This window comes from Aythya marila (assembly GCF_965140915.1).
Source record: "Aythya marila genome assembly, contig: HAP1_HAP1_SCAFFOLD_261, whole genome shotgun sequence".
NCBI lineage: Eukaryota > Metazoa > Chordata > Aves > Anseriformes > Anatidae > Aythya > Aythya marila.
In genome coordinates this window covers 26,302-97,175 of record NW_028137431.1, presented here as the reverse complement: position 1 = coordinate 97,175, position 70,874 = coordinate 26,302, and the positions used below count along the sequence as shown (strand labels likewise).

Sequence of the window (70,874 nt, the reverse complement as noted above, 5' to 3'; positions counted from 1 at the left end):
TTTGTCCTAGTGTATTCTACTTAGGAGTTCATCAGGTCAGTGTAGCTGTTTAAAAACAAACAAACAAACAAACAAACAAACAAACAAAAAAAACAAAACAGCAACAAAGTTTTTTATATGAACCATGGGCTGAAGTGTCACTGCATGAGCTACGTAATCATGACCAACCTGGTCTATGCATAACTGAATCGATTTTTCCCCTTCAGACCAACTTTCTGAGGAAGGAGAAGAAACTAAAACTCCCGTCCAGCATCCAGCTGCGGAAGGCAAAAATGGATTATGGGTGATTTCCACTCGGAAAGGCAGTTCTATTACTACTAAACAAGGTATGCCAGCACCTTAGTAGGATAAATCAGAAGAACTTGACAGTTAAGTCAAAAGCAGCGTGGTGTAAAAACACAACAAAATGTAGGGGTGCTGAATGGAGTCGGTTATTTCCATGATCTCATTTCTGCCATTAATACCATCATGTGCCCATTGGGTCAGAAAGGTGAACTCCTTTTCTTTACTTTTGGAGAACAAAACAGGGCCACAGCATGGAGTTTAAATGGCTGCACGTGCAGCCTTGCAACCACTGTTGATAAGCCATATCTAACGATAGAGGGATCTAATATCGTGTAAATGGATTAAAATGTGGATCTAATATCGTGTAAATGGATTAAAATTAAAACTACATTTTGAACCCTGAAGGATGAAAGGAGGGGCAAAATGCCATTGGTTCTATGGCTCTTTCACTTGTGAGGAGTGTTGACAGGCTTTATTCGAAATACTTCAGAAAGTTCCTGAGCGCTAAGAAGCCTGAGGACCTGTGGTCCTCAGTGAGTGCCTCTAAGCCTGTCTCATGAACTGTTTCCTGTTTTCAGAGGGCAATCTGAATTTTGGAATAAAAACACTTGAGGAAATCAAATGGCAGAAGATGAAGGAAAAAAATAAGAGACACGGTGGTGAGTTAATATTGCCTACTTTCTTATCCTGTTCACGGCAGGTGATGGTGACTGGGAGCTGCTTGAGGGACAGACTTCCATTTTTAGCTGGGGGCATAAAGCAACCTGATTCTCAGCCAGCTGGTATTCTAAATGGGAGTTCAAAGGGCAACCAGAGGCAAATTAGTCACCTCTCTTCTTTACATGCTCTGCTTGCTGTATTTTTGACAGTAACAAATCATTTAAAGTTTTTTGTTCTTTGTGATAGTTTTTTATGTTGGGTAAACTTCCTTACGTTTTGGTTGCTCTGAACAGAAGGTTCTTCAAGATCTTCTCTTCGTCCCGTTGATTCTTTGATTTTTCCTGCTCCAGAAGAGGAAAACGTCCGGACAGTGGTGAGAACTGTGACAGTGTCTTCCAAGAAAGGTAATAATGAATGCTTTTGTTTTGATTTCATTACTCCTAAACTGGAGGGTTAAGCAATAATTAAAACAATTCACCCATGTTAGCCTTCTGGTGCTGCCTTCTGTTCAAAACGTGCTTTTATGCTTAAAGTCCCTGGTTGTACTGGAAAGATTTGGTGCTCAGGTTAAGTGCAGTGGCAGGAGAGAAAAAAAAAAGTGTCAGTATGCCAATAGGGGGGTAACTGAAAACCAGAAGAGTAACGAGAAGAGCGAGCTGTAGAAGCCAGTGCTATATAAGAAGCAATTTCTGAAGCATTAAAGAGGCGTACAGTGGCAGGTGTGGACACAGTATGACAGGAGTTTGTGAATAAATTGTTTAGAGCTGTGCAAATGCCTTTTAAAGGGAAAAAAGTGTGGAAGTACTTTTACTCGTAGACATTCACCTTAGAAAGGAATATTTCTCAGCATTTGCACCTAAGAATATTCTGCTTGCTTATGCAGCTTTGTTCTGCACAAAGTATAGGTGTCAAGCAGACTCAGATTCACTCTCCACTATCTCAGCTGGAATTTGAAGCAAGCACTGAGACTATTAATATTTTTTTTCCATGTTAATTATAGTTAAAATATGAGTTTATGTGGTTTAGCTGTCAAAAGAGTGTCTGACTGGGGTTTTTTGGACATGGGCTAACAGGATAATATTTCTGTTGGCTACTGGTTTCTGTGAAATAGAAAAAAAAATTCCCTTTTGTTTTAGGGGAGGAACCTGTGGTTCGAGTAGATCTTGCTGATAGACAAGGAAAACGGAAAGCCTCCACGGGTAAGAACTTTTTACGAGCTGTTACGTAGGTGCTGCCTTCTATATATGACTGCATTAAAGAGTATTTGTGATGTATGAAAGGAAAATACATTGCAGTGGAGATCTGTGTTGACGGCAGAAATGGCAAATAAATAAATAAATAAATCATTTAGCAGCTGAAAGGCAATTCTATGAAAATACGCTTGAAAAAGAGAAGCTTATTGTTGACTGTTCTCAAACCTTCCTGCAAAGAAAAGTTCTTACAATATTCCTTGTTTTCTCTGAAGATGATGTAAGCAGCCTTCCAGTGAAGCGCAGCCTTGCTGAAAGGCTGGGGAAGAAGGTAGAGGCTCCGGGAAATGCTGACAAAGCACCCAAGAGAGAGACAGGTACTAAACGGGCATCTGGATTGGATTCCTGGGTTTCGTATTTAGTCTTTCTGTTTGTCCTTTTCCAGTGATGTTTCTTTTTGCATGTTGGCTGAGGTCGTAATCACTGGGATTCAAAGTTACCTTTCCTGTCTTGTTTTGAAATGTGAACCTGAAGTTGACATTATGCAGCCTCCCTAATTCGTTCTTTTTCTGTTTTGCAGTTCGAGTTTCCAAGTCTCTGAAGGACAGGCTGGGATTACCTCCTAAGCAGACCAGTACTGAGAGAGGTAACAGCTAGATATTAAATATGCTTTCTCCTCCTTCCTTTCCACGAACTTGGACTGCTTTCATACATCCCTACAAACTAATTTAAACGAAAACAAAGAACTGACGCCTCTTGCTTGAGTGCTGAAGCTCTTCTGACAGCCACTATCAGAACTCTGGCTCTAGGTGTGTGTTTATTTTCTACTTGTGCCTTGTCGAGGTTTTTAGCTGCTTCTGTGAACCGTTACGTACAATTAGAATAGAACCACTGCCAGGAGCAGGAATTTGAAATGCAGTCTGAAAAAGTAATAAAGTAAAGCAGCATTTCTGTGTAGCAGTTCTCTCTGGATAGGGCTGGTCTTCAAAATACAAGTGGCTCAGAGGAGGAGGAGAATGTTGTTCTAAGGATTGCATTGTTCTAAGATGCATTATTGGGAACGCTCAAGATGAGTTTTCCTTAGTGCTCTGACAAATTTTGGAGACTTAAAATATTGCTGGACTCTCTTTAAATGTTGGTGCTTCTCCTCATTTCTTGATGATGACAGGGAAGGCTGCCAAGCCGATGGGAGAGATCCATGTGAAAACACTGGAGGAAATCCGTCGTGAGAAAGCTCTTCAGAGACGCGAAACTCAAGCCAAAGCCGAGGCTGAAGGGCATGGTAAAACTGAAGATTCCAGCGCAGGGGCAAGAGCTGCTCGTGCAGGTCGCATCCAAACTTTCTCTGAAGCCTTGTCCGAAAAAAAGAATAATCGCTTGGTAGAAGAGAAGAAAAAAGCAGGAGAATGCCATAGCAAGAGCAAAATTCAGGGTGAGTCCAAGAAGCAGCTCGCTCTGTCCGGGCCCAGCAAAGGGCAGGCGAAGGAGCCGGCAGGAAAAGTCAAGCCGGAAGGAGAAGTGCGTGTTAAAACCTTGGAAGAAATAAAGCGTGAGAAAGCTCTGCGGATGCAGCAGAGTGAAGGAGATGTGCCAGCTCCCTCAGCACAACCCGGACCTGCCCCAGCAGAGCAGAAATCTTTATGGAGCACAAAACTAACAGGTAATAAGATGCTTTAATGCCTGCCCCAGTGAGGTGCTTCCCATATTGAGCAAGTTCAGTTTGCTCAGGATCTGCTTCATGGATAAATGCTGAATGGCTTGCACATTGTAGCCTTTCTCTCTCTCTCTCTCTCTCATGGGACACAAGGAAATAAATGCACAAAGGAAACAAGTACCCAGCTTTCTTTATTTCTGCCGTTGACAACACTTTTTTTTGTCTTTTTTTAAAGCACCTGAAAAAGAAGAAAAGAAGACAGTGGAATTGAACCGGCCTTTTCCTAAACTTTCCTCTGGACCTGATGTACAGGTGAGTCCTCTGTGAAGACACACATACATTCGTACAATTTCTGATAATTCTGACAAGTTTTGTTACTCACCGTGTGCCACCCTCTTGAGTGTGTTCTTACCCTTCAGCAGCTGGTAGGAGCTGCAGTGCAGTCTAAATCCTATCGCCAGCAGCATTTCCAGACAGCTCTGTAATCCTCAAACTTGGAATCAGTCTGTCTATACCACAGCAACAAAGAAACCCTGTTAGCACCAGCTGAAATCTACACAGTTAACGTGGAGGGAATTCTTTTTGTTCTTACTGACTTGATCTGTCAGACATGAAGGATTTAATACAGAAGGCCAGAGTTCTGTGTTCAAGGAAATCAATCTGTCAGTGGATACTGTATAGGGGAACTTGTATGACTTTCTGCTGCTTAAAAAGAATGTGATAAATAGATGTACAGCAGAACATCCTATCTGTTTAAAGAAGCTTGCCATAGTGGATATTGCAGATATGTGAGACTGTGTCCGTAGTAAAGCATGGCTCTTGTTACAGGCAGAATTTTATGGAGAAAAAAAAACACAACAGTAACCTGAACAATATTAATATGCTGTTCCACATCAAGACCATTTTGGAGGGATTGCTGATCAGATTTTCTTAACGAAATCTCCACGGATTTTTTTTTTTTTTTTTGTCCTATTCATGCACTCCTTTTCTTTCCTTCTAGCCCACTCAGCAGAGTGGAACTCGTAAATGTCCAGAGAAGAGCTTTGAAGAGAGACGGTGGGAGAAGTGGCAACAGAGAAAACAACAAGAGAAGCTTCGGAAGGAGGAAGCTGCTGTCAAATCTACTGCTGGCTTCTTTAATACTGAACCAGCAGGGAAAGTGGCAGCTCAATTTCAGGGCCAGGAAGCTAAAAGTAAGTGTTGAAGGTTAAGAGTTACTTAGGTTGTCTTCTGAAATACAGACAGAAGATGACAATTCTCATGCTGTAACTCTGGCTGGGTGCATTTGGCCACGCAGTGCTACGAAGCGAAGGGTGTACTTTCTTTTTCTTAGTTTGTTTCTTTTCCTGCCAGCCAGATGTTAGGTAAGGAACGGGAGACTAGAAAATGACACTACAAGTGTGGACTTTGTAGAACAGCTTAACTGTGGGACATCACTGCAAGGGAGAGGAAGCTGGTACAACAGTTGCATACACTCTTGTCCTACTATAACTGCTGCTTTTTCCTTTCCTAGCGGGAGCAGGACTTTAAATATAAAAGCCGTCTATATTTGTGAACCTAGCTTGCACTTAGGATTGCTATGTGTCGGAGGTGTCCCTTGTCCTGGATTATTATTTACTGTAGCTCTTCGGTTTCTTTGTTCCTTTGTATGGCTTGTTGGTAGACGGAGTTTCCTATGTGGAAAAGATTCCTGAGAATCCAGGCAATGGCGGTGTAATTGTGCTGGCCAAATGCATTTAAGTGTGTAGAAGGACTGTGGAAATGATTAAGAGAACCTGGATTTTTCCTGAGGCAGAGCAAGACTGTATCAGTTCTCTCTTGCTTTTACTCTAGCCAACTTTATGACACCTGCGAAGCCTTCGCGTGGGAAAGTCACTTTCCCCAAGAAGAAGGCACTGAAACGTAAGGCACCTGGGAGTTATCCCTCTGCCATAGCAGCTGTGGAACTACAGACTGCCTTTGATGCTGACATGATGGGACCTCCAGCCAGAAAAGCAGCCATGGTAAGGCCAGGGGCTAATGCAGAGATGGATCCCTTGTTAAATTTCTACCCTCCTCTAGGAGAAAAGGTGGAAAACTCAAACGTTCTGCAGGCCTTCTGTTTCCTTTGAAATCCAGTAGCTGTCTCCAGGATGCTTGTAGAACCCTTCTGTATTTATGAGATGAATGGCACTCTTTAACCGGTACTCTGATGCTGTGATTTCTCTGGTGTGGGGGATTTTGTCCATTAATGCCATGTTCTTAAAAGACACCAGATCATGAGTAACCTCCAGGTGAATGTGAACTTTCTTCAGGAGCACCTTGCTTTTGTATTTTGGCCACGGCTCCGCAATGCCAGAGGAGAAGCAGTGTGGAGGAAAAAGCTATTAAGGAATCTTTTACCCATGTGTCATAAATACTGTTTTGCTGCTTTCTAGGGTGTTTCAGACGTGCCGGAGCACGTCCCAGCCATCAGACTTGAAGAAAATCCCCCAAACAGGTGACAACCCCAACTTGCTCTTTTTCTTAATCAGTGTATATCCCCAGGGAAACATAAGTTCTGTCACATGTGGGAAAAAATGAGGGTTCTGAGATAATTAAAGCCCAAATCCATCAAAGGAATAAGTCACCTGAAACCACTTTCTAGCAGCTAGCAGGATTGCTTAATTAGGCTTTCTTGAAATGCTGCAAGTCAGCACAGCTTTCCGGTGACTTCTTGGGTTGTCTGAATACCTGAACGAGGATGAGGTGAAGTTCTACTTCCTCGTGAGGTGATAGATGATGAGTAGTGTCCTCTGCCTTTTGGTCCTCAAGAATGCCACCTCAACTCCAGGTGCCCTGGCTTCACAGATAAACCCCCAGACTGAAAAATGTACCTGGTAACGCATCGGGCTCTAAATGTAGCCCTGGGTTGATTGATAACAATCCCTGTGTAAGATTGAAGCGTAGGAGGGCTTGCCTACAGTTTTAAGAGCCGGTTTGCAGGAAAGGGATTTCCCGTTAAGAAATGGCATATCCTGATTGTTCTTTCTTGCTCTCCCAAGACCTGAAGTGCGTCTTGGAAGCCCGGAAAGATTTGAGGAGCAGATGGAGATGGATCTCGAGACCTCGACCTCAGTTTCTTCCCAGCTAGAAGAGGCACGGACACGCCGGCTGAGTTCCACAGGGAACGCGCCCTTATCTGCGGATGAAGATTTTGAGAAGCTACTTTGGGAAATCTCAGGAGGCAGACTGGAAGCCGAAATCGACTTAGACCCAGGGAAGGACGAGGATGACCTCCTCCTTGAACTCTCCGAGATGATTGACAGTTGAACTGCGTAGTCCTATGGTAGAATTAAAAAAAAAAAAAAAAAAAAATTGTTCTTCTTGTTAGATACCCTGAGGTGATCCTTTTTCTAACTGAGGCTTTGCAATGAGACTTAAAGCACGGTCCGAAGTGGTAGAAATTGGCAGGATCTGCACTCAGTTGTCCTAAATTTCCCTGCTGGTCAGAGTTAAGGTCTTGTGCATCCGTTCTGTAACTATAGGTGGTTACCTTCGATATTGAGAGGACAAAGCACTTCTTTTGGCACAGAAAGATCTCCATTGGCACGCCATGGTGGCTGCAAATCGATCTTCTGATGGAGCGATGCTCTGAAGGCTTAAACGTAAAGCTTCTTCCTTCCTCCGCCCTTGGCACAACTCGATGTTGGGCACATTGTGAAGCTTCGGTGTTCTGATTTCTCGGACAGTTGATAGCCAAATCTTGGAGTTACTATGTCAACTCTTGACTTTTACTCGTGTATGCCATTGTTTTGACTGTACCCGTGTCAGATGATGAAGCTGTAGGGGTGGGAGGGAGCAGAATCGTTATTCCAGTGTGTTGTGGACCAAACTTGCTGCCAGGAGTGGGGGTGGGGGTCAGCCCACCCAGCCTTCCTTTCAATTATCAGGGAGGATCAAATGGTGAAAAGCAGCAGCTCTGCCATGCGGCTCCGCTACCCCCACTCCCTTCTCTTGTGCTGTACCAAAGTTCCCCCAGGCTTTGGTTGGTGCTTTTTGCTGGTGTGAGGACTCCGGGGCGAGCAGTCGGGACTCTGCCGCAGTTACGGGGTCGATGAAAGGTTGTTTAAGTGCCTCTTGGTTTTAAAACTTGCTCCCCTGAGCTGCTGGCTCTGCTGCCTGCTACAGCAAATGTTCGGGTGCCATCAGCATCGCGCTTGGGCGTGGGCACTGACTCTGCGGAGGACAAAGCTGAGATTTGGGTGTATTGTGTACCCTGCCACCAGCCATCGTTTTTTTTCCCCTAGCAGATCAATTTTGAATTATTTTCCGAACTTTTCGCGGCACGGTAGGCTCTTCCCGCTATGATTTGTGAAGCTGTGGGGGCCCTCAGGCATTTGCTGCTGGCAGAGGAAAAGCGCTTGTCGAATTTGTTGTAAATACTTAATGTTTGGACAAAACCACGCGTCTCTGTCTGTGTGTGTGTGTGTGCTGTGACGCCCCGGCCCCACCAGGGAAAACCTCCGCCGACGAAACTGCTGCTGGAGCTCACGCAGGCCTTCATCGTGCCAAAGGACTTCACGGGGACTTCTGCCAGCTCAGAAATGGGGGAGAAAAAGCAAAATCAGGAGGAGGAGAGCTCAGAGACTGCACCCACCTGCCCTCGCTTTCCCTTCACCCCAAGCCCTGTTCTACCATCAGCCTTCGATTCTTCTGCCTGCGGTGCTGGGAGCGGGAGCGGCGAGGCGGCGGCAGCCATGGCGTACCGCGAGCAGGACCAGAAGGTGCAGAAGGTGATTGTGCAGCCCATCGTATCCTTCCTGCGGCTGGGGGGTGCCAGGGAGGTGGGTGGGGGGCGGCTTGGACCTCAGGGGTCTCGGATTTGGGGCCCTGGGGGCTCGGCCTGGGCCTTGAGGCCTTGTCGCGGGGCCCTGAGGCCTCGTTGTGGGGTTTGGGGCCTTGTCCCGAGCCCGGAACTGTTGTCCCCGTGCTGAGCCCTTAACGCAGCGCCCCAGAACCTCATCTTCCGCTATCTGCAGAACGTGAGTACCGCGGGGAGGGGGCGGGGATGGGGATTTGGGAGGTGTGGGGGGAGTGGGGAGGGTCTGGGGATTCCCCTCGGTGAGTTTTCGGCTCCTGGCCGTGTCCCGGGACGGGTTTGTGGGGGATGGAGAGCTGTGCGGCGTGCTGGTGGGCACAAGGAGCCCAGCGTTTCCCCCTCGTGTAGCCGGGCGTGCAGGGGTGTTCCCTTGTGACTGGAAACGTGTTCTTCACCGAATGTGTAGTATTCACCCGATGGTATAACGCTCAAATGTCAGATTGCTCATTGAAACTGCCCCTGAGAGTTGCTCCTCGGAGCGTTTGGGAGCTGTCGTGGCTGTGGCTAGCAGGTATTTCTGAACACATGAGAGAACAAAAGTGCTCAGTGTTTGTGGCCCGACTTACTCTCCTCCTTCGTTCTGCAGAGGTCGAGGATCCAGGTGTGGCTCTATGAGCAGGTGAACATGCAGATAGAAGGCTGCATCATCGTGAGTATCCGCACGTCCCCATGTTTCATCTTTCATTTTGCCTCATTCACAATCATGTTTTTTGGTCAAGAAAAGTTATCACAAGGAAAAAAAGATTTGTACTTCTCTGCCTTTCCCCTCGCCCTGCCCTTCCCTCCTGCTCCTGAGCCCTTCGTCAGGCCTTGCTGGGCCCTCTGTCCGGCTGTCTGTCCGTCCATCCGACCCTCTGGCCATCTGTCCCACCACCCTGCCCCGTCCCTGCCCTCTCCCTAAGGAAGGAAAGAGTCCCCGGGCTGCCTTCTTGGGGCGAGGGGGGGAAGTGGGGAGGTTCTGCTGCGAAAAAAATGAAAGATTTCCCCCTTAACGGGCGCCTTGCGAGTTCTTTCGAGTTCCAACCTTCTGCCTTCCTTCCGTAGCAGTGCCTCTAAGGGGTGCGCTGTAAGGCAGCCCTCATCTGGCGCGTTGCTCCTCCGTTCCCCCAAGGAACTGCCTTCAGGATCTGACTAACTCTGGATGCACCCGGTTGTCGCCTTAATTTCTCCTTTAGCTTGCTGAAAACAAGCCGGTTGGGTGACCTTTTGCGTTTCTCGCTTAAAATTTGGATCGAGGAGGTCTGTGTTTCCTTACGCTGATGTCCACGCTGAAGGTGCAGAAGGGTTCCGTGCTGTTGCTTGGGTCAGCCTTGTTGCCAGGTTCGGAATGTTTAGCCTACCGGTGCTTCGGTGCTGTTGGGCTGCACTCAGAGTGTGAGCTCTGGGCGGTATTTCTCAAATACTGCGTTATTTGAGCATACAGACCCGAGATATTCTGCGGAGAGGTGATTTAAGGCACGTCAGAACCACCGCTGCGGCGTGTGCCAGCGTCGGACGCCCGTTCGAGTGATCGGGCGGAGCAGGTGAATTGAATTTGGTGCTGGGTGGCGAGGTGGTGTTGGGGGAAGAGCTAGGCTAAGGAGAGCTTCCTCTTGCTCTGCCCCTTCCCATCTCAAATGGCCGCTTCCTGGGGAGATGGGTTCGTTGGGAGGTTAACTACAACGTTACAGTGAGGATGAGGAATCATCTTTAGTCCCGTAGGTATTTGCTGCCAGGCCGCAGCGTTGATTTCAGAAATTGTATTTAAAAAAGGGAAAAGAAAGGAAAGATGTATTCTTTAACATACTCTCTTTTCTCGGAGAGTAGATGGAGGAGCTTCAGCAGTGCCCTTCCTCCGGAAACGATTCCCAGTGTCTGCTCAGACACTGAGGAGGAAAATGGAGGAGAGCCACCCGATAGAAATAAAGGAAAGAAGGGGTCATGGATTAAGGGAAAAGCACTACTTAAAAAATTGGTGCTCTCTAAAAACGGGTTAAGGGTTTGGGACCTGCAGGTGCTGCCTACAGCTGTGTGCGTTGCAGTCGTGCCTGTTGCCACTGAGCAAAACGGGGAGAGCTGCTTTGTCGAACGCGGCGTGTTAAAGCACGTGCCACTGCCTGGAAGAAAAGCACGGACTTCCCTCGTGTGGGCCTTCTTCCCTAGCGATCTGTGGTTTACCTGATGGTTTCCCATAAGCTGAGAATGTTTAAAAGAAAAAAAAAAAAAAAAAATCAAAAACCAACACCAACGTTGAGAGTGGTGAAGCAGATCCTCACGTGGGGACTCAGAATCAGCAGTGACATCACCATGCGAAGCATTGTGTGCGCTTCGGGTTGGGGCTGCTGCGAGCCTCGCAGCGGGGAGGGAGAGCGGATCCGGGGTGCCTCTGTGTCAGCCCTCTGCCCTGGTGGCTTTGTGAGCACTGAGAGTTTGACTCCTGTGTTCCCAGCTTTCGCTTCCGCACCTGCGGTGTGGCAGAGCCAGCGAGCTGCTTGCTCAGCTGGAGGAGGAAGAGGAGTAACCTCAACATTGCCGAGGTAAAGCACAATTACTGAAAAGATTTGGCAAAGATGTGGGTTGTACCAGCGCGGCTGCTGCAGCTGCAGCAGATCCTGGAGCATTGGAGAAGATAGAGAGGGGTTTCTTCATGAAAAGAATGCTGTTAAAAGTGTTTTCATGCCAGAAATTAGGATAAACGCCTCTGTTGTTTGACATCCTCTATTGAGCTGGCACATTGGCATTACAGCGTACCTGGCACGCTGTTTGTATTAAAAAAAAAAAGGTATTTTATTCAGGGCAGGCCAGAAACCTGCCTTGGCACTTGCACATCGCAGCAATGCTTACAGACCCTGCATCCTGGCTGCCAGGCCAGGATCTAAATCCGATGGTGCTGTTGGTAAACTGAAGCTCAGGAAGCGCTTCTGGGTTTTTCTGTCCTTCCATGTGAATTTTTACCCTGTGAAGATGGTGTATTAAGCTATTTTCGTAACAACAAATAGGTTTAAAAGCAGTTTCAGTTTAACATCTACACGCTTGGGTGTTATTAACAGAGCTTTGTACACTGAGCTGGTGCTTGGTAGGAGAAAAACCATCAATCTTACCTGGGAAACCTGGACCCCCTCAGCTACATACTGCTATGAGGAAACTCAGATGTAAGAACACACTTAAATAACACCTCACCAGAGCTGTTGTGCTCCTGACCACCAAAGGCACCTTTTTCCAATACCGTCGTACTGGAAGTTGATGCAGCTGGTTCCATCCGTAAAGTGTGACTGTACAGTGCTGTAAAAGAACTATTTTTTCACAGCTTTGGAGAAAGTGAAGCAGAGAAAACCACACATAACCACTGATACCTGGACCCCAAACTGCCACAGACTGACGGTGATGCCCACTGGATATCTCCTGATACCCTGCTGCCTTCTGACTGCTCCAGCAGAAGTCCCGTTTTAATTAGCCAGCAGGTCCCTCTGAGGGAGGGACTTTGCTAAAACTCCTGCCGTAGGAAGTATCCTACGGGAGCCAAGTTGCTAAACTGATGTGTGGTTTTCCCTTAACCCCCTCACCCCTGACTTTCCAGCTCCTGACGACACTGCCAACGTGTGCAGTGTCACCGTGTGCCATCTAGGTGCCAGCTGCCATGGTTTATATATTGTAAAATTAGTGATTTGGGACTCGTGAGCACTGAGGAGAGGCTAGCAATTGCTTAAGAGCTTTCCTTGTGTCGCTCTGGGGCAGGGAGATGGGTGAAACATCTTAGGCTTGAAAGTGATTCCCTGCAGAGTGACGTGCTCAGATCTGCACAACAGATCTGTCGTTTTGGTCACCTTATTAGATCCCTGCTTGAGAGGTTGCTTGCAAGAATCGATTCCTCTTCACCTTGATGTGTCAAGCTAAAGACAAATCTGTGCCGAAGCACTGTTTGATCAGACGAGTGCCTCGGTTCAGGATTGTTCTTTGACAGCTACAGAAACAGCAGGACGATCAGCGCCTTCAGGAACAGATGAATTTGATCTTGAGGCTGTCATAAAACAGGTCCCTGAAGTTTGAAGACTCTTCAAGTAGTTTGGGCCAGCAAGGAGCAGCTGTACGTGGCGGCTGCGGTAACTCGGGGCTCCGAGTCTCAGAGAGCGTGTTGACAGGTGACCCCCAGCTGGCTGCTGGAGGAAGCTGAGGCAGCGTTCAGCTCTAACCTTTGCCTTCTTGGCTGGCATCTTTGCACTCCTGCTGTCAGTGGGTGTTGAGTGTCCTTCCCGGCAGCCTCAGAACGTGCCCTCAGATGTAGGCAGCGTTTAGCAGCTAGAATTCCCTCAAATAGAAAGAGTACAAATGATGCGTTTTCTGCTTTTGCTTTGGAACTCTTAGCTTGAGGTTTTCCTGCAGGCCTTGAGGTTTCTTGCAGCAGCAGGGATGAGTTCTGTTAGCAAGAGGCTGTTCTGTGCTTCGACTGTGGGAAGATGAATGGTTACGTGTGCACCGTTAAATATAACTTGACACCTAGCACACCGCACTTGCAGCCTGTGGGGTGCTTTAACAAGCAGGTAAATCAGCAGAGGCTGTTTTGCAGCCGGGGTGATGCTGGGTGATTAAAAAGCAGGGGCAGAACAAGGAGTTTCTAGCGTTTGTTCTTGCTTGTCATCCGACTCTCCACTTCCACTGTTCTTTAAAAAAACAAACAAACAAACAAACAAACAAACAAAAAAACAAGCAAGGGGTAAGCATCTTAATATCTTTATTATAAATGGAAGGCACAAAAGAGGCCAGCAACAGAGACTGTCCAAGAGAAATGCTTTGTGCTTTATAAACAAACAAGGAAGTACCCTTAGGTGGGTGTGATAATCCTCCTCTAATGCGTTTTTGGGGTGCAAAAATAGATTTGTTCCTTTCTTACTCTTCTCTGCAGGACAAAGGCAGAATAGGCACTGCAAAGTTCGACCAGGGAGGTCAGTTTGTTCCGTACTGAGAAAGACAAGCCTGTAAAACAAAATAAACAGATTTTCTTTGTACTATTCATCTTCCTTCAGCAAAGGCAAAGCTTATGACACTTGTTGGTGTGTATTTCCAGACCCCCAGCTACTGGCACTGTAGCGCATCTCTAATTCTTTGGTACAAAAGGTTCAAAATCTCTTAATGCAAAAATTTTACCAGCACCCTGGAGCAAAAAAAAGAAATCTAAAACCCTTACCAACTTCTATTACAGACCTGCTGAGTGCACCAGAGTTACTCATTTTTATTCAGGCTTTCAGGGGCAACTTCAGTTGGTTTAGTGCTTGGATTGCTCTGTTAGCAGATGTCAGTTTAAAAAAAAAAAAAAGCTTTTGAGGTCCTTTTTAAAATGAGACTGCTTTTTTGGAATTTGGAATACTGCAAGGTATCGTTGGTTTTGCTTTCTTCCCATTCCTTAGACCAGATCCATTCAGATTCTGAACAGCGTTCCCGGTCTGTTCAGGAAAATGGAAGGCAACAAGCAAAATGATGAGCTCCTTGGGCAGTCAAAAGAGCTAAATCTGGAGAGTGTTTTGAGTCAAACTTCCATGCTAAGGAGCACCAGTAATAGTTAGAAGTAGCTGCAGAGGAACCTGCATGGCACTGGGTGTGTTTCTGAAGGTGCTAAAGGTCCGAAGTGACGATTCCTATCCATACTAAAGAAGAGAAGGAAACCTTGCACTTAACTACTGTTTTTATTCCCTTTGTCCAGCAGTCAAAAGCAGTAACTAATATGAGAATCCAACTTTTCCTCTCTTTATTTTAGATTTGGGAAAATTCCCTGCCAAAAAAATATTTCCTGGAAAATTCACTAGTGTTTGTGTGAGTAAAAGCTTCCAACCTTTTATTATGAATTTGTAAGAACTATTTCATCCACTTTTGTCCAGAAGAGTCAGAAATAATTTGCACAGAAATGTGCAGCGTTTTATTGAAAGGATTCAGAATCACTCTAATTTGAACTTTATCTGGTCTGGTTGCAGGTTTTGTGACATTTAGTGTCTTTAAAAAAAAAATAAATCAAAATTTCTAGCTTCATATCAGAAAAAAAGAAAAGAAAATGCTTGTGGCTAAATAAAATGTGTTGCAGCTCTGCTCATCGAAAACTCATTGGCTGTTAAATTGGACCTAAGTCGTCTTCTCTAACCTTTCATGATCCTGCAGCAATGGATGATGATGGATATATGGATTAGGGAACAGCACGTGATGGCAAACCTGTGGTATTTGCTACAGCGCAGAAAGAAAAACCAAATTGCTTCCAAAAAATCAAAGTAATCCAAAATCCTTGGTATCATGCAGCCATGCCACTGGCAAAGTGAGCATTCCCCTGCCTCTCAAAGCTTGCTGTACCCTTGATCTGCTGTCTTGCTGCTGTTAATTGATTGCAACTCTATGTGTCTGATAAGGGCTACGAGTTGTTCTCGATATGGAGATCATACAACATATACTGTGCACGCTTGTGTGCATAGATATGTTTATCCTGTATGCATGTACATCCGTATGCATATTTGTGTGCTGGCCCCCAGATCCCTCATGTTACAAAGCATCGGCCTCGAAGGCATACTCATCAAAATCTTTTGTAGAGCCTCCATTTTTTTCTAGTTCCCTCAAAATGAGAGAATTTTTACGCGCTCTCTGTGTCGAAAAGGCAAAAATTCTGATTTTCACTGTCGCTCTCGCTAACTTTCTCTCACTCCCTCCTCGTGTGTGTATAAACACAAATGTGTGTATGCGTATGCACATCTGTGGCTTTAGATGCACTGGTATGTTTTTTGCTGTACAGGCAATAAAGACGGGGAAAGGTTTTTGTGTTTTCTTAATAGGTGAAGAAATCTTGAAGACCAGAGATTGGAACATGCTGAATTTTAAATTAAAAAAAAAAAGTTAAATTGTCCGGCTGTGGAAGATGGAGCCTCATTTTTGCAGCCACTTTGAATCACGCGTTCATCTCTAAATGCGCTGGGTTTTTTTGTTTTTGTTTTGTTTTGCTTTTTGGTTTTTATTTTTTTGAAGAGCTAACTAACCCTGGCTGCGTCCAGTCTGAGAGAGCATTCAAATGGACTTGCTTCCTCTCTTAGTTATAAGCTGTTTAAAAGCGCATCCTATGTTTGAATTGTGGATGAGAGGTTCCCTTGGCAAAGTGAGGAGGAAAATTCTTCCTACCCCTTTATTATTAATTCACGGATTCAGTCTTGGTTCGGCCTACAGGAGCAGTTAACTGGAAGCCTTTGAAGATCGATAACTTTGCTGAGGTTGTCCAGGTAGGTGAAATCGAAGACCCACAGTGCCTGGAACGTGCTGTTTAATGCGTCCTAACTGTGTTCTAGAGAAGTTATTTGTAGCCATAGTTGATTATTGACTTGCATGTATCATCAGGTGGTTTTTTAAGGAGTGACTCCGTTTTCAGGCTTCCAGATGTGCTCCAGGTCATATTATTGAGGACGTGGAAGAGAACGCTTGCTGACAAAGCTCCTGGCAGCTTTACAGAACTTTAATATTTAGTTAGTTCATGTAACAGCTGATTTCAAGGCTTTGCTCTCTTTGAGAGACTGATAACTTGATTTGATTAACTGAAGAAAGCTGGAAAAATGTTCGTTCCTCATTATTTTTCACTTGTTACTTTCTTTCGGGTTACTTTTAAAAAGAAGATTTCACCGATCACAAGCCAGTAGAAGACTTTCAGCCCAAGCAAGGGTGAAGACAGCTCTCTCCAAGAGCAGAGGAAGTCCCTGTGGAGAGAACCCGAGCTTGTTAGCAGAACTCGTTGGCATGTCTAAACAAGGAGACGATTGCTACTTCTATTTCTATTCTACCTGTAGCAAGGTATGGCTGGCTTTCCTTTGCTTTGCTTTTTTTCCCCCTTTTTTTCAGGAAGGAGTAGATTAGGAGGAGGAAGCACACTGGTCTTTGGTTAACTTGAGAACCAGATAGATTGTGAATTCAGTTGTAGCACCATTAGGCAGCAGCATGGCCATTTTTGAGGCTGTACTCTATTTTCCTTGTTGGTTTCCTTTTGGTTCCAGGGAGACAAATGTGCCTACCGCCACTGCGAAGCTGCTCTGGGCAATGAGACGGTCTGCAAGCTGTGGCAGGAGGGTCGTTGTTTCAGGAATGTCTGCCGATTCAGACACATGGAAATTGACGTGAGTGCCTAACAATGTGTTCTCAAAATAAATCCACAAAAGCATTTTTCAGTGCCGTAGGTGTACTGATTGTGCTTTTGCAGGATAGATTTGTTTGCTTCAAAATCATACTGGTTTCTGTTACCAAGAGAGGGGGTGGGAGGAAGCAGAGGGAAATAAAATCAATGCCTTAGGTATGTCTTAGCAAGATATTTGTTTATTTTTTTTTTATTAGATGCTGAGAGTTTTCTCAAGAGATGCAGAATAGCTGTTAAATAGACTGCTAAAACCTGCTGGAGCAGGGGGGTAATAAACAGGCTGTTCTATCCTCATGGGAGCAGGCTTGATAATGAACTATCAGGTGTCTTCTGACCCACAGTCCTTCAGATAACACTGTTGTAGCTGCCTGGGGTAGGAAGTGGGGAAAGTTAAAGGTGCAGCAGAACTAAGTGTCCAAGAAGTAGTTCTAGACAGGGTTAGCCTAGGCAATTTCAGATGTTCTTTTTCCCTCTGAATAATCCTAGTATAATCCTAGGTGTATTAGTTTAAGCCACCCTCAACGGATGTCTGAGAGTGCCTGTCTTCTCAAACTGAGTGATGACCAAACTAAATGTGCATAGTGGTTACAGCTTATGCAAACTTTGTGAATATGCCCAGAAATACTACACTTAACTGAGAAACTGACCTTTGGAATGATGTTTCAGCACTGTGTTGTGACAGCTGTCACGATCTGGAGCTGTGCATCTCTTTGCAAGCCTCAGGTGCATGTTATCACGAGCTTTTCTTTCTTTCTGTCTTCAGAAAAAGCGCAGTGAGATTCCTTGCTACTGGGAGAACCAGCCGGGAGGCTGTCAGAAAGCCAACTGTGCTTTTCATCATGCAAAGGGACGTTACATCGATGGACAGTTCTTACCACCAAGCAAGAGTGAGTTTAGGTCCTTTTTCTTTAAGCGCTGAAGAATTAATTTTGAGTAGTACTTAGTGGGTGCCAATCCTGTAGGGGGCATCAGGTAACTGTTCATTTGTGAGTGCAGGAAAAGGTCTGCAGTCATAGGTGTGCTGCACCGAGTGTACTGCTGGTGTTTGTTTTCTGCTTTCGTGCTCAGCTTCTCTTTGCTTAGTGTGATGTTTGCCTTGCAGTTTGCTTCCTGTTGTTTCCTCTTTTGCTGGGTGGTAGGGAGATGTGTTGTTGTTGGAAGGGAAATCATTGTTCACGGTGTAAGCAGTGATGGGATGGGCAAAAGGAGATGCTGAATTCGTTGTCTGTGCGGGTTATCTGCCTTTGCTACCATCTCTTTGCATTGTGGTCAAAGTTTTAAACTGCCATATTACCGATGATCCTCCTCTTCCTCTAGCTACACTGCCAAGTCCGCCTGAGTGCGCGGACAATGATCTGAAAGTGGCTCAGATGTCACTGCAGCAAAACAAACTTTCTGTCCAGTCAAATCCCTCTCCACAGCTAAGGGGGTGACGAAAGTGGAAAACTCTGAAAATGTCCCAAGCCCTACACACCCTCCAGTTGTAATCAATGCTGCAGATGATGATGAAGATGATGATGGTGAGCATGTTTTGGTTCTTGGAAGGAATTTGTGCTGTAAATGATTGTGTAAATCTTTGGTTCTTGAAGGAATTTGTGCTGTAAATGAATGTGTTAAATCTTTGGTTCTTGAAGGAATTTGTGCTGTAAATGAATGTGTTAAATCTTTGGTTCTTGAAGGAATTTGTGCTGTAAATGAATGTGTTAAATCTTTGGTTCTTGAAGGAATCTGTGCTGTAAATGAATGTATAAATCACAGATGACCTGAGGTCTGACTAGCGATAGGGCAGGCAGTCTGGCCAGGTCACTGGTGGCTTTGTCTGGCAGTCAGTGGACAGAAGCTGAAACGTTGGAGGAAAGCTTAGAACCACTCCTGGCTTTAGCTGGTCTTTTGTGTAAAGTTCTATGTGAAACTAGGAAGGAAATTTCTTTTTTCTGTCTGAAGAGCAATGTGTTGTGTAGTAGTTAAAGCTGCAGAGAGAATCTAGAGTCCTAGATGTTTTGTCCTAGTGTATTCTACTTAGGAGTTCATCAGGTCAGTGTAGCTGTTTAAAAACAAACAAACAAACAAACAAACAAAAAAAACAAAACAGCAACAAAGTTTTTTATATGAACCATGGGCTGAAGTGTCACTGCATGAGCTACGTAATCATGACCAACCTGGTCTATGCATAACTGAATCGATTTTTCCCCTTCAGACCAACTTTCTGAGGAAGGAGAAGAAACTAAAACTCCCGTCCAGCATCCAGCTGCGGAAGGCAAAAATGGATTATGGGTGATTTCCACTCGGAAAGGCAGTTCTATTACTACTAAACAAGGTATGCCAGCACCTTAGTAGGATAAATCAGAAGAACTTGACAGTTAAGTCAAAAGCAGCGTGGTGTAAAAACACAACAAAATGTAGGGGTGCTGAATGGAGTCGGTTATTTCCATGATCTCATTTCTGCCATTAATACCATCATGTGCCCATTGGGTCAGAAAGGTGAACTCCTTTTCTTTACTTTTGGAGAACAAAACAGGGCCACAGCATGGAGTTTAAATGGCTGCACGTGCAGCCTTGCAACCACTGTTGATAAGCCATATCTAACGATAGAGGGATCTAATATCGTGTAAATGGATTAAAATGTGGATCTAATATCGTGTAAATGGATTAAAATTAAAACTACATTTTGAACCCTGAAGGATGAAAGGAGGGGCAAAATGCCATTGGTTCTATGGCTCTTTCACTTGTGAGGAGTGTTGACAGGCTTTATTCGAAATACTTCAGAAAGTTCCTGAGCGCTAAGAAGCCTGAGGACCTGTGGTCCTCAGTGAGTGCCTCTAAGCCTGTCTCATGAACTGTTTCCTGTTTTCAGAGGGCAATCTGAATTTTGGAATAAAAACACTTGAGGAAATCAAATGGCAGAAGATGAAGGAAAAAAATAAGAGACACGGTGGTGAGTTAATATTGCCTACTTTCTTATCCTGTTCACGGCAGGTGATGGTGACTGGGAGCTGCTTGAGGGACAGACTTCCATTTTTAGCTGGGGGCATAAAGCAACCTGATTCTCAGCCAGCTGGTATTCTAAATGGGAGTTCAAAGGGCAACCAGAGGCAAATTAGTCACCTCTCTTCTTTACATGCTCTGCTTGCTGTATTTTTGACAGTAATAAATCATTTAAAGTTTTTTGTTCTTTGTGATAGTTTTTTATGTTGGGTAAACTTCCTTACGTTTTGGTTGCTCTGAACAGAAGGTTCTTCAAGATCTTCTCTTCGTCCCGTTGATTCTTTGATTTTTCCTGCTCCAGAAGAGGAAAACGTCCGGACAGTGGTGAGAACTGTGACAGTGTCTTCCAAGAAAGGTAATAATGAATGCTTTTGTTTTGATTTCATTACTCCTAAACTGGAGGGTTAAGCAATAATTAAAACAATTCACCCATGTTAGCCTTCTGGTGCTGCCTTCTGTTCAAAACGTGCTTTTATGCTTAAAGTCCCTGGTTGTACTGGAAAGATTTGGTGCTCAGGTTAAGTGCAGTGGCAGGAGAGAAAAAAAAAAGTGTCAGTATGCCAATAGGGGGGTAACTGAAAACCAGAAGAGTAACGAGAAGAGCGAGCTGTAGAAGCCAGTGCTATATAAGAAGCAATTTCTGAAGCATTAAAGAGGCGTACAGTGGCAGGTGTGGACACAGTATGACAGGAGTTTGTGAATAAATTGTTTAGAGCTGTGCAAATGCCTTTTAAAGGGAAAAAAGTGTGGAAGTACTTTTACTCGTAGACATTCACCTTAGAAAGGAATATTTCTCAGCATTTGCACCTAAGAATATTCTGCTTGCTTATGCAGCTTTGTTCTGCACAAAGTATAGGTGTCAAGCAGACTCAGATTCACTCTCCACTATCTCAGCTGGAATTTGAAGCAAGCACTGAGACTATTAATATTTTTTTTCCATGTTAATTATAGTTAAAATATGAGTTTATGTGGTTTAGCTGTCAAAAGAGTGTCTGACTGGGGTTTTTTGGACATGGGCTAACAGGATAATATTTCTGTTGGCTACTGGTTTCTGTGAAATAGAAAAAAAAAATCCCTTTTGTTTTAGGGGAGGAACCTGTGGTTCGAGTAGATCTTGCTGATAGACAAGGAAAACGGAAAGCCTCCACGGGTAAGAACTTTTTACGAGCTGTTACGTAGGTGCTGCCTTCTATATATGACTGCATTAAAGAGTATTTGTGATGTATGAAAGGAAAATACATTGCAGTGGAGATCTGTGTTGACGGCAGAAATGGCAAATAAATAAATAAATAAATCATTTAGCAGCTGAAAGGCAATTCTATGAAAATACGCTTGAAAAAGAGAAGCTTATTGTTGACTGTTCTCAAACCTTCCTGCAAAGAAAAGTTCTTACAATATTCCTTGTTTTCTCTGAAGATGATGTAAGCAGCCTTCCAGTGAAGCGCAGCCTTGCTGAAAGGCTGGGGAAGAAGGTAGAGGCTCCGGGAAATGCTGACAAAGCACCCAAGAGAGAGACAGGTACTAAACGGGCATCTGGATTGGATTCCTGGGTTTCGTATTTAGTCTTTCTGTTTGTCCTTTTCCAGTGATGTTTCTTTTTGCATGTTGGCTGAGGTCGTAATCACTGGGATTCAAAGTTACCTTTCCTGTCTTGTTTTGAAATGTGAACCTGAAGTTGACATTATGCAGCCTCCCTAATTCCTTCTTTTTCTGTTTTGCAGTTCGAGTTTCCAAGTCTCTGAAGGACAGGCTGGGATTACCTCCTAAGCAGACCAGTACTGAGAGAGGTAACAGCTAGATATTAAATATGCTTTCTCCTCCTTCCTTTCCACGAACTTGGACTGCTTTCATACATCCCTACAAACTAATTTAAACGAAAACAAAGAACTGACGCCTCTTGCTTGAGTGCTGAAGCTCTTCTGACAGCCACTATCAGAACTCTGGCTCTAGGTGTGTGTTTATTTTCTACTTGTGCCTTGTCGAGGTTTTTAGCTGCTTCTGTGAACCGTTACGTACAATTAGAATAGAACCACTGCCAGGAGCAGGAATTTGAAATGCAGTCTGAAAAAGTAATAAAGTAAAGCAGCATTTCTGTGTAGCAGTTCTCTCTGGATAGGGCTGGTCTTCAAAATACAAGTGGCTCAGAGGAGGAGGAGAATGTTGTTCTAAGGATTGCATTGTTCTAAGATGCATTATTGGGAACGCTCAAGATGAGTTTTCCTTAGTGCTCTGACAAATTTTGGAGACTTAAAATATTGCTGGACTCTCTTTAAATGTTGGTGCTTCTCCTCATTTCTTGATGATGACAGGGAAGGCTGCCAAGCCGATGGGAGAGATCCATGTGAAAACACTGGAGGAAATCCGTCGTGAGAAAGCTCTTCAGAGACGCGAAACTCAAGCCAAAGCCGAGGCTGAAGGGCATGGTAAAACTGAAGATTCCAGCGCAGGGGCAAGAGCTGCTCGTGCAGGTCGCATCCAAACTTTCTCTGAAGCCTTGTCCGAAAAAAAGAATAATCGCTTGGTAGAAGAGAAGAAAAAAGCAGGAGAATGCCATAGCAAGAGCAAAATTCAGGGTGAGTCCAAGAAGCAGCTCGCTCTGTCCGGGCCCAGCAAAGGGCAGGCGAAGGAGCCGGCAGGAAAAGTCAAGCCGGAAGGAGAAGTGCGTGTTAAAACCTTGGAAGAAATAAAGCGTGAGAAAGCTCTGCGGATGCAGCAGAGTGAAGGAGATGTGCCAGCTCCCTCAGCACAACCCGGACCTGCCCCAGCAGAGCAGAAATCTTTATGGAGCACAAAACTAACAGGTAATAAGATGCTTTAATGCCTGCCCCAGTGAGGTGCTTCCCATATTGAGCAAGTTCAGTTTGCTCAGGATCTGCTTCATGGATAAATGCTGAATGGCTTGCACATTGTAGCCTTTCTCTCTCTCTCTCTCATGGGACACAAGGAAATAAATGCACAAAGGAAACAAGTACCCAGCTTTCTTTATTTCTGCCGTTGACAACACTTTTTTTTGTCTTTTTTTAAAGCACCTGAAAAAGAAGAAAAGAAGGCAGTGGAATTGAACCGGCCTTTTCCTAAACTTTCCTCTGGACCTGATGTACAGGTGAGTCCTCTGTGAAGACACACATACATTCGTACAATTTCTGATAATTCTGACAAGTTTTGTTACTCACCGTGTGCCACCCTCTTGAGTGTGTTCTCACCCTTCAGCAGCTGGTAGGAGCTGCAGTGCAGTCTAAATCCTATCGCCAGCAGCATTTCCAGACAGCTCTGTAATCCTCAAACTTGGAATCAGTCTGTCTATACCACAGCAACAAAGAAACCCTGTTAGCACCAGCTGAAATCTACACAGTTAACGTGGAGGGAATTCTTTTTGTTCTTACTGACTTGATCTGTCAGACATGAAGGATTTAATACAGAAGGCCAGAGTTCTGTGTTCAAGGAAATCAATCTGTCAGTGGATACTGTATAGGGGAACTTGTATGACTTTCTGCTGCTTAAAAAGAATGTGATAAATAGATGTACAGCAGAACATCCTATCTGTTTAAAGAAGCTTGCCATAGTGGATATTGCAGATATGTGAGACTGTGTCCGTAGTAAAGCATGGCTCTTGTTACAGGCAGAATTTTATGGAGAAAAAAAAACACAACAGTAACCTGAACAATATTAATATGCTGTTCCACATCAAGACCATTTTGGAGGGATTGCTGATCAGATTTTCTTAACGAAATCTCCACGGATTTTTTTTTTTTTTTTGTCCTATTCATGCACTCCTTTTCTTTCCTTCTAGCCCACTCAGCAGAGTGGAACTCGTAAATGTCCAGAGAAGAGCTTTGAAGAGAGACGGTGGGAGAAGTGGCAACAGAGAAAACAACAAGAGAAGCTTCGGAAGGAGGAAGCTGCTGTCAAATCTACTGCTGGCTTCTTTAATACTGAACCAGCAGGGAAAGTGGCAGCTCAATTTCAGGGCCAGGAAGCTAAAAGTAAGTGTTGAAGGTTAAGAGTTACTTAGGTTGTCTTCTGAAATACAGACAGAAGATGACAATTCTCATGCTGTAACTCTGGCTGGGTGCATTTGGCCACGCAGTGCTACGAAGCGAAGGGTGTACTTTCTTTTTCTTAGTTTGTTTCTTTTCCTGCCAGCCAGATGTTAGGTAAGGAACGGGAGACTAGAAAATGACACTACAAGTGTGGACTTTGTAGAACAGCTTAACTGTGGGACATCACTGCAAGGGAGAGGAAGCTGGTACAACAGTTGCATACACTCTTGTCCTACTATAACTGCTGCTTTTTCCTTTCCTAGCGGGAGCAGGACTTTAAATATAAAAGCCGTCTATATTTGTGAACCTAGCTTGCACTTAGGATTGCTATGTGTCGGAGGTGTCCCTTGTCCTGGATTATTATTTACTGTAGCTCTTCGGTTTCTTTGTTCCTTTGTATGGCTTGTTGGTAGACGGAGTTTCCTATGTGGAAAAGATTCCTGAGAATCCAGGCAATGGCGGTGTAATTGTGCTGGCCAAATGCATTTAAGTGTGTAGAAGGACTGTGGAAATGATTAAGAGAACCTGGATTTTTCCTGAGGCAGAGCAAGACTGTATCAGTTCTCTCTTGCTTTTACTCTAGCCAACTTTATGACACCTGCGAAGCCTTCGCGTGGGAAAGTCACTTTCCCCAAGAAGAAGGCACTGAAACGTAAGGCACCTGGGAGTTATCCCTCTGCCATAGCAGCTGTGGAACTACAGACTGCCTTTGATGCTGACATGATGGGACCTCCAGCCAGAAAAGCAGCCATGGTAAGGCCAGGGGCTAATGCAGAGATGGATCCCTTGTTAAATTTCTACCCTCCTCTAGGAGAAAAGGTGGAAAACTCAAACGTTCTGCAGGCCTTCTGTTTCCTTTGAAATCCAGTAGCTGTCTCCAGGATGCTTGTAGAACCCTTCTGTATTTATGAGATGAATGGCACTCTTTAACCGGTACTCTGATGCTGTGATTTCTCTGGTGTGGGGGATTTTGTCCATTAATGCCATGTTCTTAAAAGACACCAGATCATGAGTAACCTCCAGGTGAATGTGAACTTTCTTCAGGAGCACCTTGCTTTTGTATTTTGGCCACGGCTCCGCAATGCCAGAGGAGAAGCAGTGTGGAGGAAAAAGCTATTAAGGAATCTTTTACCCATGTGTCATAAATACTGTTTTGCTGCTTTCTAGGGTGTTTCAGACGTGCCGGAGCACGTCCCAGCCATCAGACTTGAAGAAAATCCCCAAAACAGGTGACAACCCCAACTTGTTCTTTTTCTTAATCAGTGTATATCCCCAGGGAAACATAAGTTCTGTCACATGTGGGAAAAAATGAGGGTTCTGAGATAATTGAAGCCCAAATCCATCAAAGGAATAAGTCACCTGAAACCACTTTCTAGCAGCTAGCAGGATTGCTTAATTAGGCTTTCTTGAAATGCTGCAAGTCAGCACAGCTTTCCGGTGACTTCTTGGGTTGTCTGAATACCTGAACGAGGATGAGGTGAAGTTCTACTTCCTCGTGAGGTGATAGATGATGAGTAGTGTCCTCTGCCTTTTGGTCCTCAAGAATGCCACCTCAACTCCAGGTGCCCTGGCTTCACAGATAAACCCCCAGACTGAAAAATGTACCTGGTAACGCATCGGGCTCTAAATGTAGCCCTGGGTTGATTGATAACAATCCCTGTGTAAGATTGAAGCGTAGGAGGGCTTGCCTACAGTTTTAAGAGCCGGTTTGCAGGAAAGGGATTTCCTGTTAAGAAATGGCATATCCTGATTGTTCTTTCTTGCTCTCCCAAGACCTGAAGTGCGTCTTGGAAGCCCGGAAAGATTTGAGGAGCAGATGGAGATGGATCTCGAGACCTCGACCTCAGTTTCTTCCCAGCTAGAAGAGGCACGGACACGCCGGCTGAGTTCCACAGGGAACGCGCCCTTATCTGCGGATGAAGATTTTGAGAAGCTACTTTGGGAAATCTCAGGAGGCAGACTGGAAGCCGAAATCGACTTAGACCCAGGGAAGGACGAGGATGACCTCCTCCTTGAACTCTCCGAGATGATTGACAGTTGAACTGCGTAGTCCTATGGTAGAATTAAAAAAAAAAAAAAAAAAAAATTAAAACTGTTCTTCTTGTTAGATACCCTGAGGTGATCCTTTTTCTAACTGAGGCTTTGCAATGAGACTTAAAGCACGGTCCGAAGTGGTAGAAATTGGCAGGATCTGCACTCAGTTGTCCTAAATTTCCCTGCTGGTCAGAGTTAAGGTCTTGTGCATCCGTTCTGTAACTATAGGTGGTTACCTTCGATATTGAGAGGACAAAGCACTTCTTTTGGCACAGAAAGATCTCCATTGGCACGCCATGGTGGCTGCAAATCGATCTTCTGATGGAGCGATGCTCTGAAGGCTTAAACGTAAAGCTTCTTCCTTCCTCCGCCCTTGGCACAACTCGATGTTGGGCACATTGTGAAGCTTCGGTGTTCTGATTTCTCGGACAGTTGATAGCCAAATCTTGGAGTTACTATGTCAACTCTTGACTTTTACTCGTGTATGCCATTGTTTTGACTGTACCCGTGTCAGATGATGAAGCTGTAGGGGTGGGAGGGAGCAGAATCGTTATTCCAGTGTGTTGTGGACCAAACTTGCTGCCAGGAGTGGGGGTGGGGGTCAGCCCACCCAGCCTTCCTTTCCATTATCAGGGAGGATCAAATGGTGAAAAGCAGCAGCTCTGCCATGCGGCTCCGCTACCCCCACTCCCTTCTCTTGTGCTGTACCAAAGTTCCCCCAGGCTTTGGTTGGTGCTTTTTGCTGGTGTGAGGACTCCGGGGCGAGCAGTCGGGACTCTGCCGCAGTTACGGGGTCGATGAAAGGTTGTTTAAGTGCCTCTTGGTTTTAAAACTTGCTCCCCTGAGCTGCTGGCTCTGCTGCCTGCTACAGCAAATGTTCGGGTGCCATCAGCATCGCGCTTGGGCGTGGGCACTGACTCTGCGGAGGACAAAGCTGAGATTTGGGTGTATTGTGTACCCTGCCACCAGCCATCGTTTTTTTTCCCCTAGCAGATCAATTTTGAATTATTTTCCGAACTTTTCGCGGCACGGTAGGCTCTTCCCGCTATGATTTGTGAAGCTGTGGGGGCCCTCAGGCATTTGCTGCTGGCAGAGGAAAAGCGCTTGTCGAATTTGTTGTAAATACTTAATGTTTGGACAAAACCACGCGTCTCTGTCTGTGTGTGTGTGTGTGCTGTGACGCCCTGGCCCCACCAGGGAAAACCTCCGCCGACGAAACTGCTGCTGGAGCTCACGCAGGCCTTCATCGTGCCAAAGGACTTCACGGGGACTTCTGCCAGCTCAGAAATGGGGGAGAAAAAGCAAAATCAGGAGGAGGAGAGCTCAGAGACTGCACCCACCTGCCCTCGCTTTCCCTTCACCCCAAGCCCTGTTCTACCATCAGCCTTCGATTCTTCTGCCTGCGGTGCTGGGAGCGGGAGCGGCGAGGCGGCGGCAGCCATGGCGTACCGCGAGCAGGACCAGAAGGTGCAGAAGGTGATTGTGCAGCCCATCGTATCCTTCCTGCGGCTGGGGGGTGCCAGGGAGGTGGGTGGGGGGCGGCTTGGACCTCAGGGGTCTCGGATTTGGGGCCCTGGGGGCTCGGCCTGGGCCTTGAGGCCTTGTCGCGGGGCCCTGAGGCCTCGTTGTGGGGTTTGGGGCCTTGTCCCGAGCCCGGAACTGTTGTCCCCGTGCTGAGCCCTTAACGCAGCGCCCCAGAACCTCATCTTCCGCTATCTGCAGAACGTGAGTACCGCGGGGAGGGGGCGGGGATGGGGATTTGGGAGGTGTGGGGGGAGTGGGGAGGGTCTGGGGATTCCCCTCGGTGAGTTTTCGGCTCCTGGCCGTGTCCCGGGACGGGTTTGTGGGGGATGGAGAGCTGTGCGGCGTGCTGGTGGGCACAAGGAGCCCAGCGTTTCCCCCTCGTGTAGCCGGGCGTGCAGGGGTGTTCCCTTGTGACTGGAAACGTGTTCTTCACCGAATGTGTAGTATTCACCCGATGGTATAACGCTCAAATGTCAGATTGCTCATTGAAACTGCCCCTGAGAGTTGCTCCTCGGAGCGTTTGGGAGCTGTCGTGGCTGTGGCTAGCAGGTATTTCTGAACACATGAGAGAACAAAAGTGCTCAGTGTTTGTGGCCCGACTTACTCTCCTCCTTCGTTCTGCAGAGGTCGAGGATCCAGGTGTGGCTCTATGAGCAGGTGAACATGCAGATAGAAGGCTGCATCATCGTGAGTATCCGCACGTCCCCATGTTTCATCTTTCATTTTGCCTCATTCACAATCATGTTTTTTGGTCAAGAAAAGTTATCACAAGGAAAAAAAGATTTGTACTTCTCTGCCTTTCCCCTCGCCCTGCCCTTCCCTCCTGCTCCTGAGCCCTTCGTCAGGCCTTGCTGGGCCCTCTGTCCGGCTGTCTGTCCGTCCATCCGACCCTCTGGCCATCTGTCCCACCACCCTGCCCCGTCCCTGCCCTCTCCCTAAGGAAGGAAAGAGTCCCCGGGCTGCCTTCTTGGGGCGAGGGGGGGAAGTGGGGAGGTTCTGCTGCGAAAAAAATGAAAGATTTCCCCCTTAACGGGCGCCTTGCGAGTTCTTTCGAGTTCCAACCTTCTGCCTTCCTTCCGTAGCAGTGCCTCTAAGGGGTGCGCTGTAAGGCAGCCCTCATCTGGCGCGTTGCTCCTCCGTTCCCCCAAGGAACTGCCTTCAGGATCTGACTAACTCTGGATGCACCCGGTTGTCGCCTTAATTTCTCCTTTAGCTTGCTGAAAACAAGCCGGTTGGGTGACCTTTTGCGTTTCTCGCTTAAAATTTGGATCGAGGAGGTCTGTGTTTCCTTACGCTGATGTCCACGCTGAAGGTGCAGAAGGGTTCCGTGCTGTTGCTTGGGTCAGCCTTGTTGCCAGGTTCGGAATGTTTAGCCTACCGGTGCTTCGGTGCTGTTGGGCTGCACTCAGAGTGTGAGCTCTGGGCGGTATTTCTCAAATACTGCGTTATTTGAGCATACAGACCCGAGATATTCTGCGGAGAGGTGATTTAAGGCACGTCAGAACCACCGCTGCGGCGTGTGCCAGCGTCGGACGCCCGTTCGAGTGATCGGGCGGAGCAGGTGAATTGAATTTGGTGCTGGGTGGCGAGGTGGTGTTGGGGGAAGAGCTAGGCTAAGGAGAGCTTCCTCTTGCTCTGCCCCTTCCCATCTCAAATGGCCGCTTCCTGGGGAGATGGGTTCGTTGGGAGGTTAACTACAACGTTACAGTGAGGATGAGGAATCATCTTTAGTCCCGTAGGTATTTGCTGCCAGGCCGCAGCGTTGATTTCAGAAATTGTATTTAAAAAAGGGAAAAGAAAGGAAAGATGTATTCTTTAACATACTCTCTTTTTCTCGGAGAGTAGATGGAGGAGCTTCAGCAGTGCCCTTCCTCCGGAAACGATTCCCAGTGTCTGCTCAGACACTGAGGAGGAAAATGGAGGAGAGCCACCCGATAGAAATAAAGGAAAGAAGGGGTCATGGATTAAGGGAAAAGCACTACTTAAAAAATTGGTGCTCTCTAAAAACGGGTTAAGGGTTTGGGACCTGCAGGTGCTGCCTACAGCTGTGTGCGTTGCAGTCGTGCCTGTTGCCACTGAGCAAAACGGGGAGAGCTGCTTTGTCGAACGCGGCGTGTTAAAGCACGTGCCACTGCCTGGAAGAAAAGCACGGACTTCCCTCGTGTGGGCCTTCTTCCCTAGCGATCTGTGGTTTACCTGATGGTTTCCCATAAGCTGAGAATGTTTAAAAGAAAAAAAAAAAAAAAAAAAATCAAAAACCAACACCAACGTTGAGAGTGGTGAAGCAGATCCTCACGTGGGGACTCAGAATCAGCAGTGACATCACCATGCGAAGCATTGTGTGCGCTTCGGGTTGGGGCTGCTGCGAGCCTCGCAGCGGGGAGGGAGAGCGGATCCGGGGTGCCTCTGTGTCAGCCCTCTGCCCTGGTGGCTTCGTGAGCACTGAGAGTTTGACTCCTGTGTTCCCAGCTTTCGCTTCCGCACCTGCGGTGTGGCAGAGCCAGCGAGCTGCTTGCTCAGCTGGAGGAGGAAGAGGAGTAACCTCAACATTGCCGAGGTAAAGCACAATTACTGAAAAGATTTGGCAAAGATGTGGGTTGTACCAGCGCGGCTGCTGCAGCTGCAGCAGATCCTGGAGCATTGGAGAAGATAGAGAGGGGTTTCTTCATGAAAAGAATGCTGTTAAAAGTGTTTTCATGCCAGAAATTAGGATAAACGCCTCTGTTGTTTGACATCCTCTATTGAGCTGGCACATTGGCATTACAGCGTACCTGGCACGCTGTTTGTATTAAAAAAAAAAAGGTATTTTATTCAGGGCAGGCCAGAAACCTGCCTTGGCACTTGCACATCGCAGCAATGCTTACAGACCCTGCATCCTGGCTGCCAGGCCAGGATCTAAATCCGATGGTGCTGTTGGTAAACTGAAGCTCAGGAAGCGCTTCTGGGTTTTTCTGTCCTTCCATGTGAATTTTTACCCTGTGAAGATGGTGTATTAAGCTATTTTCGTAACAACAAATAGGTTTAAAAGCAGTTTCAGTTTAACATCTACACGCTTGGGTGTTATTAACAGAGCTTTGTACACTGAGCTGGTGCTTGGTAGGAGAAAAACCATCAATCTTACCTGGGAAACCTGGACCCCCTCAGCTACATACTGCTATGAGGAAACTCAGATGTAAGAACACACTTAAATAACACCTCACCAGAGCTGTTGTGCTCCTGACCACCAAAGGCACCTTTTTCCAATACCGTCGTACTGGAAGTTGATGCAGCTGGTTCCATCCGTAAAGTGTGACTGTACAGTGCTGTAAAAGAACTATTTTTTCACAGCTTTGGAGAAAGTGAAGCAGAGAAAACCACACATAACCACTGATACCTGGACCCCAAACTGCCACAGACTGACGGTGATGCCCACTGGATATCTCCTGATACCCTGCTGCCTTCTGACTGCTCCAGCAGAAGTCCCGTTTTAATTAGCCAGCAGGTCCCTCTGAGGGAGGGACTTTGCTAAAACTCCTGCCGTAGGAAGTATCCTACGGGAGCCAAGTTGCTAAACTGATGTGTGGTTTTCCCTTAACCCCCTCACCCCTGACTTTCCAGCTCCTGACGACACTGCCAACGTGTGCAGTGTCACCGTGTGCCATCTAGGTGCCAGCTGCCATGGTTTATATATTGTAAAATTAGTGATTTGGGACTCGTGAGCACTGAGGAGAGGCTAGCAATTGCTTAAGAGCTTTCCTTGTGTCGCTCTGGGGCAGGGAGATGGGTGAAACATCTTAGGCTTGAAAGTGATTCCCTGCAGAGTGACGTGCTCAGATCTGCACAACAGATCTGTCGTTTTGGTCACCTTATTAGATCCCTGCTTGAGAGGTTGCTTGCAAGAATCGATTCCTCTTCACCTTGATGTGTCAAGCTAAAGACAAATCTGTGCCGAAGCACTGTTTGATCAGACGAGTGCCTCGGTTCAGGATTGTTCTTTGACAGCTACAGAAACAGCAGGACGATCAGCGCCTTCAGGAACAGATGAATTTGATCTTGAGGCTGTCATAAAACAGGTCCCTGAAGTTTGAAGACTCTTCAAGTAGTTTGGGCCAGCAAGGAGCAGCTGTACGTGGCGGCTGCGGTAACTCGGGGCTCCGAGTCTCAGAGAGCGTGTTGACAGGTGACCCCCAGCTGGCTGCTGGAGGAAGCTGAGGCAGCGTTCAGCTCTAACCTTTGCCTTCTTGGCTGGCATCTTTGCACTCCTGCTGTCAGTGGGTGTTGAGTGTCCTTCCCGGCAGCCTCAGAACGTGCCCTCAGATGTAGGCAGCGTTTAGCAGCTAGAATTCCCTCAAATAGAAAGAGTACAAATGATGCGTTTTCTGCTTTTGCTTTGGAACTCTTAGCTTGAGGTTTTCCTGCAGGCCTTGAGGTTTCTTGCAGCAGCAGGGATGAGTTCTGTTAGCAAGAGGCTGTTCTGTGCTTCGACTGTGGGAAGATGAATGGTTACGTGTGCACCGTTAAATATAACTTGACACCTAGCACACCGCACTTGCAGCCTGTGGGGTGCTTTAACAAGCAGGTAAATCAGCAGAGGCTGTTTTGCAGCCGGGGTGATGCTGGGTGATTAAAAAGCAGGGGCAGAACAAGGAGTTTCTAGCGTTTGTTCTTGCTTGTCATCCGACTCTCCACTTCCACTGTTCTTTAAAAAAACAAACAAACAAACAAACAAACAAACAAAAAAACAAGCAAGGGGTAAGCATCTTAATATCTTTATTATAAATGGAAGGCACAAAAGAGGCCAGCAACAGAGACTGTCCAAGAGAAATGCTTTGTGCTTTATAAACAAACAAGGAAGTACCCTTAGGTGGGTGTGATAATCCTCCTCTAATGCGTTTTTGGGGTGCAAAAATAGATTTGTTCCTTTCTTACTCTTCTCTGCAGGACAAAGGCAGAATAGGCACTGCAAAGTTCGACCAGGGAGGTCAGTTTGTTCCGTACTGAGAAAGACAAGCCTGTAAAACAAAATAAACAGATTTTCTTTGTACTATTCATCTTCCTTCAGCAAAGGCAAAGCTTATGACACTTGTTGGTGTGTATTTCCAGACCCCCAGCTACTGGCACTGTAGCGCATCTCTAATTCTTTGGTACAAAAGGTTCAAAATCTCTTAATGCAAAAATTTTACCAGCACCCTGGAGCAAAAAAAAGAAATCTAAAACCCTTACCAACTTCTATTACAGACCTGCTGAGTGCACCAGAGTTACTCATTTTTATTCAGGCTTTCAGGGGCAACTTCAGTTGGTTTAGTGCTTGGATTGCTCTGTTAGCAGATGTCAGTTTAAAAAAAAAAAAAGCTTTTGAGGTCCTTTTTAAAATGAGACTGCTTTTTTGGAATTTGGAATACTGCAAGGTATCGTTGGTTTTGCTTTCTTCCCATTCCTTAGACCAGATCCATTCAGATTCTGAACAGCGTTCCCGGTCTGTTCAGGAAAATGGAAGGCAACAAGCAAAATGATGAGCTCCTTGGGCAGTCAAAAGAGCTAAATCTGGAGAGTGTTTTGAGTCAAACTTCCATGCTAAGGAGCACCAGTAATAGTTAGAAGTAGCTGCAGAGGAACCTGCATGGCACTGGGTGTGTTTCTGAAGGTGCTAAAGGTCCGAAGTGACGATTCCTATCCATACTAAAGAAGAGAAGGAAACCTTGCACTTAACTACTGTTTTTATTCCCTTTGTCCAGCAGTCAAAAGCAGTAACTAATATGAGAATCCAACTTTTCCTCTCTTTATTTTAGATTTGGGAAAATTCCCTGCCAAAAAAATATTTCCTGGAAAATTCACTAGTGTTTGTGTGAGTAAAAGCTTCCAACCTTTTATTATGAATTTGTAAGAACTATTTCATCCACTTTTGTCCAGAAGAGTCAGAAATAATTTGCACAGAAATGTGCAGCGTTTTATTGAAAGGATTCAGAATCACTCTAATTTGAACTTTATCTGGTCTGGTTGCAGGTTTTGTGACATTTAGTGTCTTTAAAAAAAAAATAAATCAAAATTTCTAGCTTCATATCAGAAAAAAAGAAAAGAAAATGCTTGTGGCTAAATAAAATGTGTTGCAGCTCTGCTCATCGAAAACTCATTGGCTGTTAAATTGGACCTAAGTCGTCTTCTCTAACCTTTCATGATCCTGCAGCAGTGGATGATGATGGATATATGGATTAGGGAACAGCACGTGATGGCAAACCTGTGGTATTTGCTACAGCGCAGAAAGAAAAACCAAATTGCTTCCAAAAAATCAAAGTAATCCAAAATCCTTGGTATCATGCAGCCATGCCACTGGCAAAGTGAGCATTCCCCTGCCTCTCAAAGCTTGCTGTACCCTTGATCTGCTGTCTTGCTGCTGTTAATTGATTGCAACTCTACGTGTCTGATAAGGGCTACGAGTTGTTCTCGATATGGAGATCATACAACATATACTGTGCACGCTTGTGTGCATAGATATGTTTATCCTGTATGCATGTACATCCGTATGCATATTTGTGTGCTGGCCCCCAGATCCCTCATGTTACAAAGCATCGGCCTCGAAGGCATACTCATCAAAATCTTTTGTAGAGCCTCCATTTTTTTCTAGTTCCCTCAAAATGAGAGAATTTTTACGCGCTCTCTGTGTCGAAAAGGCAAAAATTCTGATTTTCACTGTCGCTCTCGCTAACTTTCTCTCACTCCCTCCTCGTGTGTGTATAAACACAAATGTGTGTATGCGTATGCACATCTGTGGCTTTAGATGCACTGGTATGTTTTTTGCTGTACAGGCAATAAAGACGGGGAAAGGTTTTTGTGTTTTCTTAATAGGTGAAGAAATCTTGAAGACCAGAGATTGGAACATGCTGAATTTTAAATTAAAAAAAAAAAAAAAAAAAAGTTAAATTGTCCGGCTGTGGAAGATGGAGCCTCATTTTTGCAGCCACTTTGAATCACGCGTTCATCTCTAAATGCGCTGGTTTTTTTTGTTTTTGTTTTGTTTTGCTTTTTGGTTTTTATTTTTTTGAAGAGCTAACTAACCCTGGCTGCGTCCAGTCTGAGAGAGCATTCAAATGGACTTGCTTCCTCTCTTAGTTATAAGCTGTTTAAAAGCGCATCCTATGTTTGAATTGTGGATGAGAGGTTCCCTTGGCAAAGTGAGGAGGAAAATTCTTCCTACCCCTTTATTATTAATTCACGGATTCAGTCTTGGTTCGGCCTACAGGAGCAGTTAACTGGAAGCCTTTGAAGATCGATAACTTTGCTGAGGTTGTCCAGGTAGGTGAAATCGAAGACCCACAGTGCCTGGAACGTGCTGTTTAATGCGTCCTAACTGTGTTCTAGAGAAGTTATTTGTAGCCATAGTTGATTATTGACTTGCATGTATCATCAGGTGGTTTTTTAAGGAGTGACTCCGTTTTCAGGCTTCCAGATGTGCTCCAGGTCATATTATTGAGGACGTGGAAGAGAACGCTTGCTGACAAAGCTCCTGGCAGCTTTACAGAACTTTAATATTTAGTTAGTTCATGTAACAGCTGATTTCAAGGCTTTGCTCTCTTTGAGAGACTGATAACTTGATTTGATTAACTGAAGAAAGCTGGAAAAATGTTCGTTCCTCATTATTTTTCACTTGTTACTTTCTTTCGGGTTACTTTTAAAAAGAAGATTTCACCGATCACAAGCCAGTAGAAGACTTTCAGCCCAAGCAAGGGTGAAGACAGCTCTCTCCAAGAGCAGAGGAAGTCCCTGTGGAGAGAACCCGAGCTTGTTAGCAGAACTCGTTGGCATGTCTAAACAAGGAGACGATTGCAACTTCTATTTCTATTCTACCTGTAGCAAGGTATGGCTGGCTTTCCTTTGCTTTGCTTTTTTTCCCCCTTTTTTTCAGGAAGGAGTAGATTAGGAGGAGGAAGCACACTGGTCTTTGGTTAACTTGAGAACCAGATAGATTGTGAATTCAGTTGTAGCACCATTAGGCAGCAGCATGGCCATTTTTGAGGCTGTACTCTATTTTCCTTGTTGGTTTCCTTTTGGTTCCAGGGAGACAAATGTGCCTACCGCCACTGCGAAGCTGCTCTGGGCAATGAGACGGTCTGCAAGCTGTGGCAGGAGGGTCGTTGTTTCAGGAATGTCTGCCGATTCAGACACATGGAAATTGACGTGAGTGCCTAACAATGTGTTCTCAAAATAAATCCACAAAAGCATTTTTCAGTGCCGTAGGTGTACTGATTGTGCTTTTGCAGGATAGATTTGTTTGCTTCAAAATCATACTGGTTTCTGTTACCAAGAGAGGGGGTGGGAGGAAGCAGAGGGAAATAAAATCAATGCCTTAGGTATGTCTTAGCAAGATATTTGTTTATTTTTTTTTTATTAGATGCTGAGAGTTTTCTCAAGAGATGCAGAATAGCTGTTAAATAGACTGCTAAAACCTGCTGGAGCAGGGGGGTAATAAACAGGCTGTTCTATCCTCATGGGAGCAGGCTTGATAATGAACTATCAGGTGTCTTCTGACCCACAGTCCTTCAGATAACACTGTTGTAGCTGCCTGGGGTAGGAAGTGGGGAAAGTTAAAGGTGCAGCAGAACTAAGTGTCCAAGAAGTAGTTCTAGACAGGGTTAGCCTAGGCAATTTCAGATGTTCTTTTTCCCTCTGAATAATCCTAGTATAATCCTAGGTGTATTAGTTTAAGCCACCCTCAACGGATGTCTGAGAGTGCCTGTCTTCTCAAACTGAGTGATGACCAAACTAAATGTGCATAGTGGTTACAGCTTATGCAAACTTTGTGAATATGCCCAGAAATACTACACTTAACTGAGAAACTGACCTTTGGAATGATGTTTCAGCACTGTGTTGTGACAGCTGTCACGATCTGGAGCTGTGCATCTCTTTGCAAGCCTCAGGTGCATGTTATCACGAGCTTTTCTTTCTTTCTGTCTTCAGAAAAAGCGCAGTGAGATTCCTTGCTACTGGGAGAACCAGCCGGGAGGCTGTCAGAAAGCCAACTGTGCTTTTCATCATGCAAAGGGACGTTACATCGATGGACAGTTCTTACCACCAAGCAAGAGTGAGTTTAGGTCCTTTTTCTTTAAGCGCTGAAGAATTAATTTTGAGTAGTACTTAGTGGGTGCCAATCCTGTAGGGGGCATCAGGTAACTGTTCATTTGTGAGTGCAGGAAAAGGTCTGCAGTCATAGGTGTGCTGCACCGAGTGTACTGCTGGTGTTTGTTTTCTGCTTTCGTGCTCAGCTTCTCTTTGCTTTGTGTGATGTTTGCCTTGCAGTTTGCTTCCTGTTGTTTCCTCTTTTGCTGGGTGGTAGGGAGATGTGTTGTTGTTGGAAGGGAAATCATTGTTCACGGTGTAAGCAGTGATGGGATGGGCAAAAGGAGATGCTGAATTCGTTGTCTGTGCGGGTTATCTGCCTTTGCTACCATCTCTTTGCATTGTGGTCAAAGTTTTAAACTGCCATATTACCGATGATCCTCCTCTTCCTCTAGCTACACTGCCAAGTCCGCCTGAGTGCGCGGACAATGATCTGAAAGTGGCTCAGATGTCACTGCAGCAAAACAAACTTTCTGTCCAGTCAAATCCCTCTCCACAGCTAAGGGGGTGACGAAAGTGGAAAACTCTGAAAATGTCCCAAGCCCTACACACCCTCCAGTTGTAATCAATGCTGCAGATGATGATGAAGATGATGATGGTGAGCATGTTTTGGTTCTTGGAAGGAATTTGTGCTGTAAATGATTGTGTAAATCTTTGGTTCTTGAAGGAATTTGTGCTGTAAATGAATGTGTTAAATCTTTGGTTCTTGAAGGAATTTGTGCTGTAAATGAATGTGTTAAATCTTTGGTTCTTGAAGGAATTTGTGCTGTAAATGAATGTGTTAAATCTTTGGTTCTTGAAGGAATCTGTGCTGTAAATGAATGTATAAATCACAGATGACCTGAGGTCTGACTAGCGATAGGGCAGGCAGTCTGGCCAGGTCACTGGTGGCTTTGTCTGGCAGTCAGTGGACAGAAGCTGAAACGTTGGAGGAAAGCTTAGAACCACTCCTGGCTTTAGCTGGTCTTTTGTGTAAAGTTCTATGTGAAACTAGGAAGGAAATTTCTTTTTTCTGTCTGAAGAGCAATGTGTTGTGTAGTAGTTAAAGCTGCAGAGAGAATCTAGAGTCCTAGATGTTTTGTCCTAGTGTATTCTACTTAGGAGTTCATCAGGTCAGTGTAGCTGTTTAAAAACAAACAAACAAACAAACAAACAAACAAAAAAAACAAAACAGCAACAAAGTTTTTTATATGAACCATGGGCTGAAGTGTCACTGCATGAGCTACGTAATCATGACCAACCTGGTCTATGCATAACTGAATCGATTTTTCCCCTTCAGACCAACTTTCTGAGGAAGGAGAAGAAACTAAAACTCCCGTCCAGCATCCAGCTGCGGAAGGCAAAAATGGATTATGGGTGATTTCCACTCGGAAAGGCAGTTCTATTACTACTAAACAAGGTATGCCAGCACCTTAGTAGGATAAATCAGAAGAACTTGACAGTTAAGTCAAAAGCAGCGTGGTGTAAAAACACAACAAAATGTAGGGGTGCTGAATGGAGTCGGTTATTTCCATGATCTCATTTCTGCCATTAATACCATCATGTGCCCATTGGGTCAGAAAGGTGAACTCCTTTTCTTTACTTTTGGAGAACAAAACAGGGCCACAGCATGGAGTTTAAATGGCTGCACGTGCAGCCTTGCAACCACTGTTGATAAGCCATATCTAACGATAGAGGGATCTAATATCGTGTAAATGGATTAAAATGTGGATCTAATATCGTGTAAATGGATTAAAATTAAAACTACATTTTGAACCCTGAAGGATGAAAGGAGGGGCAAAATGCCATTGGTTCTATGGCTCTTTCACTTGTGAGGAGTGTTGACAGGCTTTATTCGAAATACTTCAGAAAGTTCCTGAGCGCTAAGAAGCCTGAGGACCTGTGGTCCTCAGTGAGTGCCTCTAAGCCTGTCTCATGAACTGTTTCCTGTTTTCAGAGGGCAATCTGAATTTTGGAATAAAAACACTTGAGGAAATCAAATGGCAGAAGATGAAGGAAAAAAATAAGAGACACGGTGGTGAGTTAATATTGCCTACTTTCTTATCCTGTTCACGGCAGGTGATGGTGACTGGGAGCTGCTTGAGGGACAGACTTCCATTTTTAGCTGGGGGCATAAAGCAACCTGATTCTCAGCCAGCTGGTATTCTAAATGGGAGTTCAAAGGGCAACCAGAGGCAAATTAGTCACCTCTCTTCTTTACATGCTCTGCTTGCTGTATTTTTGACAGTAACAAATCATTTAAAGTTTTTTGTTCTTTGTGATAGTTTTTTATGTTGGGTAAACTTCCTTACGTTTTGGTTGCTCTGAACAGAAGGTTCTTCAAGATCTTCTCTTCGTCCCGTTGATTCTTTGATTTTTCCTGCTCCAGAAGAGGAAAACGTCCGGACAGTGGTGAGAACTGTGACAGTGTCTTCCAAGAAAGGTAATAATGAATGCTTTTGTTTTGATTTCATTACTCCTAAACTGGAGGGTTAAGCAATAATTAAAACAATTCACCCATGTTAGCCTTCTGGTGCTGCCTTCTGTTCAAAACGTGCTTTTATGCTTAAAGTCCCTGGTTGTACTGGAAAGATTTGGTGCTCAGGTTAAGTGCAGTGGCAGGAGAGAAAAAAAAAAGTGTCAGTATGCCAATAGGGGGGTAACTGAAAACCAGAAGAGTAACGAGAAGAGCGAGCTGTAGAAGCCAGTGCTATATAAGAAGCAATTTCTGAAGCATTAAAGAGGCGTACAGTGGCAGGTGTGGACACAGTATGACAGGAGTTTGTGAATAAATTGTTTAGAGCTGTGCAAATGCCTTTTAAAGGGAAAAAAGTGTGGAAGTACTTTTACTCGTAGACATTCACCTTAGAAAGGAATATTTCTCAGCATTTGCACCTAAGAATATTCTGCTTGCTTATGCAGCTTTGTTCTGCACAAAGTATAGGTGTCAAGCAGACTCAGATTCACTCTCCACTATCTCAGCTGGAATTTGAAGCAAGCACTGAGACTATTAATATTTTTTTTCCATGTTAATTATAGTTAAAATATGAGTTTATGTGGTTTAGCTGTCAAAAGAGTGTCTGACTGGGGTTTTTTGGACATGGGCTAACAGGATAATATTTCTGTTGGCTACTGGTTTCTGTGAAATAGAAAAAAAAAATCCCTTTTGTTTTAGGGGAGGAACCTGTGGTTCGAGTAGATCTTGCTGATAGACAAGGAAAACGGAAAGCCTCCACGGGTAAGAACTTTTTACGAGCTGTTACGTAGGTGCTGCCTTCTATATATGACTGCATTAAAGAGTATTTGTGATGTATGAAAGGAAAATACATTGCAGTGGAGATCTGTGTTGACGGCAGAAATGGCAAATAAATAAATAAATAAATCATTTAGCAGCTGAAAGGCAATTCTATGAAAATACGCTTGAAAAAGAGAAGCTTATTGTTGACTGTTCTCAAACCTTCCTGCAAAGAAAAGTTCTTACAATATTCCTTGTTTTCTCTGAAGATGATGTAAGCAGCCTTCCAGTGAAGCGCAGCCTTGCTGAAAGGCTGGGGAAGAAGGTAGAGGCTCCGGGAAATGCTGACAAAGCACCCAAGAGAGAGACAGGTACTAAACGGGCATCTGGATTGGATTCCTGGGTTTCGTATTTAGTCTTTCTGTTTGTCCTTTTCCAGTGATGTTTCTTTTTGCATGTTGGCTGAGGTCGTAATCACTGGGATTCAAAGTTACCTTTCCTGTCTTGTTTTGAAATGTGAACCTGAAGTTGACATTATGCAGCCTCCCTAATTCGTTCTTTTTCTGTTTTGCAGTTCGAGTTTCCAAGTCTCTGAAGGACAGGCTGGGATTACCTCCTAAGCAGACCAGTACTGAGAGAGGTAACAGCTAGATATTAAATATGCTTTCTCCTCCTTCCTTTCCACGAACTTGGACTGCTTTCATACATCCCTACAAACTAATTTAAATGAAAACAAAGAACTGACGCCTCTTGCTTGAGTGCTGAAGCTCTTCTGACAGCCACTATCAGAACTCTGGCTCTAGGTGTGTGTTTATTTTCTACTTGTGCCTTGTCGAGGTTTTTAGCTGCTTCTGTGAACCGTTACGTACAATTAGAATAGAACCACTGCCAGGAGCAGGAATTTGAAATGCAGTCTGAAAAAGTAATAAAGTAAAGCAGCATTTCTGTGTAGCAGTTCTCTCTGGATAGGGCTGGTCTTCAAAATACAAGTGGCTCAGAGGAGGAGGAGAATGTTGTTCTAAGGATTGCATTGTTCTAAGATGCATTATTGGGAACGCTCAAGATGAGTTTTCCTTAGTGCTCTGACAAATTTTGGAGACTTAAAATATTGCTGGACTCTCTTTAAATGTTGGTGCTTCTCCTCATTTCTTGATGATGACAGGGAAGGCTGCCAAGCCGATGGGAGAGATCCATGTGAAAACACTGGAGGAAATCCGTCGTGAGAAAGCTCTTCAGAGACGCGAAACTCAAGCCAAAGCCGAGGCTGAAGGGCATGGTAAAACTGAAGATTCCAGCGCAGGGGCAAGAGCTGCTCGTGCAGGTCGCATCCAAACTTTCTCTGAAGCCTTGTCCGAAAAAAAGAATAATCGCTTGGTAGAAGAGAAGAAAAAAGCAGGAGAATGCCATAGCAAGAGCAAAATTCAGGGTGAGTCCAAGAAGCAGCTCGCTCTGTCCGGGCCCAGCAAAGGGCAGGCGAAGGAGCCGGCAGGAAAAGTCAAGCCAGAAGGAGAAGTGCGTGTTAAAACCTTGGAAGAAATAAAGCGTGAGAAAGCTCTGCGGATGCAGCAGAGTGAAGGAGATGTGCCAGCTCCCTCAGCACAACCCGGACCTGCCCCAGCAGAGCAGAAATCTTTATGGAGCACAAAACTAACAGGTAATAAGATGCTTTAATGCCTGCCCCAGTGAGGTGCTTCCCATATTGAGCAAGTTCAGTTTGCTCAGGATCTGCTTCATGGATAAATGCTGAATGGCTTGCACATTGTAGCCTTTCTCTCTCTCTCTCTCTCTCAGGGGACACAAGGAAATAAATGCACAAAGGAAACAAGTACCCAGCTTTCTTTATTTCTGCCGTTGACAACACTTTTTTTTGTCTTTTTTTAAAGCACCTGAAAAAGAAGAAAAGAAGACAGTGGAATTGAACCGGCCTTTTCCTAAACTTTCCTCTGGACCTGATGTACAGGTGAGTCCTCTGTGAAGACACACATACATTCGTACAATTTCTGATAATTCTGACAAGTTTTGTTACTCACCGTGTGCCACCCTCTTGAGTGTGTTCTTACCCTTCAGCAGCTGGTAGGAGCTGCAGTGCAGTCTAAATCCTATCGCCAGCAGCATTTCCAGACAGCTCTGTAATCCTCAAACTTGGAATCAGTCTGTCTATACCACAGCAACAAAGAAACCCTGTTAGCACCAGCTGAAATCTACACAGTTAACGTGGAGGGAATTCTTTTTGTTCTTACTGACTTGATCTGTCAGACATGAAGGATTTAATACAGAAGGCCAGAGTTCTGTGTTCAAGGAAATCAATCTGTCAGTGGATACTGTATAGGGGAACTTGTATGACTTTCTGCTGCTTAAAAAGAATGTGATAAATAGATGTACAGCAGAACATCCTATCTGTTTAAAGAAGCTTGCCATAGTGGATATTGCAGATATGTGAGACTGTGTCCGTAGTAAAGCATGGCTCTTGTTACAGGCAGAATTTTATGGAGAAAAAAAAACACAACAGTAACCTGAACAATATTAATATGCTGTTCCACATCAAGACCATTTTGGAGGGATTGCTGATCAGATTTTCTTAACGAAATCTCCACGGATTTTTTTTTTTTTTTTGTCCTATTCATGCACTCCTTTTCTTTCCTTCTAGCCCACTCAGCAGAGTGGAACTCGTAAATGTCCAGAGAAGAGCTTTGAAGAGAGACGGTGGGAGAAGTGGCAACAGAGAAAACAACAAGAGAAGCTTCGGAAGGAGGAAGCTGCTGTCAAATCTACTGCTGGCTTCTTTAATACTGAACCAGCAGGGAAAGTGGCAGCTCAATTTCAGGGCCAGGAAGCTAAAAGTAAGTGTTGAAGGTTAAGAGTTACTTAGGTTGTCTTCTGAAATACAGACAGAAGATGACAATTCTCATGCTGTAACTCTGGCTGGGTGCATTTGGCCACGCAGTGCTACGAAGCGAAGGGTGTACTTTCTTTTTCTTAGTTTGTTTCTTTTCCTGCCAGCCAGATGTTAGGTAAGGAACGGGAGACTAGAAAATGACACTACAAGTGTGGACTTTGTAGAACAGCTTAACTGTGGGACATCACTGCAAGGGAGAGGAAGCTGGTACAACAGTTGCATACACTCTTGTCCTACTATAACTGCTGCTTTTTCCTTTCCTAGCGGGAGCAGGACTTTAAATATAAAAGCCGTCTATATTTGTGAACCTAGCTTGCACTTAGGATTGCTATGTGTCGGAGGTGTCCCTTGTCCTGGATTATTATTTACTGTAGCTCTTCGGTTTCTTTGTTCCTTTGTATGGCTTGTTGGTAGACGGAGTTTCCTATGTGGAAAAGATTCCTGAGAATCCAGGCAATGGCGGTGTAATTGTGCTGGCCAAATGCATTTAAGTGTGTAGAAGGACTGTGGAAATGATTAAGAGAACCTGGATTTTTCCTGAGGCAGAGCAAGACTGTATCAGTTCTCTCTTGCTTTTACTCTAGCCAACTTTATGACACCTGCGAAGCCTTCGCGTGGGAAAGTCACTTTCCCCAAGAAGAAGGCACTGAAACGTAAGGCACCTGGGAGTTATCCCTCTGCCATAGCAGCTGTGGAACTACAGACTGCCTTTGATGCTGACATGATGGGACCTCCAGCCAGAAAAGCAGCCATGGTAAGGCCAGGGGCTAATGCAGAGATGGATCCCTTGTTAAATTTCTACCCTCCTCTAGGAGAAAAGGTGGAAAACTCAAACGTTCTGCAGGCCTTCTGTTTCCTTTGAAATCCAGTAGCTGTCTCCAGGATGCTTGTAGAACCCTTCTGTATTTATGAGATGAATGGCACTCTTTAACCGGTACTCTGATGCTGTGATTTCTCTGGTGTGGGGGATTTTGTCCATTAATGCCATGTTCTTAAAAGACACAAGATCATGAGTAACCTCCAGGTGAATGTGAACTTTCTTCAGGAGCACCTTGCTTTTGTATTTTGGCCACGGCTCCGCAATGCCAGAGGAGAAGCAGTGTGGAGGAAAAAGCTATTAAGGAATCTTTTACCCATGTGTCATAAATACTGTTTTGCTGCTTTCTAGGGTGTTTCAGACGTGCCGGAGCACGTCCCAGCCATCAGACTTGAAGAAAATCCCCCAAACAGGTGACAACCCCAACTTGCTCTTTTTCTTAATCAGTGTATATCCCCAGGGAAACATAAGTTCTGTCACATGTGGGAAAAAATGAGGGTTCTGAGATAATTAAAGCCCAAATCCATCAAAGGAATAAGTCACCTGAAACCACTTTCTAGCAGCTAGCAGGATTGCTTAATTAGGCTTTCTTGAAATGCTGCAAGTCAGCACAGCTTTCCGGTGACTTCTTGGGTTGTCTGAATACCTGAACGAGGATGAGGTGAAGTTCTACTTCCTCGTGAGGTGATAGATGATGAGTAGTGTCCTCTGCCTTTTGGTCCTCAAGAATGCCACCTCAACTCCAGGTGCCCTGGCTTCACAGATAAACCCCCAGACTGAAAAATGTACCTGGTAACGCATCGGGCTCTAAATGTAGCCCTGGGTTGATTGATAACAATCCCTGTGTAAGATTGAAGCGTAGGAGGGCTTGCCTACAGTTTTAAGAGCCGGTTTGCAGGAAAGGGATTTCCCGTTAAGAAATGGCATATCCTGATTGTTCTTTCTTGCTCTCCCAAGACCTGAAGTGCGTCTTGGAAGCCCGGAAAGATTTGAGGAGCAGATGGAGATGGATCTCGAGACCTCGACCTCAGTTTCTTCCCAGCTAGAAGAGGCACGGACACGCCGGCTGAGTTCCACAGGGAACGCGCCCTTATCTGCGGATGAAGATTTTGAGAAGCTACTTTGGGAAATCTCAGGAGGCAGACTGGAAGCCGAAATCGACTTAGACCCAGGGAAGGACGAGGATGACCTCCTCCTTGAACTCTCCGAGATGATTGACAGTTGAACTGCGTAGTCCTATGGTAGAATTAAAAAAAAAAAAAAAAAAAAATTAAAACTGTTCTTCTTGTTAGATACCCTGAGGTGATCCTTTTTCTAACTGAGGCTTTGCAATGAGACTTAAAGCACGGTCCGAAGTGGTAGAAATTGGCAGGATCTGCACTCAGTTGTCCTAAATTTCCCTGCTGGTCAGAGTTAAGGTCTTGTGCATCCGTTCTGTAACTATAGGTGGTTACCTTCGATATTGAGAGGACAAAGCACTTCTTTTGGCACAGAAAGATCTCCATTGGCACGCCATGGTGGCTGCAAATCGATCTTCTGATGGAGCGATGCTCTGAAGGCTTAAACGTAAAGCTTCTTCCTTCCTCCGCCCTTGGCACAACTCGATGTTGGGCACATTGTGAAGCTTCGGTGTTCTGATTTCTCGGACAGTTGATAGCCAAATCTTGGAGTTACTATGTCAACTCTTGACTTTTACTCGTGTATGCCATTGTTTTGACTGTACCCGTGTCAGATGATGAAGCTGTAGGGGTGGGAGGGAGCAGAATCGTTATTCCAGTGTGTTGTGGACCAAACTTGCTGCCAGGAGTGGGGGTGGGGGTCAGCCCACCCAGCCTTCCTTTCCATTATCAGGGAGGATCAAATGGTGAAAAGCAGCAGCTCTGCCATGCGGCTCCGCTACCCCCACTCCCTTCTCTTGTGCTGTACCAAAGTTCCCCCAGGCTTTGGTTGGTGCTTTTTGCTGGTGTGAGGACTCCGGGGCGAGCAGTCGGGACTCTGCCGCAGTTACGGGGTCGATGAAAGGTTGTTTAAGTGCCTCTTGGTTTTAAAACTTGCTCCCCTGAGCTGCTGGCTCTGCTGCCTGCTACAGCAAATGTTCGGGTGCCATCAGCATCGCGCTTGGGCGTGGGCACTGACTCTGCGGAGGACAAAGCTGAGATTTGGGTGTATTGTGTACCCTGCCACCAGCCATCGTTTTTTTTCCCCTAGCAGATCAATTTTGAATTATTTTCCGAACTTTTCGCGGCACGGTAGGCTCTTCCCGCTATGATTTGTGAAGCTGTGGGGGCCCTCAGGCATTTGCTGCTGGCAGAGGAAAAGCGCTTGTCGAATTTGTTGTAAATACTTAATGTTTGGACAAAACCACGCGTCTCTGTCTGTGTGTGTGTGTGTGCTGTGACGCCCTGGCCCCACCAGGGAAAACCTCCGCCGACGAAACTGCTGCTGGAGCTCACGCAGGCCTTCATCGTGCCAAAGGACTTCACGGGGACTTCTGCCAGCTCAGAAATGGGGGAGAAAAAGCAAAATCAGGAGGAGGAGAGCTCAGAGACTGCACCCACCTGCCCTCGCTTTCCCTTCACCCCAAGCCCTGTTCTACCATCAGCCTTCGATTCTTCTGCCTGCGGTGCTGGGAGCGGGAGCGGCGAGGCGGCGGCAGCCATGGCGTACCGCGAGCAGGACCAGAAGGTGCAGAAGGTGATTGTGCAGCCCATCGTATCCTTCCTGCGGCTGGGGGGTGCCAGGGAGGTGGGTGGGGGGCGGCTTGGACCTCAGGGGTCTCGGATTTGGGGCCCTGGGGGCTCGGCCTGGGCCTTGAGGCCTTGTCGCGGGGCCCTGAGGCCTCGTTGTGGGGTTTGGGGCCTTGTCCCGAGCCCGGAACTGTTGTCCCCGTGCTGAGCCCTTAACGCAGCGCCCCAGAACCTCATCTTCCGCTATCTGCAGAACGTGAGTACCGCGGGGAGGGGGCGGGGATGGGGATTTGGGAGGTGTGGGGGGAGTGGGGAGGGTCTGGGGATTCCCCTCGGTGAGTTTTCGGCTCCTGGCCGTGTCCCGGGACGGGTTTGTGGGGGATGGAGAGCTGTGCGGCGTGCTGGTGGGCACAAGGAGCCCAGCGTTTCCCCCTCGTGTAGCCGGGCGTGCAGGGGTGTTCCCTTGTGACTGGAAACGTGTTCTTCACCGAATGTGTAGTATTCACCCGATGGTATAACGCTCAAATGTCAGATTGCTCATTGAAACTGCCCCTGAGAGTTGCTCCTCGGAGCGTTTGGGAGCTGTCGTGGCTGTGGCTAGCAGGTATTTCTGAACACATGAGAGAACAAAAGTGCTCAGTGTTTGTGGCCCGACTTACTCTCCTCCTTCGTTCTGCAGAGGTCGAGGATCCAGGTGTGGCTCTATGAGCAGGTGAACATGCAGATAGAAGGCTGCATCATCGTGAGTATCCGCACGTCCCCATGTTTCATCTTTCATTTTGCCTCATTCACAATCATGTTTTTTGGTCAAGAAAAGTTATCACAAGGAAAAAAAGATTTGTACTTCTCTGCCTTTCCCCTCGCCCTGCCCTTCCCTCCTGCTCCTGAGCCCTTCGTCAGGCCTTGCTGGGCCCTCTGTCCGGCTGTCTGTCCGTCCATCCGACCCTCTGGCCATCTGTCCCACCACCCTGCCCCGTCCCTGCCCTCTCCCTAAGGAAGGAAAGAGTCCCCGGGCTGCCTTCTTGGGGCGAGGGGGGGAAGTGGGGAGGTTCTGCTGCGAAAAAAATGAAAGATTTCCCCCTTAACGGGCGCCTTGCGAGTTCTTTCGAGTTCCAACCTTCTGCCTTCCTTCCGTAGCAGTGCCTCTAAGGGGTGCGCTGTAAGGCAGCCCTCATCTGGCGCGTTGCTCCTCCGTTCCCCCAAGGAACTGCCTTCAGGATCTGACTAACTCTGGATGCACCCGGTTGTCGCCTTAATTTCTCCTTTAGCTTGCTGAAAACAAGCCGGTTGGGTGACCTTTTGCGTTTCTCGCTTAAAATTTGGATCGAGGAGGTCTGTGTTTCCTTACGCTGATGTCCACGCTGAAGGTGCAGAAGGGTTCCGTGCTGTTGCTTGGGTCAGCCTTGTTGCCAGGTTCGGAATGTTTAGCCTACCGGTGCTTCGGTGCTGTTGGGCTGCACTCAGAGTGTGAGCTCTGGGCGGTATTTCTCAAATACTGCGTTATTTGAGCATACAGACCCGAGATATTCTGCGGAGAGGTGATTTAAGGCACGTCAGAACCACCGCTGCGGCGTGTGCCAGCGTCGGACGCCCGTTCGAGTGATCGGGCGGAGCAGGTGAATTGAATTTGGTGCTGGGTGGCGAGGTGGTGTTGGGGGAAGAGCTAGGCTAAGGAGAGCTTCCTCTTGCTCTGCCCCTTCCCATCTCAAATGGCCGCTTCCTGGGGAGATGGGTTCGTTGGGAGGTTAACTACAACGTTACAGTGAGGATGAGGAATCATCTTTAGTCCCGTAGGTATTTGCTGCCAGGCCGCAGCGTTGATTTCAGAAATTGTATTTAAAAAAGGGAAAAGAAAGGAAAGATGTATTCTTTAACATACTCTCTTTTTCTCGGAGAGTAGATGGAGGAGCTTCAGCAGTGCCCTTCCTCCGGAAACGATTCCCAGTGTCTGCTCAGACACTGAGGAGGAAAATGGAGGAGAGCCACCCGATAGAAATAAAGGAAAGAAGGGGTCATGGATTAAGGGAAAAGCACTACTTAAAAAATTGGTGCTCTCTAAAAACGGGTTAAGGGTTTGGGACCTGCAGGTGCTGCCTACAGCTGTGTGCGTTGCAGTCGTGCCTGTTGCCACTGAGCAAAACGGGGAGAGCTGCTTTGTCGAACGCGGCGTGTTAAAGCACGTGCCACTGCCTGGAAGAAAAGCACGGACTTCCCTCGTGTGGGCCTTCTTCCCTAGCGATCTGTGGTTTACCTGATGGTTTCCCATAAGCTGAGAATGTTTAAAAGAAAAAAAAAAAAAAAAAAAATCAAAAACCAACACCAACGTTGAGAGTGGTGAAGCAGATCCTCACGTGGGGACTCAGAATCAGCAGTGACATCACCATGCGAAGCATTGTGTGCGCTTCGGGTTGGGGCTGCTGCGAGCCTCGCAGCGGGGAGGGAGAGCGGATCCGGGGTGCCTCTGTGTCAGCCCTCTGCCCTGGTGGCTTCGTGAGCACTGAGAGTTTGACTCCTGTGTTCCCAGCTTTCGCTTCCGCACCTGCGGTGTGGCAGAGCCAGCGAGCTGCTTGCTCAGCTGGAGGAGGAAGAGGAGTAACCTCAACATTGCCGAGGTAAAGCACAATTACTGAAAAGATTTGGCAAAGATGTGGGTTGTACCAGCGCGGCTGCTGCAGCTGCAGCAGATCCTGGAGCATTGGAGAAGATAGAGAGGGGTTTCTTCATGAAAAGAATGCTGTTAAAAGTGTTTTCATGCCAGAAATTAGGATAAACGCCTCTGTTGTTTGACATCCTCTATTGAGCTGGCACATTGGCATTACAGCGTACCTGGCACGCTGTTTGTATTAAAAAAAAAAAGGTATTTTATTCAGGGCAGGCCAGAAACCTGCCTTGGCACTTGCACATCGCAGCAATGCTTACAGACCCTGCATCCTGGCTGCCAGGCCAGGATCTAAATCCGATGGTGCTGTTGGTAAACTGAAGCTCAGGAAGCGCTTCTGGGTTTTTCTGTCCTTCCATGTGAATTTTTACCCTGTGAAGATGGTGTATTAAGCTATTTTCGTAACAACAAATAGGTTTAAAAGCAGTTTCAGTTTAACATCTACACGCTTGGGTGTTATTAACAGAGCTTTGTACACTGAGCTGGTGCTTGGTAGGAGAAAAACCATCAATCTTACCTGGGAAACCTGGACCCCCTCAGCTACATACTGCTATGAGGAAACTCAGATGTAAGAACACACTTAAATAACACCTCACCAGAGCTGTTGTGCTCCTGACCACCAAAGGCACCTTTTTCCAATACCGTCGTACTGGAAGTTGATGCAGCTGGTTCCATCCGTAAAGTGTGACTGTACAGTGCTGTAAAAGAACTATTTTTTCACAGCTTTGGAGAAAGTGAAGCAGAGAAAACCACACATAACCACTGATACCTGGACCCCAAACTGCCACAGACTGACGGTGATGCCCACTGGATATCTCCTGATACCCTGCTGCCTTCTGACTGCTCCAGCAGAAGTCCCGTTTTAATTAGCCAGCAGGTCCCTCTGAGGGAGGGACTTTGCTAAAACTCCTGCCGTAGGAAGTATCCTACGGGAGCCAAGTTGCTAAACTGATGTGTGGTTTTCCCTTAACCCCCTCACCCCTGACTTTCCAGCTCCTGACGACACTGCCAACGTGTGCAGTGTCACCGTGTGCCATCTAGGTGCCAGCTGCCATGGTTTATATATTGTAAAATTAGTGATTTGGGACTCGTGAGCACTGAGGAGAGGCTAGCAATTGCTTAAGAGCTTTCCTTGTGTCGCTCTGGGGCAGGGAGATGGGTGAAACATCTTAGGCTTGAAAGTGATTCCCTGCAGAGTGACGTGCTCAGATCTGCACAACAGATCTGTCGTTTTGGTCACCTTATTAGATCCCTGCTTGAGAGGTTGCTTGCAAGAATCGATTCCTCTTCACCTTGATGTGTCAAGCTAAAGACAAATCTGTGCCGAAGCACTGTTTGATCAGACGAGTGCCTCGGTTCAGGATTGTTCTTTGACAGCTACAGAAACAGCAGGACGATCAGCGCCTTCAGGAACAGATGAATTTGATCTTGAGGCTGTCATAAAACAGGTCCCTGAAGTTTGAAGACTCTTCAAGTAGTTTGGGCCAGCAAGGAGCAGCTGTACGTGGCGGCTGCGGTAACTCGGGGCTCCGAGTCTCAGAGAGCGTGTTGACAGGTGACCCCCAGCTGGCTGCTGGAGGAAGCTGAGGCAGCGTTCAGCTCTAACCTTTGCCTTCTTGGCTGGCATCTTTGCACTCCTGCTGTCAGTGGGTGTTGAGTGTCCTTCCCGGCAGCCTCAGAACGTGCCCTCAGATGTAGGCAGCGTTTAGCAGCTAGAATTCCCTCAAATAGAAAGAGTACAAATGATGCGTTTTCTGCTTTTGCTTTGGAACTCTTAGCTTGAGGTTTTCCTGCAGGCCTTGAGGTTTCTTGCAGCAGCAGGGATGAGTTCTGTTAGCAAGAGGCTGTTCTGTGCTTCGACTGTGGGAAGATGAATGGTTACGTGTGCACCGTTAAATATAACTTGACACCTAGCACACCGCACTTGCAGCCTGTGGGGTGCTTTAACAAGCAGGTAAATCAGCAGAGGCTGTTTTGCAGCCGGGGTGATGCTGGGTGATTAAAAAGCAGGGGCAGAACAAGGAGTTTCTAGCGTTTGTTCTTGCTTGTCATCCGACTCTCCACTTCCACTGTTCTTTAAAAAAACAAACAAACAAACAAACAAACAAACAAAAAAAAAACAAGCAAGGGGTAAGCATCTTAATATCTTTATTATAAATGGAAGGCACAAAAGAGGCCAGCAACAGAGACTGTCCAAGAGAAATGCTTTGTGCTTTATAAACAAACAAGGAAGTACCCTTAGGTGGGTGTGATAATCCTCCTCTAATGCGTTTTTGGGGTGCAAAAATAGATTTGTTCCTTTCTTACTCTTCTCTGCAGGACAAAGGCAGAATAGGCACTGCAAAGTTCGACCAGGGAGGTCAGTTTGTTCCGTACTGAGAAAGACAAGCCTGTAAAACAAAATAAACAGATTTTCTTTGTACTATTCATCTTCCTTCAGCAAAGGCAAAGCTTATGACACTTGTTGGTGTGTATTTCCAGACCCCCAGCTACTGGCACTGTAGCGCATCTCTAATTCTTTGGTACAAAAGGTTCAAAATCTCTTAATGCAAAAATTTTACCAGCACCCTGGAGCAAAAAAAAGAAATCTAAAACCCTTACCAACTTCTATTACAGACCTGCTGAGTGCACCAGAGTTACTCATTTTTATTCAGGCTTTCAGGGGCAACTTCAGTTGGTTTAGTGCTTGGATTGCTCTGTTAGCAGATGTCAGTTTAAAAAAAAAAAAAAGCTTTTGAGGTCCTTTTTAAAATGAGACTGCTTTTTTGGAATTTGGAATACTGCAAGGTATCGTTGGTTTTGCTTTCTTCCCATTCCTTAGACCAGATCCATTCAGATTCTGAACAGCGTTCCCGGTCTGTTCAGGAAAATGGAAGGCAACAAGCAAAATGATGAGCTCCTTGGGCAGTCAAAAGAGCTAAATCTGGAGAGTGTTTTGAGTCAAACTTCCATGCTAAGGAGCACCAGTAATAGTTAGAAGTAGCTGCAGAGGAACCTGCATGGCACTGGGTGTGTTTCTGAAGGTGCTAAAGGTCCGAAGTGACGATTCCTATCCATACTAAAGAAGAGAAGGAAACCTTGCACTTAACTACTGTTTTTATTCCCTTTGTCCAGCAGTCAAAAGCAGTAACTAATATGAGAATCCAACTTTTCCTCTCTTTATTTTAGATTTGGGAAAATTCCCTGCCAAAAAAATATTTCCTGGAAAATTCACTAGTGTTTGTGTGAGTAAAAGCTTCCAACCTTTTATTATGAATTTGTAAGAACTATTTCATCCACTTTTGTCCAGAAGAGTCAGAAATAATTTGCACAGAAATGTGCAGCGTTTTATTGAAAGGATTCAGAATCACTCTAATTTGAACTTTATCTGGTCTGGTTGCAGGTTTTGTGACATTTAGTGTCTTTAAAAAAAAAATAAATCAAAATTTCTAGCTTCATATCAGAAAAAAAGAAAAGAAAATGCTTGTGGCTAAATAAAATGTGTTGCAGCTCTGCTCATCGAAAACTCATTGGCTGTTAAATTGGACCTAAGTCGTCTTCTCTAACCTTTCATGATCCTGCAGCAATGGATGATGATGGATATATGGATTAGGGAACAGCACGTGATGGCAAACCTGTGGTATTTGCTACAGCGCAGAAAGAAAAACCAAATTGCTTCCAAAAAATCAAAGTAATCCAAAATCCTTGGTATCATGCAGCCATGCCACTGGCAAAGTGAGCATTCCCCTGCCTCTCAAAGCTTGCTGTACCCTTGATCTGCTGTCTTGCTGCTGTTAATTGATTGCAACTCTACGTGTCTGATAAGGGCTACGAGTTGTTCTCGATATGGAGATCATACAACATATACTGTGCACGCTTGTGTGCATAGATATGTTTATCCTGTATGCATGTACATCCGTATGCATATTTGTGTGCTGGCCCCCAGATCCCTCATGTTACAAAGCATCGGCCTCGAAGGCATACTCATCAAAATCTTTTGTAGAGCCTCCATTTTTTTCTAGTTCCCTCAAAATGAGAGAATTTTTACGCGCTCTCTGTGTCGAAAAGGCAAAAATTCTGATTTTCCCTGTCGCTCTCGCTAACTTTCTCTCACTCCCTCCTCGTGTGTGTATAAACACAAATGTGTGTATGCGTATGCACATCTGTGGCTTTAGATGCACTGGTATGTTTTTTGCTGTACAGGCAATAAAGACGGGGAAAGGTTTTTGTGTTTTCTTAATAGGTGAAGAAATCTTGAAGACCAGAGATTGGAACATGCTGAATTTTAAATTAAAAAAAAAAAAGTTAAATTGTCCGGCTGTGGAAGATGGAGCCTCATTTTTGCAGCCACTTTGAATCACGCGTTCATCTCTAAATGCGCTGGGTTTTTTTGTTTTTGTTTTGTTTTGCTTTTTGGTTTTTATTTTTTTGAAGAGCTAACTAACCCTGGCTGCGTCCAGTCTGAGAGAGCATTCAAATGGACTTGCTTCCTCTCTTAGTTATAAGCTGTTTAAAAGCGCATCCTATGTTTGAATTGTGGATGAGAGGTTCCCTTGGCAAAGTGAGGAGGAAAATTCTTCCTACCCCTTTATTATTAATTCACGGATTCAGTCTTGGTTCGGCCTACAGGAGCAGTTAACTGGAAGCCTTTGAAGATCGATAACTTTGCTGAGGTTGTCCAGGTAGGTGAAATCGAAGACCCACAGTGCCTGGAACGTGCTGTTTAATGCGTCCTAACTGTGTTCTAGAGAAGTTATTTGTAGCCATAGTTGATTATTGACTTGCATGTATCATCAGGTGGTTTTTTAAGGAGTGACTCCGTTTTCAGGCTTCCAGATGTGCTCCAGGTCATATTATTGAGGACGTGGAAGAGAACGCTTGCTGACAAAGCTCCTGGCAGCTTTACAGAACTTTAATATTTAGTTAGTTCATGTAACAGCTGATTTCAAGGCTTTGCTCTCTTTGAGAGACTGATAACTTGATTTGATTAACTGAAGAAAGCTGGAAAAATGTTCGTTCCTCATTATTTTTCACTTGTTACTTTCTTTCGGGTTACTTTTAAAAAGAAGATTTCACCGATCACAAGCCAGTAGAAGACTTTCAGCCCAAGCAAGGGTGAAGACAGCTCTCTCCAAGAGCAGAGGAAGTCCCTGTGGAGAGAACCCGAGCTTGTTAGCAGAACTCGTTGGCATGTCTAAACAAGGAGACGATTGCAACTTCTATTTCTATTCTACCTGTAGCAAGGTATGGCTGGCTTTCCTTTGCTTTGCTTTTTTTCCCCCTTTTTTTCAGGAAGGAGTAGATTAGGAGGAGGAAGCACACTGGTCTTTGGTTAACTTGAGAACCAGATAGATTGTGAATTCAGTTGTAGCACCATTAGGCAGCAGCATGGCCATTTTTGAGGCTGTACTCTATTTTCCTTGTTGGTTTCCTTTTGGTTCCAGGGAGACAAATGTGCCTACCGCCACTGCGAAGCTGCTCTGGGCAATGAGACGGTCTGCAAGCTGTGGCAGGAGGGTCGTTGTTTCAGGAATGTCTGCCGATTCAGACACATGGAAATTGACGTGAGTGCCTAACAATGTGTTCTCAAAATAAATCCACAAAAGCATTTTTCAGTGCCGTAGGTGTACTGATTGTGCTTTTGCAGGATAGATTTGTTTGCTTCAAAATCATACTGGTTTCTGTTACCAAGAGAGGGGGTGGGAGGAAGCAGAGGGAAATAAAATCAATGCCTTAGGTATGTCTTAGCAAGATATTTGTTTATTTTTTTTTATTAGATGCTGAGAGTTTTCTCAAGAGATGCAGAATAGCTGTTAAATAGACTGCTAAAACCTGCTGGAGCAGGGGGGTAATAAACAGGCTGTTCTATCCTCATGGGAGCAGGCTTGATAATGAACTATCAGGTGTCTTCTGACCCACAGTCCTTCAGATAACACTGTTGTAGCTGCCTGGGGTAGGAAGTGGGGAAAGTTAAAGGTGCAGCAGAACTAAGTGTCCAAGAAGTAGTTCTAGACAGGGTTAGCCTAGGCAATTTCAGATGTTCTTTTTCCCTCTGAATAATCCTAGTATAATCCTAGGTGTATTAGTTTAAGCCACCCTCAACGGATGTCTGAGAGTGCCTGTCTTCTCAAACTGAGTGATGACCAAACTAAATGTGCATAGTGGTTACAGCTTATGCAAACTTTGTGAATATGCCCAGAAATACTACACTTAACTGAGAAACTGACCTTTGGAATGATGTTTCAGCACTGTGTTGTGACAGCTGTCACGATCTGGAGCTGTGCATCTCTTTGCAAGCCTCAGGTGCATGTTATCACGAGCTTTTCTTTCTTTCTGTCTTCAGAAAAAGCGCAGTGAGATTCCTTGCTACTGGGAGAACCAGCCGGGAGGCTGTCAGAAAGCCAACTGTGCTTTTCATCATGCAAAGGGACGTTACATCGATGGACAGTTCTTACCACCAAGCAAGAGTGAGTTTAGGTCCTTTTTCTTTAAGCGCTGAAGAATTAATTTTGAGTAGTACTTAGTGGGTGCCAATCCTGTAGGGGGCATCAGGTAACTGTTCATTTGTGAGTGCAGGAAAAGGTCTGCAGTCATAGGTGTGCTGCACCGAGTGTACTGCTGGTGTTTGTTTTCTGCTTTCGTGCTCAGCTTCTCTTTGCTTTGTGTGATGTTTGCCTTGCAGTTTGCTTCCTGTTGTTTCCTCTTTTGCTGGGTGGTAGGGAGATGTGTTGTTGTTGGAAGGGAAATCATTGTTCACGGTGTAAGCAGTGATGGGATGGGCAAAAGGAGATGCTGAATTCGTTGTCTGTGCGGGTTATCTGCCTTTGCTACCATCTCTTTGCATTGTGGTCAAAGTTTTAAACTGCCATATTACCGATGATCCTCCTCTTCCTCTAGCTACACTGCCAAGTCCGCCTGAGTGCGCGGACGATGATCTGAAAGTGGCTCAGATGTCACTGCAGCAAAACAAACTTTCTGTCCAGTCAAATCCCTCTCCACAGCTAAGGGGGTGACGAAAGTGGAAAACTCTGAAAATGTCCCAAGCCCTACACACCCTCCAGTTGTAATCAATGCTGCAGATGATGATGAAGATGATGATGGTGAGCATGTTTTGGTTCTTGGAAGGAATTTGTGCTGTAAATGATTGTGTAAATCTTTGGTTCTTGAAGGAATTTGTGCTGTAAATGAATGTGTTAAATCTTTGGTTCTTGAAGGAATTTGTGCTGTAAATGAATGTGTTAAATCTTTGGTTCTTGAAGGAATTTGTGCTGTAAATGAATGTGTTAAATCTTTGGTTCTTGAAGGAATCTGTGCTGTAAATGAATGTATAAATCACAGATGACCTGAGGTCTGACTAGCGATAGGGCAGGCAGTCTGGCCAGGTCACTGGTGGCTTTGTCTGGCAGTCAGTGGACAGAAGCTGAAACGTTGGAGGAAAGCTTAGAACCACTCCTGGCTTTAGCTGGTCTTTTGTGTAAAGTTCTATGTGAAACTAGGAAGGAAATTTCTTTTTTCTGTCTGAAGAGCAATGTGTTGTGTAGTAGTTAAAGCTGCAGAGAGAATCTAGAGTCCTAGATGTTTTGTCCTAGTGTATTCTACTTAGGAGTTCATCAGGTCAGTGTAGCTGTTTAAAAACAAACAAACAAACAAAAAAAACAAAACAGCAACAAAGTTTTTTATATGAACCATGGGCTGAAGTGTCACTGCATGAGCTACGTAATCATGACCAACCTGGTCTATGCATAACTGAATCGATTTTTCCCCTTCAGACCAACTTTCTGAGGAAGGAGAAGAAACTAAAACTCCCGTCCAGCATCCAGCTGCGGAAGGCAAAAATGGATTATGGGTGATTTCCACTCGGAAAGGCAGTTCTATTACTACTAAACAAGGTATGCCAGCACCTTAGTAGGATAAATCAGAAGAACTTGACAGTTAAGTCAAAAGCAGCGTGGTGTAAAAACACAACAAAATGTAGGGGTGCTGAATGGAGTCGGTTATTTCCATGATCTCATTTCTGCCATTAATACCATCATGTGCCCATTGGGTCAGAAAGGTGAACTCCTTTTCTTTACTTTTGGAGAACAAAACAGGGCCACAGCATGGAGTTTAAATGGCTGCACGTGCAGCCTTGCAACCACTGTTGATAAGCCATATCTAACGATAGAGGGATCTAATATCGTGTAAATGGATTAAAATGTGGATCTAATATCGTGTAAATGGATTAAAATTAAAACTACATTTTGAACCCTGAAGGATGAAAGGAGGGGCAAAATGCCATTGGTTCTATGGCTCTTTCACTTGTGAGGAGTGTTGACAGGCTTTATTCGAAATACTTCAGAAAGTTCCTGAGCGCTAAGAAGCCTGAGGACCTGTGGTCCTCAGTGAGTGCCTCTAAGCCTGTCTCATGAACTGTTTCCTGTTTTCAGAGGGCAATCTGAATTTTGGAATAAAAACACTTGAGGAAATCAAATGGCAGAAGATGAAGGAAAAAAATAAGAGACACGGTGGTGAGTTAATATTGCCTACTTTCTTATCCTGTTCACTGCAGGTGATGGTGACTGGGAGCTGCTTGAGGGACAGACTTCCATTTTTAGCTGGGGGCATAAAGCAACCTGATTCTCAGCCAGCTGGTATTCTAAATGGGAGTTCAAAGGGCAACCAGAGGCAAATTAGTCACCTCTCTTCTTTACATGCTCTGCTTGCTGTATTTTTGACAGTAACAAATCATTTAAAGTTTTTTGTTCTTTGTGATAGTTTTTTATGTTGGGTAAACTTCCTTACGTTTTGGTTGCTCTGAACAGAAGGTTCTTCAAGATCTTCTCTTCGTCCCGTTGATTCTTTGATTTTTCCTGCTCCAGAAGAGGAAAACGTCCGGACAGTGGTGAGAACTGTGACAGTGTCTTCCAAGAAAGGTAATAATGAATGCTTTTGTTTTGATTTCATTACTCCTAAACTGGAGGGTTAAGCAATAATTAAAACAATTCACCCATGTTAGCCTTCTGGTGCTGCCTTCTGTTCAAAACGTGCTTTTATGCTTAAAGTCCCTGGTTGTACTGGAAAGATTTGGTGCTCAGGTTAAGTGCAGTGGCAGGAGAGAAAAAAAAAAGTGTCAGTATGCCAATAGGGGGGTAACTGAAAACCAGAAGAGTAACGAGAAGAGCGAGCTGTAGAAGCCAGTGCTATATAAGAAGCAATTTCTGAAGCATTAAAGAGGCGTACAGTGGCAGGTGTGGACACAGTATGACAGGAGTTTGTGAATAAATTGTTTAGAGCTGTGCAAATGCCTTTTAAAGGGAAAAAAGTGTGGAAGTACTTTTACTCGTAGACATTCACCTTAGAAAGGAATATTTCTCAGCATTTGCACCTAAGAATATTCTGCTTGCTTATGCAGCTTTGTTCTGCACAAAGTATAGGTGTCAAGCAGACTCAGATTCACTCTCCACTATCTCAGCTGGAATTTGAAGCAAGCACTGAGACTATTAATATTTTTTTTCCATGTTAATTATAGTTAAAATATGAGTTTATGTGGTTTAGCTGTCAAAAGAGTGTCTGACTGGGGTTTTTTGGACATGGGCTAACAGGATAATATTTCTGTTGGCTACTGGTTTCTGTGAAATAGAAAAAAAAAATCCCTTTTGTTTTAGGGGAGGAACCTGTGGTTCGAGTAGATCTTGCTGATAGACAAGGAAAACGGAAAGCCTCCACGGGTAAGAACTTTTTACGAGCTGTTACGTAGGTGCTGCCTTCTATATATGACTGCATTAAAGAGTATTTGTGATGTATGAAAGGAAAATACATTGCAGTGGAGATCTGTGTTGACGGCAGAAATGGCAAATAAATAAATAAATAAATCATTTAGCAGCTGAAAGGCAATTCTATGAAAATACGCTTGAAAAAGAGAAGCTTATTGTTGACTGTTCTCAAACCTTCCTGCAAAGAAAAGTTCTTACAATATTCCTTGTTTTCTCTGAAGATGATGTAAGCAGCCTTCCAGTGAAGCGCAGCCTTGCTGAAAGGCTGGGGAAGAAGGTAGAGGCTCCGGGAAATGCTGACAAAGCACCCAAGAGAGAGACAGGTACTAAACGGGCATCTGGATTGGATTCCTGGGTTTCGTATTTAGTCTTTCTGTTTGTCCTTTTCCAGTGATGTTTCTTTTTGCATGTTGGCTGAGGTCGTAATCACTGGGATTCAAAGTTACCTTTCCTGTCTTGTTTTGAAATGTGAACCTGAAGTTGACATTATGCAGCCTCCCTAATTCCTTCTTTTTCTGTTTTGCAGTTCGAGTTTCCAAGTCTCTGAAGGACAGGCTGGGATTACCTCCTAAGCAGACCAGTACTGAGAGAGGTAACAGCTAGATATTAAATATGCTTTCTCCTCCTTCCTTTCCACGAACTTGGACTGCTTTCATACATCCCTACAAACTAATTTAAACGAAAACAAAGAACTGACGCCTCTTGCTTGAGTGCTGAAGCTCTTCTGACAGCCACTATCAGAACTCTGGCTCTAGGTGTGTGTTTATTTTCTACTTGTGCCTTGTCGAGGTTTTTAGCTGCTTCTGTGAACCGTTACGTACAATTAGAATAGAACCACTGCCAGGAGCAGGAATTTGAAATGCAGTCTGAAAAAGTAATAAAGTAAAGCAGCATTTCTGTGTAGCAGTTCTCTCTGGATAGGGCTGGTCTTCAAAATACAAGTGGCTCAGAGGAGGAGGAGAATGTTGTTCTAAGGATTGCATTGTTCTAAGATGCATTATTGGGAACGCTCAAGATGAGTTTTCCTTAGTGCTCTGACAAATTTTGGAGACTTAAAATATTGCTGGACTCTCTTTAAATGTTGGTGCTTCTCCTCATTTCTTGATGATGACAGGGAAGGCTGCCAAGCCGATGGGAGAGATCCATGTGAAAACACTGGAGGAAATCCGTCGTGAGAAAGCTCTTCAGAGACGCGAAACTCAAGCCAAAGCCGAGGCTGAAGGGCATGGTAAAACTGAAGATTCCAGCGCAGGGGCAAGAGCTGCTCGTGCAGGTCGCATCCAAACTTTCTCTGAAGCCTTGTCCGAAAAAAAGAATAATCGCTTGGTAGAAGAGAAGAAAAAAGCAGGAGAATGCCATAGCAAGAGCAAAATTCAGGGTGAGTCCAAGAAGCAGCTCGCTCTGTCCGGGCCCAGCAAAGGGCAGGCGAAGGAGCCGGCAGGAAAAGTCAAGCCGGAAGGAGAAGTGCGTGTTAAAACCTTGGAAGAAATAAAGCGTGAGAAAGCTCTGCGGATGCAGCAGAGTGAAGGAGATGTGCCAGCTCCCTCAGCACAACCCGGACCTGCCCCAGCAGAGCAGAAATCTTTATGGAGCACAAAACTAACAGGTAATAAGATGCTTTAATGCCTGCCCCAGTGAGGTGCTTCCCATATTGAGCAAGTTCAGTTTGCTCAGGATCTGCTTCATGGATAAATGCTGAATGGCTTGCACATTGTAGCCTTTCTCTCTCTCTCTCTCTCTCATGGGACACAAGGAAATAAATGCACAAAGGAAACAAGTACCCAGCTTTCTTTATTTCTGCCGTTGACAACACTTTTTTTTGTCTTTTTTTAAAGCACCTGAAAAAGAAGAAAAGAAGGCAGTGGAATTGAACCGGCCTTTTCCTAAACTTTCCTCTGGACCTGATGTACAGGTGAGTCCTCTGTGAAGACACACATACATTCGTACAATTTCTGATAATTCTGACAAGTTTTGTTACTCACCGTGTGCCACCCTCTTGAGTGTGTTCTTACCCTTCAGCAGCTGGTAGGAGCTGCAGTGCAGTCTAAATCCTATCGCCAGCAGCATTTCCAGACAGCTCTGTAATCCTCAAACTTGGAATCAGTCTGTCTATACCACAGCAACAAAGAAACCCTGTTAGCACCAGCTGAAATCTACACAGTTAACGTGGAGGGAATTCTTTTTGTTCTTACTGACTTGATCTGTCAGACATGAAGGATTTAATACAGAAGGCCAGAGTTCTGTGTTCAAGGAAATCAATCTGTCAGTGGATACTGTATAGGGGAACTTGTATGACTTTCTGCTGCTTAAAAAGAATGTGATAAATAGATGTACAGCAGAACATCCTATCTGTTTAAAGAAGCTTGCCATAGTGGATATTGCAGATATGTGAGACTGTGTCCGTAGTAAAGCATGGCTCTTGTTACAGGCAGAATTTTATGGAGAAAAAAAAACACAACAGTAACCTGAACAATATTAATATGCTGTTCCACATCAAGACCATTTTGGAGGGATTGCTGATCAGATTTTCTTAACGAAATCTCCACGGATTTTTTTTTTTTTTTTGTCCTATTCATGCACTCCTTTTCTTCCCTTCTAGCCCACTCAGCAGAGTGGAACTCGTAAATGTCCAGAGAAGAGCTTTGAAGAGAGACGGTGGGAGAAGTGGCAACAGAGAAAACAACAAGAGAAGCTTCGGAAGGAGGAAGCTGCTGTCAAATCTACTGCTGGCTTCTTTAATACTGAACCAGCAGGGAAAGTGGCAGATCAATTTCAGGGCCAGGAAGCTAAAAGTAAGTGTTGAAGGTTAAGAGCTACTTAGGTTGTCTTCTGAAATACAGACAGAAGATGACAATTCTCATGCTGTAACTCTGGCTGGGTGCATTTGGCCACGCAGTGCTACGAAGCGAAGGGTGTACTTTCTTTTTCTTAGTTTGTTTCTTTTCCTGCCAGCCAGATGTTAGGTAAGGAACGGGAGACTAGAAAATGACACTACAAGTGTGGACTTTGTAGAACAGCTTAACTGTGGGACATCACTGCAAGGGAGAGGAAGCTGGTACAACAGTTGCATACACTCTTGTCCTACTATAACTGCTGCTTTTTCCTTTCCTAGCGGGAGCAGGACTTTAAATATAAAAGCCGTCTATATTTGTGAACCTAGCTTGCACTTAGGATTGCTATGTGTCGGAGGTGTCCCTTGTCCTGGATTATTATTTACTGTAGCTCTTCGGTTTCTTTGTTCCTTTGTATGGCTTGTTGGTAGACGGAGTTTCCTATGTGGAAAAGATTCCTGAGAATCCAGGCAATGGCGGTGTAATTGTGCTGGCCAAATGCATTTAAGTGTGTAGAAGGACTGTGGAAATGATTAAGAGAACCTGGATTTTTCCTGAGGCAGAGCAAGACTGTATCAGTTCTCTCTTGCTTTTACTCTAGCCAACTTTATGACACCTGCGAAGCCTTCGCGTGGGAAAGTCACTTTCCCCAAGAAGAAGGCACTGAAACGTAAGGCACCTGGGAGTTATCCCTCTGCCATAGCAGCTGTGGAACTACAGACTGCCTTTGATGCTGACATGATGGGACCTCCAGCCAGAAAAGCAGCCATGGTAAGGCCAGGGGCTAATGCAGAGATGGATCCCTTGTTAAATTTCTACCCTCCTCTAGGAGAAAAGGTGGAAAACTCAAACGTTCTGCAGGCCTTCTGTTTCCTTTGAAATCCAGTAGCTGTCTCCAGGATGCTTGTAGAACCCTTCTGTATTTATGAGATGAATGGCACTCTTTAACCGGTACTCTGATGCTGTGATTTCTCTGGTGTGGGGGATTTTGTCCATTAATGCCATGTTCTTAAAAGACACAAGATCATGAGTAACCTCCAGGTGAATGTGAACTTTCTTCAGGAGCACCTTGCTTTTGTATTTTGGCCACGGCTCCGCAATGCCAGAGGAGAAGCAGTGTGGAGGAAAAAGCTATTAAGGAATCTTTTACCCATGTGTCATAAATACTGTTTTGCTGCTTTCTAGGGTGTTTCAGACGTGCCGGAGCACGTCCCAGCCATCAGACTTGAAGAAAATCCCCAAAACAGGTGACAACCCCAACTTGTTCTTTTTCTTAATCAGTGTATATCCCCAGGGAAACATAAGTTCTGTCACATGTGGGAAAAAATGAGGGTTCTGAGATAATTGAAGCCCAAATCCATCAAAGGAATAAGTCACCTGAAACCACTTTCTAGCAGCTAGCAGGATTGCTTAATTAGGCTTTCTTGAAATGCTGCAAGTCAGCACAGCTTTCCGGTGACTTCTTGGGTTGTCTGAATACCTGAACGAGGATGAGGTGAAGTTCTACTTCCTCGTGAGGTGATAGATGATGAGTAGTGTCCTCTGCCTTTTGGTCCTCAAGAATGCCACCTCAACTCCAGGTGCCCTGGCTTCACAGATAAACCCCCAGACTGAAAAATGTACCTGGTAACGCATCGGGCTCTAAATGTAGCCCTGGGTTGATTGATAACAATCCCTGTGTAAGATTGAAGCGTAGGAGGGCTTGCCTACAGTTTTAAGAGCCGGTTTGCAGGAAAGGGATTTCCCGTTAAGAAATGGCATATCCTGATTGTTCTTTCTTGCTCTCCCAAGACCTGAAGTGCGTCTTGGAAGCCCGGAAAGATTTGAGGAGCAGATGGAGATGGATCTCGAGACCTCGACCTCAGTTTCTTCCCAGCTAGAAGAGGCACGGACACGCCGGCTGAGTTCCACAGGGAACGCGCCCTTATCTGCGGATGAAGATTTTGAGAAGCTACTTTGGGAAATCTCAGGAGGCAGACTGGAAGCCGAAATCGACTTAGACCCAGGGAAGGACGAGGATGACCTCCTCCTTGAACTCTCCGAGATGATTGACAGTTGAACTGCGTAGTCCTATGGTAGAATTAAAAAAAAAAAAAAAAAAAAATTGTTCTTCTTGTTAGATACCCTGAGGTGATCCTTTTTCTAACTGAGGCTTTGCAATGAGACTTAAAGCACGGTCCGAAGTGGTAGAAATTGGCAGGATCTGCACTCAGTTGTCCTAAATTTCCCTGCTGGTCAGAGTTAAGGTCTTGTGCATCCGTTCTGTAACTATAGGTGGTTACCTTCGATATTGAGAGGACAAAGCACTTCTTTTGGCACAGAAAGATCTCCATTGGCACGCCATGGTGGCTGCAAATCGATCTTCTGATGGAGCGATGCTCTGAAGGCTTAAACGTAAAGCTTCTTCCTTCCTCCGCCCTTGGCACAACTCGATGTTGGGCACATTGTGAAGCTTCGGTGTTCTGATTTCTCGGACAGTTGATAGCCAAATCTTGGAGTTACTATGTCAACTCTTGACTTTTACTCGTGTATGCCATTGTTTTGACTGTACCCGTGTCAGATGATGAAGCTGTAGGGGTGGGAGGGAGCAGAATCGTTATTCCAGTGTGTTGTGGACCAAACTTGCTGCCAGGAGTGGGGGTGGGGGTCAGCCTACCCAGCCTTCCTTTCAATTATCAGGGAGGATCAAATGGTGAAAAGCAGCAGCTCTGCCATGCGGCTCCGCTACCCCCACTCCCTTCTCTTGTGCTGTACCAAAGTTCCCCCAGGCTTTGGTTGGTGCTTTTTGCTGGTGTGAGGACTCCGGGGCGAGCAGTCGGGACTCTGCCGCAGTTACGGGGTCGATGAAAGGTTGTTTAAGTGCCTCTTGGTTTTAAAACTTGCTCCCCTGAGCTGCTGGCTCTGCTGCCTGCTACAGCAAATGTTCGGGTGCCATCAGCATCGCGCTTGGGCGTGGGCACTGACTCTGCGGAGGACAAAGCTGAGATTTGGGTGTATTGTGTACCCTGCCACCAGCCATCGTTTTTTTTCCCCTAGCAGATCAATTTTGAATTATTTTCCGAACTTTTCGCGGCACGGTAGGCTCTTCCCGCTATGATTTGTGAAGCTGTGGGGGCCCTCAGGCATTTGCTGCTGGCAGAGGAAAAGCGCTTGTCGAATTTGTTGTAAATACTTAATGTTTGGACAAAACCACGCGTCTCTGTCTGTGTGTGTGTGTGTGCTGTGACGCCCCGGCCCCACCAGGGAAAACCTCCGCCGACGAAACTGCTGCTGGAGCTCACGCAGGCCTTCATCGTGCCAAAGGACTTCACGGGGACTTCTGCCAGCTCAGAAATGGGGGAGAAAAAGCAAAATCAGGAGGAGGAGAGCTCAGAGACTGCACCCACCTGCCCTCGCTTTCCCTTCACCCCAAGCCCTGTTCTACCATCAGCCTTCGATTCTTCTGCCTGCGGTGCTGGGAGCGGGAGCGGCGAGGCGGCGGCAGCCATGGCGTACCGCGAGCAGGACCAGAAGGTGCAGAAGGTGATTGTGCAGCCCATCGTATCCTTCCTGCGGCTGGGGGGTGCCAGGGAGGTGGGTGGGGGGCGGCTTGGACCTCAGGGGTCTCGGATTTGGGGCCCTGGGGGCTCGGCCTGGGCCTTGAGGCCTTGTCGCGGGGCCCTGAGGCCTCGTTGTGGGGTTTGGGGCCTTGTCCCGAGCCCGGAACTGTTGTCCCCGTGCTGAGCCCTTAACGCAGCGCCCCAGAACCTCATCTTCCGCTATCTGCAGAACGTGAGTACCGCGGGGAGGGGGCGGGGATGGGGATTTGGGAGGTGTGGGGGGAGTGGGGAGGGTCTGGGGATTCCCCTCGGTGAGTTTTCGGCTCCTGGCCGTGTCCCGGGACGGGTTTGTGGGGGATGGAGAGCTGTGCGGCATGCTGGTGGGCACAAGGAGCCCAGCGTTTCCCCCTCGTGTAGCCGGGCGTGCAGGGGTGTTCCCTTGTGACTGGAAACGTGTTCTTCACCGAATGTGTAGTATTCACCCGATGGTATAACGCTCAAATGTCAGATTGCTCATTGAAACTGCCCCTGAGAGTTGCTCCTCGGAGCGTTTGGGAGCTGTCGTGGCTGTGGCTAGCAGGTATTTCTGAACACATGAGAGAACAAAAGTGCTCAGTGTTTGTGGCCCGACTTACTCTCCTCCTTCGTTCTGCAGAGGTCGAGGATCCAGGTGTGGCTCTATGAGCAGGTGAACATGCAGATAGAAGGCTGCATCATCGTGAGTATCCGCACGTCCCCATGTTTCATCTTTCATTTTGCCTCATTCACAATCATGTTTTTTGGTCAAGAAAAGTTATCACAAGGAAAAAAAGATTTGTACTTCTCTGCCTTTCCCCTCGCCCTGCCCTTCCCTCCTGCTCCTGAGCCCTTCGTCAGGCCTTGCTGGGCCCTCTGTCCGGCTGTCTGTCCGTCCATCCGACCCTCTGGCCATCTGTCCCACCACCCTGCCCCGTCCCTGCCCTCTCCCTAAGGAAGGAAAGAGTCCCCGGGCTGCCTTCTTGGGGCGAGGGGGGGAAGTGGGGAGGTTCTGCTGAGAAAAAAATGAAAGATTTCCCCCTTAACGGGCGCCTTGCGAGTTCTTTCGAGTTCCAACCTTCTGCCTTCCTTCCGTAGCAGTGCCTCTAAGGGGTGCGCTGTAAGGCAGCCCTCATCTGGCGCGTTGCTCCTCCGTTCCCCCAAGGAACTGCCTTCAGGATCTGACTAACTCTGGATGCACCCGGTTGTCGCCTTAATTTCTCCTTTAGCTTGCTGAAAACAAGCCGGTTGGGTGACCTTTTGCGTTTCTCACTTAAAATTTGGATCGAGGAGGTCTGTGTTTCCTTACGCTGATGTCCACGCTGAAGGTGCAGAAGGGTTCCGTGCTGTTGCTTGGGTCAGCCTTGTTGCCAGGTTCGGAATGTTTAGCCTACCGGTGCTTCGGTGCTGTTGGGCTGCACTCAGAGTGTGAGCTCTGGGCGGTATTTCTCAAATACTGCGTTATTTGAGCATACAGACCCGAGATATTCTGCGGAGAGGTGATTTAAGGCACGTCAGAACCACCGCTGCGGCGTGTGCCAGCGTCGGACGCCCGTTCGAGTGATCGGGCGGAGCAGGTGAATTGAATTTGGTGCTGGGTGGCGAGGTGGTGTTGGGGGAAGAGCTAGGCTAAGGAGAGCTTCCTCTTGCTCTGCCCCTTCCCATCTCAAATGGCCGCTTCCTGGGGAGATGGGTTCGTTGGGAGGTTAACTACAACGTTACAGTGAGGATGAGGAATCATCTTTAGTCCCGTAGGTATTTGCTGCCAGGCCGCAGCGTTGATTTCAGAAATTGTATTTAAAAAAGGGAAAAGAAAGGAAAGATGTATTCTTTAACATACTCTCTTTTTCTCGGAGAGTAGATGGAGGAGCTTCAGCAGTGCCCTTCCTCCGGAAACGATTCCCAGTGTCTGCTCAGACACTGAGGAGGAAAATGGAGGAGAGCCACCCGATAGAAATAAAGGAAAGAAGGGGTCATGGATTAAGGGAAAAGCACTACTTAAAAAATTGGTGCTCTCTAAAAACGGGTTAAGGGTTTGGGACCTGCAGGTGCTGCCTACAGCTGTGTGCGTTGCAGTCGTGCCTGTTGCCACTGAGCAAAACGGGGAGAGCTGCTTTGTCGAACGCGGCGTGTTAAAGCACGTGCCACTGCCTGGAAGAAAAGCACGGACTTCCCTCGTGTGGGCCTTCTTCCCTAGCGATCTGTGGTTTACCTGATGGTTTCCCATAAGCTGAGAATGTTTAAAAGAAAAAAAAAAAAAAAAAATCAAAAACCAACACCAACGTTGAGAGTGGTGAAGCAGATCCTCACGTGGGGACTCAGAATCAGCAGTGACATCACCATGCGAAGCATTGTGTGCGCTTCGGGTTGGGGCTGCTGCGAGCCTCGCAGCGGGGAGGGAGAGCGGATCCGGGGTGCCTCTGTGTCAGCCCTCTGCCCTGGTGGCTTTGTGAGCACTGAGAGTTTGACTCCTGTGTTCCCAGCTTTCGCTTCCGCACCTGCGGTGTGGCAGAGCCAGCGAGCTGCTTGCTCAGCTGGAGGAGGAAGAGGAGTAACCTCAACATTGCCGAGGTAAAGCACAATTACTGAAAAGATTTGGCAAAGATGTGGGTTGTACCAGCGCGGCTGCTGCAGCTGCAGCAGATCCTGGAGCATTGGAGAAGATAGAGAGGGGTTTCTTCATGAAAAGAATGCTGTTAAAAGTGTTTTCATGCCAGAAATTAGGATAAACGCCTCTGTTGTTTGACATCCTCTATTGAGCTGGCACATTGGCATTACAGCGTACCTGGCACGCTGTTTGTATTAAAAAAAAAAAGGTATTTTATTCAGGGCAGGCCAGAAACCTGCCTTGGCACTTGCACATCGCAGCAATGCTTACAGACCCTGCATCCTGGCTGCCAGGCCAGGATCTAAATCCGATGGTGCTGTTGGTAAACTGAAGCTCAGGAAGCGCTTCTGGGTTTTTCTGTCCTTCCATGTGAATTTTTACCCTGTGAAGATGGTGTATTAAGCTATTTTCGTAACAACAAATAGGTTTAAAAGCAGTTTCAGTTTAACATCTACACGCTTGGGTGTTATTAACAGAGCTTTGTACACTGAGCTGGTGCTTGGTAGGAGAAAAACCATCAATCTTACCTGGGAAACCTGGACCCCCTCAGCTACATACTGCTATGAGGAAACTCAGATGTAAGAACACACTTAAATAACACCTCACCAGAGCTGTTGTGCTCCTGACCACCAAAGGCACCTTTTTCCAATACCGTCGTACTGGAAGTTGATGCAGCTGGTTCCATCCGTAAAGTGTGACTGTACAGTGCTGTAAAAGAACTATTTTTTCACAGCTTTGGAGAAAGTGAAGCAGAGAAAACCACACATAACCACTGATACCTGGACCCCAAACTGCCACAGACTGACGGTGATGCCCACTGGATATCTCCTGATACCCTGCTGCCTTCTGACTGCTCCAGCAGAAGTCCCGTTTTAATTAGCCAGCAGGTCCCTCTGAGGGAGGGACTTTGCTAAAACTCCTGCCGTAGGAAGTATCCTACGGGAGCCAAGTTGCTAAACTGATGTGTGGTTTTCCCTTAACCCCCTCACCCCTGACTTTCCAGCTCCTGACGACACTGCCAACGTGTGCAGTGTCACCGTGTGCCATCTAGGTGCCAGCTGCCATGGTTTATATATTGTAAAATTAGTGATTTGGGACTCGTGAGCACTGAGGAGAGGCTAGCAATTGCTTAAGAGCTTTCCTTGTGTCGCTCTGGGGCAGGGAGATGGGTGAAACATCTTAGGCTTGAAAGTGATTCCCTGCAGAGTGACGTGCTCAGATCTGCACAACAGATCTGTCGTTTTGGTCACCTTATTAGATCCCTGCTTGAGAGGTTGCTTGCAAGAATCGATTCCTCTTCACCTTGATGTGTCAAGCTAAAGACAAATCTGTGCCGAAGCACTGTTTGATCAGACGAGTGCCTCGGTTCAGGATTGTTCTTTGACAGCTACAGAAACAGCAGGACGATCAGCGCCTTCAGGAACAGATGAATTTGATCTTGAGGCTGTCATAAAACAGGTCCCTGAAGTTTGAAGACTCTTCAAGTAGTTTGGGCCAGCAAGGAGCAGCTGTACGTGGCGGCTGCGGTAACTCGGGGCTCCGAGTCTCAGAGAGCGTGTTGACAGGTGACCCCCAGCTGGCTGCTGGAGGAAGCTGAGGCAGCGTTCAGCTCTAACCTTTGCCTTCTTGGCTGGCATCTTTGCACTCCTGCTGTCAGTGGGTGTTGAGTGTCCTTCCCGGCAGCCTCAGAACGTGCCCTCAGATGTAGGCAGCGTTTAGCAGCTAGAATTCCCTCAAATAGAAAGAGTACAAATGATGCGTTTTCTGCTTTTGCTTTGGAACTCTTAGCTTGAGGTTTTCCTGCAGGCCTTGAGGTTTCTTGCAGCAGCAGGGATGAGTTCTGTTAGCAAGAGGCTGTTCTGTGCTTCGACTGTGGGAAGATGAATGGTTACGTGTGCACCGTTAAATATAACTTGACACCTAGCACACCGCACTTGCAGCCTGTGGGGTGCTTTAACAAGCAGGTAAATCAGCAGAGGCTGTTTTGCAGCCGGGGTGATGCTGGGTGATTAAAAAGCAGGGGCAGAACAAGGAGTTTCTAGCGTTTGTTCTTGCTTGTCATCCGACTCTCCACTTCCACTGTTCTTTAAAAAAACAAACAAACAAACAAACAAACAAACAAAAAAAAAAACAAGCAAGGGGTAAGCATCTTAATATCTTTATTATAAATGGAAGGCACAAAAGAGGCCAGCAACAGAGACTGTCCAAGAGAAATGCTTTGTGCTTTATAAACAAACAAGGAAGTACCCTTAGGTGGGTGTGATAATCCTCCTCTAATGCGTTTTTGGGGTGCAAAAATAGATTTGTTCCTTTCTTACTCTTCTCTGCAGGACAAAGGCAGAATAGGCACTGCAAAGTTCGACCAGGGAGGTCAGTTTGTTCCGTACTGAGAAAGACAAGCCTGTAAAACAAAATAAACAGATTTTCTTTGTACTATTCATCTTCCTTCAGCAAAGGCAAAGCTTATGACACTTGTTGGTGTGTATTTCCAGACCCCCAGCTACTGGCACTGTAGCGCATCTCTAATTCTTTGGTACAAAAGGTTCAAAATCTCTTAATGCAAAAATTTTACCAGCACCCTGGAGCAAAAAAAAGAAATCTAAAACCCTTACCAACTTCTATTACAGACCTGCTGAGTGCACCAGAGTTACTCATTTTTATTCAGGCTTTCAGGGGCAACTTCAGTTGGTTTAGTGCTTGGATTGCTCTGTTAGCAGATGTCAGTTTAAAAAAAAAAAAAAGCTTTTGAGGTCCTTTTTAAAATGAGACTGCTTTTTTGGAATTTGGAATACTGCAAGGTATCGTTGGTTTTGCTTTCTTCCCATTCCTTAGACCAGATCCATTCAGATTCTGAACAGCGTTCCCGGTCTGTTCAGGAAAATGGAAGGCAACAAGCAAAATGATGAGCTCCTTGGGCAGTCAAAAGAGCTAAATCTGGAGAGTGTTTTGAGTCAAACTTCCATGCTAAGGAGCACCAGTAATTGTTAGAAGTAGCTGCAGAGGAACCTGCATGGCACTGGGTGTGTTTCTGAAGGTGCTAAAGGTCCGAAGTGACGATTCCTATCCATACTAAAGAAGAGAAGGAAACCTTGCACTTAACTACTGTTTTTATTCCCTTTGTCCAGCAGTCAAAAGCAGTAACTAATATGAGAATCCAACTTTTCCTCTCTTTATTTTAGATTTGGGAAAATTCCCTGCCAAAAAAATATTTCCTGGAAAATTCACTAGTGTTTGTGTGAGTAAAAGCTTCCAACCTTTTATTATGAATTTGTAAGAACTATTTCATCCACTTTTGTCCAGAAGAGTCAGAAATAATTTGCACAGAAATGTGCAGCGTTTTATTGAAAGGATTCAGAATCACTCTAATTTGAACTTTATCTGGTCTGGTTGCAGGTTTTGTGACATTTAGTGTCTTTAAAAAAAAAATAAATCAAAATTTCTAGCTTCATATCAGAA

The 70,874-nt window shown here is 45.6% G+C and overlaps 1 pseudogene across 1 annotated transcript; it reads left to right on the top strand.

Moving 5' to 3' along the window:
- The first annotated feature begins 16,357 nt into the window (after positions 1-16,357).
- Positions 16,358-22,551, top strand: LOC309890818 (zinc finger CCCH domain-containing protein 11A-like; annotated as a pseudogene). Its single transcript has 8 exons — positions 16,358-16,411; positions 16,612-16,731; positions 17,512-17,635; positions 18,066-18,268; positions 18,946-19,065; positions 19,603-19,661; positions 21,472-21,520; positions 22,043-22,551. The product of its transcript is annotated as a zinc finger CCCH domain-containing protein 11A-like (transcript).
- Positions 22,552-70,874: the final 48,323 nt, after the last annotated feature.